Below are 72,089 nucleotides of genomic sequence, written 5' to 3'. Positions count from 1 at the left end.
TTAGAGTCCTTTATATCTTATTGGGGTTAATTTAAATAGAAAATAGAATGTTAAAAATTGAGAAATGGTCAGCCATACAAAGGAGGTTATGGAATTTTTTTTGAATTTTGTGGAAAAGAAAGTTTATTTTTATGTTATTCTAAAAGAGTAATTCCCACCGTTTGTACATTCTAAAAGAAATATTCTAATTTACTCCATGTACATATTCACCTATGAATATGCATGTACATATTCACCTATGAAGATGCATGGATATCACTGATATTAATTATAAAAATTAATTTCTATGCATAGAAAGGTGCACAGTGGAAATTTTTATTATAAAAGTGTTGTTTTCATTGAATTTAATTTCTATGCATAGAAAGATGCATAATGGAAATTTTTATTATAAAAGTGTTGTTTTCATTGAATTTAATTTCTATGCATAGAAAAATGCATAGAAAGATGCATCTTTCTATGCATAGAAAGATGCATAATGAAAATTTTTATTATAAAAGTGTTGTTTTCATTGAATTTAATTTCTATGCATAAAAAGATGCATAAAAGAATTATTTTTATTTCAAAAGTGTTATTTTCATTGAAATGGATTTTATGCATAGAAAGATGCATAAAGGATTTATTTTTATTTCAAAAGTGTTATTCTCATTAAAATTGATTTTATGCATGGAAAGATGCATAAAGGATTTATTTTTCTTTCAAAAGTGTTATTCTCATTAAAATTGATTTTATGCCTAGAAAGATGCATAAAGGATTTATTTTTCTTTCAAAAGTATTGTTCTCATTAAAATTGATTTTATGCATAGAAAGATGCATAATGGATTTATTTTTATTTCAAAAGTGTTGTTCTCATTAAAATTGATTTTATGTATAGAAAGATGCATAATGGATTTATTTTTATTTCAAAAGTGTTATTCTCATTAACATTGATTTTATGCATAGAAAGATGCATAAAGAACTTATTTTTATTTCAAAAGTGTTGTTTTCATTAAAATTGATTTTATGCCTAGAAAGATGCATAAAGGATTTAATTTTATTTCAAAAGGATTTAATTTTATTTCTAGGCATAAAATTGATTTTATGCCTAGAAAGATGCATAAAGGATTTAATTTTATTTCAAAAGTGTTATTTTCCTAAAATTTGAATTTATGCATAAATAGATGCATAAAAGGATTTTTATAAAAGTGTTATTCCCATTGAAGTTGATTTTTATGCATAAATAGATGCGTAAAGAATCTTTATATCAAAAAATAGAATTCTCTTAAATTTTATGTTTAAATTCTATGATAGAGGTGATGAGATGTGATGTGAATCAGATAGATGTGAATGGATGGATGGATGTGATGTGAATAGAGGTGATGAGATGTGAGGTGAAATGAGATGTAATGTGAATCAGATAGATGTGAATGAATGGATGGATGTGAATAAAGGTAATGAGATGGATGTGAATAAAGGTAATGAGATGTGAGGTGAATAGATGTGATGAGATGTGATGTGAATCAGATACATGTGAATGAATGGATGGATGTGATGTGAATAGAGGTGATGAGATGTGAGGTGAATAGATGTGATGAGATGTGATGTGAATCAGATAGATATGAATGAATGGATGAGATGTGATGTCATGTGAATCAGGATGTAAATGGATGATATGGGATATGAGTGAATGATATGTGTGATGAAAATAGATGTAAATGTATAAGTGAAGAATGGATGTGAATGTATATGTGAAAGAATTGATGTGGATATGTATGTGAAAGAATGGATGTAGATGTGTATATGAAAGAATGTGATGTAAATGTATAAGTGAAGAATGGATGTGAATGTATATGTGAAAGAATTGATGTGGATATGTATGTGAAAGAACGGATGTGGATGTGTATGTGAAAGAATGTGATGTGAATGTGTATGTGAAGAATGAATGTGAATGAGTATGTGAAAGAATGGATGTGGATGTATGTGAAAGAATGGATATAGATGTGTATGTGAAAGAATGTGATGTAATGTAAAGAGATGTGATGTGTCATGAATATATGTGGATGTGAAGTGATAGATATGAATGTATAGATAGATGTGAGAAGTCATACATGTGAACGGTTGGATGGATGTGGATGGATGAGATGACATAGATATGAGGTGGATAGAAGTGATGTGATATATGGTGATGAGAATGAATGTGATGGATATGCATGAATGTGAATGTGATGGATATGAATGAATGTGATGTGAAGGGATGTGAATCAGGATAGATGTGAATTAATGAGATGTGAGGTAAAATGAATGAGATGTGATGTGAGTGAATGTGATGTGAGTGAATGAGATGTGATGTGAGTGAATGTGATGTGGTCTGAATGGATGAGATGTGAATGAATGTGAGGTGATGAGATGTGAGGTAAAATGAATGAGATGTGATGTGAGTGAATGTGATGTGAGTGAATGAGATGTGATGTGAGTGAATGTGATGTGGTCTGAATGGATGAGATGTGAATGAATGTGAGGTGATGAGATGTGGATATGGGTAGATACGAGTGGATGAGATCTGATAAGGATAAATGAGAAAAGATGTGTGATGAAATGGAAAATGATGTGATGAGAATGGGGATACATATGAAATAAATGAGAATTGATGTGTGAAACAATGTGGAAAGACGAGAGTTCGTTATAGAAACTATATTTATGACCTGTTTTTAAATGACTGTTTTATGTCAAGAATGCTGAGGAAGCATTTTGACCGTCTTGTGAATGAGGTCGTGGAGACCTAATCTGATAAAGTTGCAATAGCTGACGGAGAGCCAATGGAGGACGTCTTGCATAGCAAGATCGACCGAGGTGTTGACCAGCCTCGGTTCGATTAAAATGGTGAGCTTTCGGTACAGTGGATGAGGGACCAAGGAAGCAGCCTATGAGTGAAGCGCTTGCGAAGGATCCTAGAGGGTGCTGACCATACTATGCTCGGGCTCTGGGTCGCCAACGATACCCATGCGTGTGTCGAGGAAGATATTGGAACAAGGAGTAAGAGTTGTTTTCTGAATTCGGGCATGGATCTAGTTGATTGATCTTGCTGGTCCTCAACGAATGAGTCCATGGTTCTTTTATATGAATCTGTTGGTTGATCTTGCTGATCTTCAACGGAGATTCCATTTTGATATGTGAATATATTGTCTATTACTATGAGCTAAGAACTATCAAAAAGGCCCCTGAGTGGACAAGTGGTGAGCGTTCTGGTTGCCATAGGTACTTTGATGAAGGAAAAATTGGAAATAAGGATTCAACCGGATATTTTGGAGGATTATGATCAGTGACACTATGGTTTCATTAAATGATTGTTTTAAAGACAGATGATTCTGTGAAAAAGGCAATTTCATATTGGGTGTATAAGTGGTGTGGTTAATTTTAAGTTTGCATGAATATCCGGCTAGGGGGCCTGGAAACTCTTTTCCCCTAGTACCCAGAACAAAACCTAACTAAATTCTTAATTGGATTCCATCACTATAGTGGTTGGGTAGTTGACTAACCCACGAGATTGGATGGGGTTAGTCTGGACTGATGGATCTCTAAAATTAAGACTCATTATGGTACGATAGATGAAGTAAATCCCATATAAAAATTGTTCTATGGAAAAGAATCAATGCTTTTAAAAACTCAAGTGCTATCCAAGCACAAAACAAATGGAGAGAAAAAAAGATTTATGTAAATCACTGCTAATAGAATGTAATGATACAAGAAATTTTTTAATACAATCTCAGGATTCTCTATCCCTGAGTAATTTATTGCTAACACGGTGTGCTGGTTTCTTGAATCTAAGTAGAAAATGTTTTCCATACTCATCTAACTCCTCAGGATTCTCTATATCTAAGGATAAAGCATGAGCAGTGTATGTAAGAAAGTAAGGTCTCCTAGAAGCTCTTAAGCCAAGGTAGTATCCAAAAATATCTACTGCACTTACTTTCGCTACAAGAATTATCTTATCTTACTTTCGCTACAAGGTTTATGAGCCCATTATTCAAGATATCGAGGATGAAAAATTCTCCATCTGTACTTGGGCAGGCGTCTTCAATGCAATTTCTATCAAATTCTCCAAAAAAGTTATATATTTAAAATGAATACGATTGTTTTTGGAATATACATAAAAACTTTTTAAGAATTTTAAATAAATATAGCTAATTTTCAACATTACGTTGCCTGCTTACTCATTGGTTGGCAGCTATTTTCTCTCTCTTCTAAAAGGCCCTCCAAATGACCTCCGAAATGTTCTAATGCTACACTAGAAATGGCACGTTTCCTACAATCATTCTGCAAGAAAAGAAACATATCAATCCTACAGGATGAAAATAAGTTAAGATTATAAAAATGTCTTTTTCTAACTAAAATAAGAAACACTTTGAAATAATAGGCACAGCACAATCGAGTCTATAACCTTGCATCGATAGTTTTGCAAAACTCTTACATTATCCAGAGAAAATGCAAAAATTCTGGTTTCTAGCATAACATATAAACGAACATCAAAACTAGAGATGAGAAATCGTAGCATCTCTTGGTTATGTGCATCCAGGTCATCCAACAATTATTGTCTTTGAGCCTCGTGGCATAATGCTTCAAGCTATTCAACTGCTTGTCGTGCTTGTTGTGCTTGCAAGCTGTTCTCCCTCTGTGTAGGTATACCCCCTCAATTTTGAGCCAAAACAAGTGTCCCACTCATGGCCCACTTCTTTTAATCTCACTCCATCCCTCTCTCTTTTGAGGGGAGGGATCTCTAGGATATTTGTCATTCATGAATCAAGAATAGGGAGAGGAGACAAGAGACAGTCGTATCTATAGTGCACTCACTGAAGCAAGTGTATGTCTTTATCCATGACAGTCATGCGATGTGCATGCGCTGCCAAGATGTAGCTATATTGGAAAAACTCAATCAAAAAATCCTTTGCTGCCTCTTGAAGTAAGGAGAGGGCTGAGGGCTACCACCATCGTGCTTGGAGTCCATAATGTTTGAAAATGCCACAAATGAGTCTTTGGAAAGGAAGCTTGGTGATAGATAACTGCATACATCTCATTCCATGTCTAAGATCTGTCATTATGTTGCCACACAGTACTGGGTAGCCTTCTTCATCTAGAGCTTTCCTATAATTTGGAGAGCTTTGAGGATGAAGCCATCTTCTTTACTACACTGGGTTCACCAGTTGCCCTCCTAGCAGTCATTTTTGTTCGGGCCATCGAAAACTACCACATAAATTGCACTAGTGGATGAAATAAAATAATAAAGGTTAGAAAAATAGCAGTTCTATATAAATCACCACAATGCGAATAGGTCGTTTCTCCCATGCCGAAGGAGAACTATCACATTGTGATGATTTGTAAGAAAGTAATAGTATAAAAAATATGAAATAACAAAAATAAATATTCTGAATGAATTATTTTTGTGTTTAAAATAGAATCACCACAATGCAAATAGGCCATTTCTACGTGCACAGAGACTAATCTGTCGCGTTATGGTGATTCGGGTTGGAAGTCAAAGAAAAAAGGTTATTTTTGTCCATTGAAACAGATTCACCACAACGCTAATAGGCCATTTCTACATGCACACTCTCCTATTGCATTGTGGCAATTTGTAAAGAATGAACCTTATGAAATAACAAAAAAAGATATTTTGAACGAATTATTTTTGTGTAATAAGATATAATCACCACAACGTGATAGTCCATTTCAACGTGCACTGAGACAACCCTAATTGCAGTGTGGTGATTTGAATAAATGTTATGAAATGAACACAAAACATAACAGTTTGAATATAGTATAAGGGTTTAGGGTGTTGAGAGATGTAATCGTGGTGTTGTGTGTATGTGGGAAAGCACCCTAGAGGTGCAAGATATTGTGGTAAGATAAGAATGCCACACACATGTAATATTGTATGGTGTGTGAGTGTTGACCAAAAGAGTGGAAAAGGGAGTGCCACATGGATGATGATGTGTAAAGTAGGATAAGGCTAGAAGGCCTATATCATTGTATGGTTCATTGTGAATGCAATAGAGATCTTGTGTTGAGTGTGCAATCTCTCTCTCTCTCTCTCTCTAGTCATGGAGTTTTAGTGTGGTATAACCCACCTTAAGTTTTATACCTAATCTTGTGTATATCACCATGATCAATCCCATATTATGATTGAGTGTGCAATCTCTCTCTCTCTCTCTCTCTCTAGTCATGGAGTTGCATCCATCTCCTCATCCATAGCTTTCTCCCAACATGATCAATCCCATATTACGATTGAGTGTGCAATCTCTCTCTCTCTCTCTCTCTCTCTCTCTCTCTCTCTCTCTCTAGTCATGGAGTTGCATCCATCTCCTCATCCATAGCTTTCTCCCAACACACATTTCCAACAGCCTCATCAATACATGTGGGCTCTACAACCTGCACAACTTTTACCATGTATGCATAGTGATGTGCCACATAACCATCATAGATAGACCTCTGCACAGGATTCTTCACTCTCTTATATCTTCGCAGCTTTGCATTCATGGGGCTTCCATAGCCTTCTTTACACCAGGTGTGGTATCCCAAGATCCTCATCAAGGCTCATCTTTGAGCCACTAGACTCTTCATCAATATGAGAATGCCCTGCAGAAATGTTAGGCATACTAAGGGACTTAACCACTTTTTCTTTGTCTTTATGTGATGTACTAATCACATTTGTAGGTCTGGTATTATGATGCAGCCTACCACTCCATGGTCTATCAACAACTAAACCACTAGATGAGGACTCTCCTGGTCCACTCAAAGACTATGATTGTTGACTTGCATTCTGTGCAGCCACATTTCCACTCACATCATCCCCAACAGCTTCTTTTTCAGCAGCATACCAGCTACTCATCTCATCAAAAACAACATCCCTGCTTACCCTCAACTCATGTGTAGCAAGGTTATAACACCTGTATCTCTTTTACTCAAGGGAGTACCCAATAAACACACATTTTTCAGCTTTTGGATCTAGCTTAGTTCTAAGCTCATCTGGCACATGCACATATGCAATGCATCCAAAGACTTTCAGATGAGACAAATCAGGTTTTCTGCCAATAAACCTCTCCTCTGAGTTACATCATGTATGGCTGCAGTTGGAGTCCTGTTCATGATGTAAACTGCTGTAGACATCAGTCCAATAGCTATGGCTACAGTTGGAGTCCTGTTCATGATGTAAACTGCTGTAGACATCAATCCAATAGCTATGGCTGCAGTTGGAGTCCTGTTCATGATGTAAACTGCTGTAGACATCAGCCCAATAGCTATGGCTACAGTTGGAGTCCTGTTCATGATGTAAACTACTGTAGACATCAATCCAATAGCGATGGCTGTAGTTGGAGTCCTGTTCATGATGTAAACTGCTGTAGACATCAGCCCAATAGCTATGCGACATATTCTTCTCTCCCATCAGTGCTCGTGCAATCTTAGCAATGTGCCTGTTTTTCCGCTCAACAACTCCATTTTGTTGCAGAGTGTATCTGCATGTAAACTATCTCCGAATACCATTCTTCTTCAAAAACTCAGAGAACTCATTGGAGAAGTACTCTCCCCCTCCATCTGACCTTAGGCACTTTACATATTTCCCTGTTTTCTTTTCAACCATAGCTCTAAAATTCTAAAAATGAGTGAGCACCTCACCCTTCTCCTTCATAAAGTATACCCACACTTTCCTTGTGTGGTCATCAATAAATGTCACATAATACCTGCAGCCTCCCATAGACATGGTCTTCGTAGGACCCCATACAAAAGAATGCACAACATCTAGTGCATTTTTGCTCATATTTCTGTCACGTGGAAATACATGCTTTGTTTGCTTTCCAAATTGGCATGCTTTACATATTTTATGCACACCTTCAACTTTAAACTTTGGCAGCCTTGTCACAATTCCTTTAGTCTGCATAGACTTCATTCTCTGCACATTTACATGTCCAATTCTTTTATGCCAAATGCCTGTGTCTGTAACAATTCTTGGACCATTTGCAAACATCGCAACACTCACTTCAGGTATGTTTACATTCAATGTAAACATTCTGCCCACTCTGTTGCCTTTTGCAAACCAACCTGCACTTGTCTTTAAAGTCTTCAATATAACAACCATCAAGGTTAAACCGAACCTGCAAACCCTGCTCAATTATCTGGCCAACTAAAACTAGATTCTTTGTTAAGTTCGAAACATGAAGTACATCTGCAAGGTACTTCACTTTGCCATCCTGCATAGACAATGGCACATCTCCAACATGGGCAATTGGATGAGCAGTGTCATCCCCCTGTTTCCACAAAACCTCATCTTTCAAGGTTTTTTATCTCCTTGAACCACTCCCCATGACTTGTCATGTGGTTCGAAGCACCTGAATCAATGTACCATACACATCATCTTATGTGCTGCTTCAACATTTTCAGACATGGCATTAACAACATGATGCATAACAAACAACCTTTCATTATCCTCATTGTTTTTGCTCGAGGATGCTCTTCACCCAAGCTCTTCTCTTCTATAATCAACATAAACACCAACCAAATCTGAAAAATTGGGAATGTTTTCCCGAGTCTGAATAGACGTCTTGAATGCCTTGTATTGTGGCCCGAGACCACATAGACAGATGTATGTGCCCAATCATGGTGTCCTGTATATTGATAGAGAGCCAATACATAACTTTTCTAGCTCCTTGGTTCCAATCCTTGAACTCTCTCACATCTGCACAGCAGGCGGATTGATTTTTGGTATCTCCGGTGCCTCTTCATGCTCACCTTCTATGTAGTCCCAGTAACCCTTTCCCATCAGGAAGTTTGTCAACTTGAACCTCCAAGCATGGAAGTTATTCTTGTCAAGCTCATTAGGAAGTGAATGGGTTCTTCTTGGGCCCTTTAATTTGCCCAAGCCTAATCAAGGTGATTAAGGAATAGCCAAATGGAGGGTTGCCATGTGGACTGAAATGTTGGGTTTGTAAGAGAGGTGTAAGAGTGGTCAAAGGGTGCACTTTTCCCCCCAAAAAGGGGGGGAGGCAATTTTACAATTTTCGGACCTCCATAACTTCTACATACAAGCTCCGATTTGAGCGGAGATTATAGATCCGTGATCTATCATCAAGAGCTTTCCATAGATATGTTACATGATATGGTTTTGTCCGCTAGATTTTAAATTCCATTTTCTCCCAAAATTCAAATTCGAATAAAGTAGCCGTTTTGAAGCTTCTAATTAGAAAACGTTTCTTCTTAAGAGAAAAGGTTTGACTCCTTAAACTGCCAAATAAAAGGACCCAAGAAGCCTTCCATTGAGGTCCTAATGTTCTCAGCAACAATCTGGTTTATGCCATCATTTGATATCTTGCCAGATACACAAATTTACCAGAAATAGCACTGTGATTTGTCTTGCACAAACTGCTGTATTTTTTGCAGCAGCAAACTGCTGTATTTTCTTGCACAAACTGCTATATTTTTTGCAGCGGTAATGTACTACACTCAAATGTCACAACCAGTGATCTCAATGTGCTTATATACACCCAATGGTAACTGTTGATCTCCTTGTAGCACACACAATGTTTGCACAACCAATTTGTCTTCCTGCAGTTCTTAAAACAAAGTTCTACAGAGAATCGACGATGACTTACCCGCAGTGCTTGAAATCACCTGCTTTCCAAAAAACGGAGGTCCTAACACGTTTTCGGCCCGAAAAATTTCTGTCCTATAGGACAATATAGTTTCCCTATAACTTTACTCCTGCGAAGAAAGCTCCTCAATCAGAGATCATTTGCCGGTGCCTCCCGTAGAACCCCCAACAAGGGTGTAGTCGTCGCCAACAAATAGGGAAGAGTAGATGAAGCCCTTACCCTCGTACCGTTTCCTGTGCTTCTCTTGCTTGCAGCTCAGCCCTTAGCATGAACCAGGCTCTAATACCATGAAAAGATACAAGGGAGAAGAGAGCTTGAGCTCTTGCAAGCACACACACACTCACAAAACCCTAAAAGAGAACACACAAGGTGAGAGGCTGAAAATCTTCTTCTTCTTCACACAACACTCAACACACCATATACAAAGATAAGAGTACACACATATGAAAAGGTACTCAACCAAATACATACTAGGGTTCTCTATAGTTCTTGGTTATGAGGTTATTTGATTAAGCATTATTTTTAGTTTATTATGAAAAACATTTAGCACACTCATTGTCATTAGTATTACATTTAGAGAGAGATTATGTTGGTGATTAGAGAGAGTCTTGGAAGCTCCTCATGGAGAGTTAGAGATGGTGCTGCCATGGAAGCGAAAAATGGAGATTTCAGTAAAGTATGAAGGCTATGGAGTCTTTGGTGTCAACAAGGAAGCTGCCAAGGAGACAAAGTTGTCTCAAGAAGGTTAGTTTTGTGAGTTTTACCTCATGAAATTTTGGAAAAGGATTGATATTTTGGGAGGTGTGAATCCCTTAATACCTTGCAATTTGTCAAGGATGTGAGATGCATGCTTGTTCATGTGAAAATAAGCAATTGTGGGGGTTGGTTAGAGCCCAAGTGGAGCTGATTATGCTCACTAATTTTCTCATGAAAGATGAGCTGATTGTGGATGCTATTGGAGCATTCATTTTTCTAGTTATGAACCTATGGTTTCTTAAGAAGAGCAACCTTATAGAAGCACCCTTGGAATCTGTTTGCATGTCAAGAGGAGGAACATGAAAGTTGGAGATCTATGAGGAGCTATGAAGATGAGGCAAGTTGAAGAGTGCTTCAATGGGAAGCACTATGTTAATGCAAATTTTTACTTGCTGTTTTTGATGCTCACAAAGGCATGAGAAAATGGTGAGTGCCTTATGGAAGGAAGCACAAAGGAGTGCACAAGGGTTATGCATAAATGAAGAACCTTGGATAGCATGCAAAGAAGAAGCATGCTGATTTTGGAGCTCATGATTGCCATGATAATGGCTCAAGACAAGGAAGAGGTAGATGCTAAAGAAGAAGCCTTCTTGAGAGCAATCAAAGCAAGTGAATTATCAAGCAAAGAGCTACAAAGGAGAACCAATAGAGTGCAAGATATGGTAGCATACATGTGAAAAAAATAAAAGAAAAGAAAGAACAACGATCATGGCCAGCCCAATCATGAGGTATGCGAGCGTAGAGCAGTCGAGTGTCAAAGTAGCAACCACGAGCTAGGAGATAAGGTGACCCACATGGTGCTAAACGCCCTGCACTACTGGCATCAGAGGTTGCAATCGTAGTGACGAATGCTCGGGATGATAATGGCAATAGAATAGGCAGAGATCGTGATGACCAAATTGCAAAGATGGCCTTGCTTCTCATGTTGAGCTCTCTTTTTGCCACCTTTAGTAGAGGTTCCCCTGCCCAAGCTACCACACTGTTGAGGACATCGCCAAATAGATGAACCAGTGATCACAGTTGAGAGGAGGCAACAACGTAGTTGTGAGAGACTGACCTCAATATAAATTGCAGCTAATTGTAGAGAGAGGTAGCAAGGCCTTGAGACACAGGCGATGATGCACGAAAGAATAAATTAGTAGAAGGCACAAGATATCGTTACAATAATATCACCACCATCAACATCAAAAGCATCCACATAGGCAACAAGCTGGTGGTGGTGACAAGCTCAGCGTAATACATCGTTTGTGTGGTGTGAGAAAATTTCAAAAAAAACCTAAAAGATAAGGTTTTTTTTATAAAAGCCTTGAGATTTAAAATTTTCACATACCCTTGTGGTAATCACATTGATATGATAAACATAAGAACCATATAAAGGCCTCTCAAGAAGGATGTATCAGCGGTTTTGACACACCAAGTGCAGCCTGAGATTCAATGCCTGTGAAAAGATGCAGGGGGGAAGAGAGCTTGAGCTTTGCAAGCACACACACACACTCACAAAACCCTAATAGAGAACACACAAGGTGAGAGGCTGAAGATCTTCTTCTTCTCTACTCAACACTCAACACACCATATACAAGAATAAGAGTACACACAATATGAAAGGTACTCAACCAATACATACACGGGTTCTCTATAGTGTGAACCCGACTAAAATGAGCTGGCGCTATAACTATGCCAGTCTCTAGAGTGGCTGTCACACAGCCTGTCATCCCACTGGCCGCATATCACCCAAGATCTCACCAACCATGCCAGTGGTGTAAGTGCGGGGCCTATCCCCCAGGCGGGTCATCAGTGTCCACCACCTCACTAGAGCTCGATATCTCAACAGTGCACCCCCTGTGTGTGTTGGCCAAAAGAGTGCCACATGGATGATGATGTGTAAACTAGGATAAGGCTAAAAGGCCTATATCATTGTGTGGTTCATTGTGAATGCAATAGAGATCTTATGGTGAGTGTGCTATCTCTCTCTCTCTCTCTAGTCATGGAGTTTTTAGTGTGGTATACTACACCTTAAGTTTTATGCTTAATCTTGTGTCTATCATCATGATCAATCCCATATTAGGATTGTTAACATAGGGTGCATGCCTTATTGGTAGAGCAAGAATCTTCATGATAAAGGAAATGCGCAAACTGAGTGAAAGATCCCTGTCCCCTTTGCACAACGAATTCAAGGGTGCTAGCAGCAAAAGTAGCACTTCTTGTGTGGGGCAGGGTCCCTCACTCGGGGCCTCACCCATGGATATCCGAACAAGAGACTAATCCCTCGGTTCTTCCAAAACCGAACCCAAAAAAAATTCCCTCGTTCGGAAAGCACTGGCAATTCCTCCAGGATATTTTTACTCTAATGTAGCCTTAACTAACTGAACTGATCTGACCGAACCTATAAGTCCCATAGTCAGATCAAGGAAAAGATTGCACTTGGATCATAGAGACCAATGTTTTTTTCCTCATTGAGAGGCATAGCCGTTGATTCTTTTCCATAGAATAATTTTTATCCAGGATTTACTTCATCTATTGTACCATAACAAAATTGAGTCTCATTTTAGGGATCCATCAGTTCAGCCTAATCCCATCTAATCTCGTGGGTTAGCCAACCACCCAACCAACCACTGTAGTGTTGGGATCCAATTAAGAATTTGGTTAGGTTTTGTCCCGAGTACTAGGGAAAAGAGTTCCCAGGCCCCCTAGCTGGATATTCATGCAAACTTAGAACTAGTCACACCAATTACACACCCAATATGAAATTGCCTTTTTCACAGTATCAGTTGTCTTTAAAATAATCTTTTAATGAAACTATAGTATCACTGGTCATAATCTTCCAAAATATCCGGTTGAATCCTAATTTCTAAATTTTCCTTCATCAGTGTACCTATGGCATCATTGGCAAAACCAGAACACTCACTACCTGTCCACTCAGGGGCCTTTTTGATAGTTCCTAGCTCATAGTAACCGGCAATATTTTCACTTATAAAAATCAAAATGGAATCTCCGTTTTAAGATTAGCAAGATCAACCAACAGATCCATATAAAAGAGCCATAGACTCATCCGTTGAGGACTAGCAAGGTCAATCAACTAGATCCATGCCTGAATTCAGAAAACAACTCTTACTCCTTGTTCCAAAATCTTCCACGATGCACGTGTGGGTATCTTCGGTTACCCAAATCCCAAGCATCGTATGGTCAGCACCCTCTAGGATCCTTCGCAAAAGTCACCTAGCGCTTCACTCATAGCCGCTTCCTTGGTCCCTCATCCACCGTACTAGAAGCTCACCATTCAAATCGAACCGAGGCTGGTCAAGACCTCGACCGACCTTGCTACACGAGATGTCCTCCATTGACTCTCCATCAGCTATTGCAACTTTATCATATTAGGTCTCCACAACCTCATTCACAAGACGGTCAAAATGCTTCCCCAGCATTCTTGACATAAAACAGTCATTTAAAAACATGTCATAAATACAGTTTCTATAACGAACTCTCATCTTTCCATATTGTTCCACATCAATTCCCATTTATTTCATATGTATTCCCATTCTCATTAAATCATTTTCCATCTCATCACATCTTTTCTCATTTATTCGCATTAGATCTCATCCACTCGCATCTACCCATATCCATATCTCATCACATCTTTTCTCATTTATTTGCATCACATCTTTTCTCATTTATTCGCATCAGATCTCATCCACTCGCATCTACCCATATCCATATCTCATCACATATTCATATTCGTTCACATCACACATCACATCTATCTCCATTTACATCCGTCATATTCATTCGTTCATATCCACCACATACATTCTCATAACCATCCCATCACATACATTCTATCCACATTATATCACATCACTTCTATCCACATCATATCTCATTCATACACATCTCATCTCATTTATCCACATCCATCCAATCGTTCACATGTACGACTTCTCACATCTATCCATACATTCATATCTATCACTTCACATCCACATGTATTCATGTCACATCACATCTCTTTACATCACATCACATTCTTTCACATACACATCTATATTCATTCTTTCACATACACATCTATATTCATTCTTTCACATACATCTATATCCATTCTTTCACATACATCCACATCCATTCTTTAACATACTCATTCACATCCATTCTTCACATACACATTCATATCCATTCTTCATATACACATCCATATCCATTCTTCACATACACATTTACATCCATTCTTTCACATACTCATTCACATCTATTCTTCACATACACATTCACATCCATTTTCATCACATACATTCACATCCATTCTTTCACATACTCATTCACATCCATTCTTCACATACACATTCACATCCATTCTTCACATACACATTAACATCTATTCTTTCACATACACCCACTCACATCCCATATCATTCATTTACATCCTGATTCACATATCACATCTCATCCATTCATTCACATCTATCTGATTCACATCTATTCACCTCACATCTCATCACCTCTATTCACATCACATCCATCCATCCATTCATTCACATCTATTTGATTCACATCACATCTCATCACATCTATTCACCTCACATCTCATCACCTCTATTCATCTCACATCTCATCACCTCTATTCACATCACATCCATCCATCCATTCATTCACATCCATCTGATTCACATCACATCTCATCACATCTATTCACCTCACATCTCATCACCTCTATTCACATCACATCCATCCATCCATTCATTCACATCTATCTGATTCATATCACATCTCATCACATTTATTCACCTCACATCTCATCACCTCTATTCATATCACATCCATCCATCCATTCATTCACATCTATTTAATTCACATCACATCCATCCATTGATTCACATCACATCTCATCACATCTATTCGCCTCACATCTCATCACCTCATCACATCCATCCATCCAATCATAGATTTTAAACATAGAATTTAAGAGAATTCTAATTTTGATATAAAAATTCTTTATGCATCTATTTATGCATAGAAATCAATTGTAATGAGAATAACACTTTTGAAATAAAAATAATTCCTTTATGCATCTTTCTATGCATAGAAATCAATTTTAATGAGAATAACACTTTTGAAATTAAAATAATTCCTTTATGCATCTTTCTATGCATAGAAACAAATTTTAATGAGAATAACACTGTTGAAATAAAAATAATTCCTTTATGCATAGAGTAATCAGGATATTTCTTTTAGATGCAAAAATGGTGGGAATTACTCTTTTGTAATAACATAAAAACATTCTTTTCCATAAAATTCTGGAAAATTTTACCATAACCTCCTTTGTATGGCTGACCATTTCTCATTTTTATCATTCTTTAATTGACTTAAATTAACCCAAATTAGATTCATAGAACTCTAATCTATACAATTTTCTAAATTCAAGAGAGTAAACAATAAGAAGAGTTTAATTAATCCTTTAGTTAATCTTTCTAGGATTAAGAAAGGCTGGAATGTAAAGAAGAGAAGGGGGTGGCCTTTTCATCAAGGCATAGTATTTGAATTTAATTCAATTTACTACAAAACATAAAAATCAAGAAAACCATAGATTTAAAATTAAACAAGTAAGAAAATTAACTTATATATAGAGCTTGTAAGCTCTCCTTTGGCTTGAGGGATTGAGGGTTCTACTCTTGTTTGAAGCAAGAGTGGCCACCAATTCACTTTGGAGAGGATTAGGCCAAAAACAATTGAATTATTAAAAAAATAATTGAATTATTAAAAAAATTCAATGCTCAGGACAGGAGCAGCGTAATAGTGCATAAACACCATTAAGCTTTTATGAAGGAGGAGGCTTCTATTTATAGGAAAAAGTGAGCCTCTAACCAAGCAAATTGATTCTAGAATTTTTCAGATCAGTTTGGTCAATTTTTAACCATTTTTGGGTCAGTTTAGCTTACTTTTTGGATCTAGTTGAAACAGGAGAGAGGAGAGATGAAAATATCTCATTATTTTTTAGTTTAAAACTCCTCCATACATGTGAAAGAGGCACCTCCTTCATGAGGGGAGATCCCCACACTGAGGTGTCAAAAATGCATCATTTTCTCTAAATATCTCTTAATTTTTAACTAATAAACCTTGTACTCGGTCAACTCTTCATCTTATGTGAGCATTTACTCATTTTTGGGGGGTTTTCTTTTATTCTTAAATTTATCTCTACCCTACATTTGGATTAATCTTATTGGTCCATAGGAACCTTAATTGGACCATAATCTAAATTTTTTTGAAAATCTAGACCCTTAGGTTAAGTTTCTTTACACCTATTTCAATTAATTTCAATTGCACATTGGAAAGTTCTTTTTGAATTTTTATTTCAAGGGAAACCATTTTAGACCCTAGGAGGATTTTTATATCCAAAAATATCTCAATTTTGAATTACCTCCCTCTAGACATTTTCTCTCTCTGGGCTAAAACAGGGTAAAATAGGATCTTTCTTTTTTTCAGAGAGGGGAATAATTATAAGATCAGAAGGGGAGGTTCTTATACCTACACACCTCAAAAGCTGGAGGGAGGAATCTTACACTGAGAGAGGGGAGCGAAATGAGCGAGCGAAGAAAAAGTGTATGCATTGCCAAACATGGGGTATAAATAAACAAACCTACACAAAATAGAGGTGTACGACTACATGATAGATAGTAGTGTTGAGTCACATCGGTAATAAATTTGCATGTGAGAGAGGTGACTGAATGATGACATGTGCATGTGATAGACACATGGCATTGGTATTACGGTAGATATTCTGAATGAATTATTTTTGTGTACTAAGATAGAATCACCACAATGAAAATAGGCCATTTCTACGTGCACGAATATAGCCCTATCGCCTTGTGGTGATTCCAAATAGTTTTTTTTTCTATGTACGGATACATGCATAATGTGAAGAAGAGACGTGGCAATGGTGCATTCATTAAGACCTGTGTCACATTGACAATAAGTGTACACATCACAAGTGTTCTAGGCAACTGCATGATGACATGACGAATGATGATATAGAAAAGTTTCTATACGTGTGACAGACATGGCAGTGGTGCATTTGATGCTCATGTATATAAAAACGATAAGTGTGTTTGTACTAAGTTTTTATCTACGTTCCAAGCCGTTCATTTATCGACCCTTTGTAGATGGATTCAAGTGCATCTCTGTCATAGACACCAACAACAGTGATGCTGTATGATTTTCTTCACAAACTGGAGCTACATGGTCGGTTCGAGGAAATATCAAAGATGTTTAACTATGATTTTTCTCTAAGGGACTTCCTCAAGGCTACCTCCATTGAGATTTCATAGCATGAGGTAGAATTCTCATAATTAACTTCCAAGGACATAATTATTATTGGAACTGACAAGTTCGTACACATGAAGCTATCTTCTGATAATAGTTTCAAGCAAAAGCTTAATAGAATCATTCAAAGGGTTCTAGAGAGCATAAAGAGGATTGAGGAGTGCCCTGTTCATAGCCACACATGTTAAGAGATGTAATTACGGTGGTGTGTATGTGGGAAAGCACCCTAGAGGTGCAAGGTATTGTGGTAAGATAAGAATGCCACATGTGATATTATATAGTATGAGCGTTGACCAAAAGAGTGGAAAAGGAGTTGCCACATGTGATATTATATAGTATGAGCATTGACCAAAAGAGTGGAAAAGGAGTTGCCACATGGATGAGTGGGATAAGGCTAGACAACCTATATCATTGTATGGCTCATTTGTAATATGCAATAGAATTGAATCTTACGTGTGCAATCTCTCTCTCTCTCTCTCTCTCTTATGGAGTTCTTAGTGTGGTTTAATCCACCTTAATTATGTTGCTTAATCTATGTCTATCACCATGATCAATCCCATTTTAGGATTGTTTAACATGGTATTAGAGCTTGGGTGGGCTCTTGGTCAGGATTTGAGAGAGATTTGGAGATTATGGTGCTACCCAAAGAAGCTTAAAATAAAGATTTCAGCAAAAAGTATGAAGGCTATGAAGTCTTCAGTGTCAATAACAAGGAAGTTGCCAAGGAGATTTGTGAAGGTTTTTTGGTGATTTTTTCTCTTTTTTGGTTATTGAGCATGGGAGAATTCTCTTATGGAGGTGCATGCTTGGCAAGAAAAAGGTGAACTCGAGGGGAAGTTCATGTGTGTGCATCAAGAGAAGAAGATGCATGGTGACATGCTCATAGATGGTGGGAATGATTGGTGAGACATTGGAGCTTTCACGTGGTTGGCACCTCAAATTTCTTGGAAGAAATCAATGAAGAAAGCATCCTTGTTGAGTGTGCATGCATGGTTAGAAGCATGTACATCATGGAGCTCATTTTGGAGCTTGAAAGGGCAGAAGCGATGGCCGGGGAAGACCTCAATTTTGAGGTTTGACGAGGCAAGGAGAGTGCAGCAAGGTTTCAAAGACAAAAACAAGTGCTGGAGAGACTAAAGCTCTAGTTTGAAAGCAAGAGGCAGTAAAAAGATGGCATTTATGGATTTGGCACAGAAATTAGCATCATGTAGCAGAGCGTAGAGTTTCAGCTTTGGGTGTGGCAGAGCCGCAAAAGAGCAAGGCAATGAGGAGAAGACAAGCAAGGCCAACACGCAAAGAGGCAGGTGGCTAAGGCAAGAAGAAGGTGCACAAGGCGATGAGTGCCCAGCAAAGGACCAACTTAATTGCCAGTATGGAAAACAACACTAGTTTAGAGGACACCATAGTGGCAGCCATCAAAGAAGGCATTGATTTAAGTTAGGTCACCAAGGCCCAAGCATCAAGCCACAACAGCAGCCAATTGCGGCTAAGGCCAATGTAATATCCACACCCAACACTGGTAAGTTTGCCAGCATGCAAGAGGAAGTAGTGCAGGTAGACTGAGCAAGAAGTCTTGTCTATGGCATAGAAAACCTCCACTGCAATGACTACCAGGCAAGAAGCGGGAATACCAAGCAACAAGTAGCGAACAGTCAGCGAATATACAGCTTTGGTGATGGAAAACTAGAAGTAGTGAGAAGAGCCAGCACACAGTTAGCTTTGGCATGGCAACTTCAATAGCAATGTACATTTCACAGAAGAGCAATAGCAGCTTCGACAAGGCCAAGACCTCCGCTACTCACAAAGTAGACCAAGAAGGAAAGATCCTTGAAGAAGAAGATGAGAGTGGAGAAGTATGAAAGCTTAGAAGCGCAGCATCTGATGAAGAAAGAGGGCTACAATGCAGCGTGAGGAAGATGAAGACCTACGAGTCCCGACTCTGTAAAAGGTTGGTGTAATAGCAAAGATTCCCTAACAATGCCAAAAAAAAAAAGGTAGAATTAAATATATATTTTTAAAGCTAACCCTTATTAGCAGTAAGGGTGCATTCACACCACCAAGGTGTATGCCTTATTCACATGCCTTTGAAAGGCATTATATGAGAACATGTTCACACAAAAGACTTTGTAATATTTATTCTCACCCACAATTGATGAAGGGTAACCATACCCTAGCATATGAAAACTCAAAACGAGGATTTTTCACCCAAAGCATGAGGATACTCCTACCCGAGCTGTTGAGAGCTCAAAAGAGAATGTAGCGCATGTGTGGTACGAGTGAGAGGACATAAGCTCAAGGATAGACTCTCCATTCTCCTATTTCAAGTTCTGAAGCTCTTGTTAATGAGCAAAAGCAACGATAAATGACAAATTTCTATACGATATATACATATTTTATTTTTCAATTATATATCATTCTTAGGGGTTAAGGTATGGCCCCAGCTTCGCTATTAATTGTTAATAGTGATCTATTTGATTGATTTACTACTTAAAAATTTTTATTCTTTTAAATGCCTTAATAAAGAATGTCTTATTTTAATCTCAAGTTGAAATGCTAAAATCTTTGTGAAAGAGTTATTTTCTTAAGAGAAGGTAACGTGGATTCTAGTCCTATGGTTTAGTTGAGTAAATGGATTGTTATCTTAGTTGAATAGATACAAGTACAACTTCTCCTTGCCTTGACGCGGCCCCATTCTTGTGCTTATGTAGCCAGACGGTGGAGATGTTAGTAAGGCCTGGAGTTGGCCCATGGTATCCCTCATACTATTGGGAGAATGAGGTTCACCGATTGAGGCGAGTGATTGTGATGCTACCTAGTTCTGAGGGCCCAGGCTAGTGCAATAAATTAGCCCACCCTAGTGAGTAGACATCCCTCTGAGGGGTGGGAGGATCGAGCGATGGAGCCTGAGGGGGCAACAGGCCGGCCGCTGGAGTCCTCGCCAAGCCGACGATGAGGTGTATGGTCTCGTAGGGTTTTTCCCAGTATGTAGAGGTTGGAAGGCCAAATTCTATATCATCAACAGTATAAAGAAAAAGAATAAGAGAGCCGATTTGGCTTGTATGGAATTAATTCTTGTATAAACTTTTTTTTTCATAAATCTTGTCTTTGGCATTATTGTACTGTGGAAAGAGGCTATTTTAACAAACCTTGTAAAAGGGCCGTAATTTAAGAACATGTTTATTTATGTCAAACGATGTGGTAGGATTAATTAGAAAACAAATTGACGCGTGAGTAGGGTAGAAATTGGGAGGATGGAATGCCCCGACGACACCATCGTACGGACGGGTGGAACCAATCAGTCGGGTATCTTTCCAACATATTAAGTGAAATCCCTATGCTAGATAAATAGGTTCTCAAGCAACTCTATTCTGGGAGACTAGGCCAGCGGCTATGCCTGTATGGATGAGGAAAAAAAAGCGTTGTCTCTAGGAATCAAGATTAGTAGTTGCCCAAATTATGATCAATTACCCTATAGGTAATTTGACTTTTAGAAGACCACGCTCCCCCTGCGAGATAGGACTAGGTCTTACCTCTACAAATTGTATCCTTGAATCTTTACATGGTCAAGGTGTCGATGAGTAGGAAATTTTCTCCAAGTTAAGACTTAGTAGACTATCTTAAGTGTTTCTCCTATTTTGGAAGGGGGGAACCTTACAGATTTGCTTGGAAGCTCTTGCCTATATGCAGGAGCAAAAGGGCTATTAGAGCCTTGGAAAAAGTTCTATCTGACATTGGCTTGCATGGAGGCAATGTCAAGATAACAGTCGACGATAAGAGTTCAACAAAGAGTGTCCAAGTACCATCAAAGCCATCAACTGGTGGAGTGAAAGCAAGGTGCTTTCTTTCCAACAATAGACAAAATGTAGGAACAAGGAGGAGGAGAACTACAGTGTCATATGAGAAATAGAAGGCATTGCATAATGCAGTAAAGGATCATGGGGATGATGGCAATGCAAGAACAAAGAAGGCAAATGTGTGGAAAACCATAGACAAGATCTTCCATTTTTGCGAGAAGAAACTTTGGGACAAGAATGACCTTAACATCTTTGAAGCCACCATCGAGAAATTTTGGAAATAGATAAAATATGCATGGAGCGAATTAAACATCACACATTATATGGTAGAATTCATTTCATTCATTCAGCAAGGACTCATTTCATTCATCATGCATTATAAGGTAAGAACTCATTTCATTCCTAATTGTCTTTCTGCAACACATAATATACAACCATCTACCATGGTTTGTGAAAGAGTATGGAACTCCATCAATATGGTCAACCTAAGGAATGGAGAAGTCTTACTATCAAGCAAGAAATGCATCCTTTTACCACACCAAACATGCAAGAGAAGTCTCACTATCAAGCAAGAAATGCATACTTTCACCACACCAAACATGCAGGAGGGAAAGTGAGAGCAAACAATCTACATGAAGTATTCCAATGGTTCTACCAGAGGATTCTATAGAAATTACAAATAAAAAGTGAATTGGAGCACATGAGGTCTTACACAGCACATTGAGTAGCACAAAAAGCAAAAAGGCAACAAGCAGCCAGAGGGTTAAATGCCGCACAAAAACACTCAGAGTGTCCATCACAAAAAGTATGCATCAATCAACGCTGGGTAGACCGCACAAAATGAGGCTACTCTTTTGAAAAAAATTTGTACGTTAAAATAGCAAGAGGAAGTATGTACAAGCCTTTTTGTATCTGGATGGAGATAATACTAAGGAAGTTCATCATCATCTTTTTCCTTGCCTATAACATGCTTCTATTAACAATACATGTTTATTACAAAAGACCATAACAACGCGACAGGGGGGTAGTCCTATGTTGAAACAACGCGACAGGGGGGTAGTCCTATGTTGAAACAACGCGACAGGGGGGTAGTCCTATGTTGAAACAGAACTCGTATCGCGTTGTTGTGGTCACTCACAAAAATTGTGTTTACTGCATAATGATAGGAAAATAGTGCATGATGATACGAAAAAATTATGTTTAGTACATTATGTTAAAATTCACTTTTACAACTAAGGAAGTTGATCATCGTTTTTTCCTTGTCTATAACACAGTGCTCTTAACAAGAGATGTTTATTACAAAAAGACCACAACAACATGACAGGGGGTAGTCTTGTCTTGAAAGATGACCCGTACAAAGAATGTATATTTCATTGATAACTTTCATACAGAGGTAAAAATTACAAAGCCCCTATGATGTTTGGGGTGGTGGAGGATCAGAACTGTCAGGGGGGACTCCACACGACTGAGAGGAGGATGATCGGGACTATGAAGGTGGATAATTCCCTCAGCATTGCATCGAGGGGGGCAGGGGTGCACCATCGTGGGGCCGGTGGCGCGAAAGGATAGGGGACATCCCAGGGCCTAATACTAACTTGGTTGATTATTTGTTCAATAAGCTCACTCTGGAAAATCTTGTAGTCCTCCTCCTCGTAAGAATTCAATGTGGGGGTTCTGCCAAAAAACCAAAAGAAAGGTCAAGGATGAATAACAGACATTAAACAAAAGACTCTGAGAAAGGTATTTAGAATGTGATGTACAAAACTATCCTCTGATGGTATTTCGAGCAGAGTGCATCAACAAGAAGGCATGTAATGTGACACGCTAACCACAGGAGCTACCATCCGATTGACGTGGAACCCTACATCTAATATATCTTGCACAACTTACAAAATCTTCTTGGGTGACACCCTCCGGCTGGAATGAATTTCCTGAAGGATCTGCATCTCAAACAAAATAATAATATAAATACAATGTCCATATGATAACCAAAAAATTAAATTATCTTTATTGCATGCTCACACTATACCGTTAGCATGAGTGCCACCAATGGAATTGACCAAGTAACATTTCTTGGTCGACAGGTGGTACATCACCAAACTCCAATGGGAACTACAAGTAGCAAAAAGATGGAATGAGAATTATGTATAAGAAAAACGAATCCAAACCATGAATAGTAGGAATGAAAAAAATTAAGCAAATTACTCCTCATGTTATGAAAAGAACACGATTTGCATCAGGTCGATGATGTAGCTGTAGAACCAATCGTTGGCAGACGTCGATCATGCTAGTGACCTGAGATGCAAGGACCACTGAGAACAAAGAATTCACCATATACAACGATGACGACTGGTGTTTTGCTGGTAGTCTTGAAATGACGAGGCTATAAACACAAGCCGAACATGAATTTGGAGAAAATTACAATGGACTCCACAAGTGAAAAGATACATTATAATGCCACCAATCTGAGAATGAGGGACATTAAATCGTTGTTGACCTCCCTGCCCGAGTCAGATAGAATATCTACTTTGCCGGCGCCAACAATGAAAAAGTAGTCGACATTGCGAATCGAGAAACAAACTTCGAAGTACAGCCTCAGATATTCGAGGGCCTGCGAGTTTGTCGCACAAAGCTCAAATTCTTATCCCTTCATTCCCGATCTCTTCTTTCCTGCACTCTTTTGCTTTCGGCCCTAGCCCTCCTCTCCTCCTCCAGCTATCGTAGGGTCTCTTGTACTTGCTCCTATGCCCGCTCAGCTGCGCTGCATTCTCTTCATCTCCTCCTTCCTGCGCATTCTCAACGTTTGGTTGTCTCCCAAGGTTTCAGCCCTCCTCTTCGAGCGAGTGTCTCGATTATGTGTGATTGGCATCTCCTCGACCCTAACCCTTTACCTCAGAATGGGAGGAGAACTCTAAGATCTCCCTCATTCTCTGATAGGAATAACGACATGCTCAAGGGTCTTGTCGTACTTGAAACGGAGACGCCAAAGAGAAGCCATGTCCGTGGGCATGATGGCAACACGATGAACGTGTGCTGCAAGGACATAGCTATCATGAAATAACTCCACAAGGAAGTCTTCCACAAACTCTTGGAGGCATCCCAGGGCAGAATCTTGCCAGCGCATATTCAGCAGGCTATAATCCGCAGCACATATACCCCTGATCAACCTCTGGAAGAGAAGTCTTGGTATGGCAACGAACATGTGCTTTTGGACCTTGCAAATCTCTTTTAGCATGTTGGCACAGTTCCTCATTCGGGTCTTCTAAGCTTGTTTCATAATATATATGTTCTTGCCCTTTCCTACTTGTCTCGCACACTAGGATTGTTTGTTGAGGCACGATGGGCTGTGGACTTTGTCCTAGCCATGACAACTAAAACCACGAAAACACATAACCTATTATTAATGGAAACAATAACAATATGATGACAAGCAAGTTGAGAAAATGAATGATATAGGATGTGAATGAATGTGATAACATGTGAATCGAAATGTGAATGAACGATAAGGGACGTGAATGAATGTGTTAGCATGTGAATGTTGGAATTAGGGTTGCAAGAAAGTACACAAAGCTTGGAGAAGAAGAAGCAAGAATGCACACAACACAAAGTGTATTAGATTGTGTCAATGTACAAAGATAAGTTAGCCCTAGAAGGATGGGCGTATATACAAGCCGGGGGAAAAAACCTCCTAAAGAGGGAAAAAGTGCCCCGGCGGTCCTAAGTGTGTTCACACACATCACTGCCTATATATATATGGCAACAAATCCCCCCTGGGAGTGATGGTGTGAACGAGAGCTGGCACTCATGTATAGGGGAGTGCCATGCCCGAAGTAGATCAGTCCACAAAGGGAAGCAAGCCCAAAGCTTTGCGGAAAGCTTCGAACTTCTCATGAGGAAGTGCCTTTGTGAAAAGATCGGCGAGGTTGTCCTGTGTTGGCACATAGGCCAAGCTGATCTCTCATGCTGAGAGTCTCTCCCTGACATAGTGATAATGCACCTCAATGTGCTTTGTGCGAGCATGAAAAACTGGGTTTCTCGCAACTGCCAATGCACTCTGACTGTCAGTGAAGATAGAGGTGGCAGACTCCTGTCCAACACCCAAGTCAGCCATAAGCCGTCTGAGCCACACACACTCAACCGTAGCTGTGAAAGCTGCCCTGTACTCAGCTTCACAACTAGAAGTGGCCACAGTAGGTTGCTTCTTGCTCAACCAGGATATGCATGAGCTACCGAGCATGAAACAAAAACCACTTGTGGACACTCTTGTGTCATAGCAACCAGCCCAATCTGAGTCCGAAAAAGCATGTAAAACTGGCGGCAACGATCCCCCCTTGGGATAAAACAACCCAAGATGTATGGTGCCACTCAAGTAGCGAGAGATGCGTTTAACTGCCTTCCAATGCTGAGACCCTGGGCTATGCATAAACCTGCTCACCTGTGAGACTGCAAACTGAATGTCCGGCCTCGTAATGTATACATAAATGAGGCAACCAACAGCTGTCTGATAGAGTGTGACATCAAAGTGATCTCCAGCATCATGAAGACTCAACTTCAAACCTGTCTCCATTGGAGTAGCAATAGGCTTGCAGTCTTCAAGGCCAAATCTCCGCAACAATGTCTCAATATACTTTGTCTGACACAAAGCAATACCTCCATCACACTGCTTAAATTGTATCCCCAAATAATGATGCAAAATGCCCCAAATCTGACATCTCAAAAGAGGCATTCAAATCAGCCTTAAAATCAGCAATATGACTCTCATTTGGTCCTGTGAGCAGCATGTCATCGACATAGAGAGCAATGATTAGATGTACACCATCCACACGTTTAACATACAAAGTGCTTTCTGTTGGACTATTCTGAAACCCATGTGCAGTCAAATATGCATGTATTTTTTCATACCAAGCTCGTGGAGCTTGCTTTAAACCATATAAAGCCTTTTTTAACTTGCACACTTTGTTTTCCTGCCCTCTTTGAATAAAACCACGAGGCTGCGATACATACACCTCCTCATGCAAATCTCCATTTAAGAACGCAGTCTTTATGTCCAGCTGATGTACATTCCAACCATTATGAGCTGCCAATGCACAAATGCTACGAATGGTAGTCATACGACAAGTGGGAGCAAAGGTCTCATCAAAATCAATGCCCTTTTCTTGAGCATAACCCTTTGCAACAAGTCTAGCCTTATAGCGATCAACACTGCCATCTGGCTTTCGTTTCAACTTAAAAACCCACTTACATCCAATGGCCTTTTTACCAATAGGCAAATCACACAAAGACCATGTACCATTCTTCGTTATAGCATCATATTCACTTTGCATTGCAGCCAACCAATTTTCTGAATTTTGTGCCTCATCAAATGAAAGAGGTTCTTCCTCTTCACACATACTAGACACAGCCAAAGCATAACAATCTGATGCATAAGAGGCATGCTGAAAACCTGAACGAGTACGACTAGGCATAGGTGCATCAATCTTACTATCACGCAAGGTTTGCACCAGCCATTTAGGCATACCTCTAGCCTGCTCATTTTCAGCCCTATCCTCATGAACTTTCAGCACTATAACCAACAAAAATGCATTTGACAGCCTTATCATCCAATTTTTTGCGTTGTTGCACAGGCACTAAAGCATAGGCCAAGCAACCAAAGACACGCAAGTGACCAATAGAAGGCTTCCTGCCATGCCAAGCTTCATATGGAGTAATAGACTGCAAAGCCTTAGTGGGACACCTGTTGAGTACATATGCAGCACACATGACAGCCTCAAGCCAAAACGCATGTGGCAAAGCTTGGCTCTTGACCATACATCGTGCCATCTCCATAAGTGACCTGTTTTTCCTCTCAGCAACACCATTTTGCTGAGGGGTATATGGCATTGTACATTGGTGTTTTATCCCACGACTAGCCAGAAATGCATCAAACTCTTTAGACATGTACTCCCCCCCTCGATCAGTACGGAGGGTGCCCACAGTACAATTGGATACATTTTCAACCATAAGAAAAAACTGTTTGAAGCACAATAACACTTCGGACTTTGCCTTCAGTGGATATACCCATGCATGCCTTGAGTAATCATCAATGAAAGTCACGAAGTACAAGTGTTTACCAAATGACGGAGTTTGCATAGGCCCACATACATCACTATGTACAGGCTGCAATTTGCGAGTGGCCCGCACAGAACCATCCTTTGGAAACGCAGAACGCTGCATTTTGCCCAAAATACAGCCTTCACAAACATGTTTCAATGGTGCCTCAAGAGGGGGCAATGAAGCAACCATATCAAATTTCTGCAAACGCAGCAAACTAGCAAAGTTCAGATGACCAAAACGAGCATGCCATAGTTTTGCATCTGAAACTGCCTTTTCATCAGAAACTGCATTTGCTGAATCTTCCACACACTTGTCATAAGAATTGAGCCTATACAGCCCACGAAACAAGGTTCCAGATGCAATAATCGTATCACCAAAAGTCAAATCATGAACAGTACATCTGTCATCCACAAATTTGACTACAAATCCAAGTCTAGCAAGCGCAGAGACAGACAATAGATTCTTCTTTATCCCTGGCACATACAAAGCATCTGAAAGTGTGAAAGCGCTGCCATTTGCAGCAGTAAGCATAATTTTACCAACGCCCTTCACTGGGTAAGAAGCATTATTGGCACATGTGACAGTATTCCCATTAGGGACAGCCTCAAGAGAAGTGAACATATCACGATGCGAGGTAATGTGCTTTGTAGCACCACTGTCAAAATACCAAACATGAGAGTCAACAGAAACTGCCAAACATGCATCATGTACAGATGGGTCATACTGGCAATACACGCTAAACGCCCATTCTATATCCTGCACAACATTTGCAGAATCTGCATTTGTAGAAGCATCCGCTATTGTGGCTGCATTTGACTCTTTCTTCTTTGCCTCTTTAGCCTTTAGCTTAGGGCAATTCTTAATGACATGATCATTTGCCTTACAATAGTTGCACCTGGTCTTTTTCTTGCCTTTATCAAGAGCCTTCTCAGACTTATTGTTACTACCTGTGGAAGGAGAAGAAGTTGCAGACCTACTAATAGGAGAAGAAACAGTGGAAGGGGCTGCCTTACCACTTCTTCTCTGCTGCTGGGCAGCAATAAATGCTTGATCAACTGCATGCTGCCTGGCCTTGTTTTGCCTGGACTGCGCTTCTTGCAAGAGCTTGTTGACTAAAGTATCATACTTGACAGCATCAGGTCTGTCCTCATTAAGAAGTCTCCATGTGGAAGCAAAAGTCTGATATGTCTTAGGTAAAGCATCAAGAACAGTCTGCACAAGAGAATGATCAGGAATAATCTCACCTGCAGAAATCAACTGTTCTTTGAGATCTTTAATCTCAACAAGAAAAACATTCATGTCATCATCTTCTTGCATAATCTTCAATTCTAGCTCTTTACGCAGGTAAGCGATTTTTGCCTCGTTACGACCTGCATACAAACCAACTAGAATATCCCAAGCCTGTTTTGCTGTTTTAGCTGAACGAATATGTGGGGTGATGTTACGTTTGACAGAAAGTGCAATCAAGGCATGAGCCTGCGCATCTTTACCATCCCAACGAGCTTGTTCAGCAGTGGGTAAAACAGCACCAACAGTAGAGCTACTAGAACCTGCAACATCCTCAACAGATCCTACATCCACAGAACCTGGACGTACATCCATACCCTGCACAATGTTCCACACTCCTTTTGCAACCAAAACATGCTGCATCATGTATGCCCAAAGTGGGTAGTTGCTGTCTCCATCCAGTTTGTCTTCAGCAGACAACATGCGAAATACATCATTGCTGTTATCAGCCATGGCCACTGACTGAAACTGATGCAAAAGCTGCCTGTAATGAAGCAAAGACTGAATAGAAAACAACTCGTGCTATGTAGCACGGTCCACAATAGAGTACATATGCCTGTTTTGCAGAAAACTGCACTGTCGAAATTTCTGCAGAAAATGACGAAAACACCTGTGCAGAACTTGAAATGCAAAAACGGAGCCCGAAACGACCTCAGATGCAAATTCTGAGAACGCAAAGCCCTACGGGTCTATTTGCAAAGTATAGGGACCTACAAGCGCTCGTGAAAACTCACCTCAATCGGAGAACGTGAGTCGGAGGGTGCTGACGGTGTAGCCCTGGGAGCCGATGCCTGCTCTGATACCAATTGTTGGAATTAGGGTTGCAAGAAAGTACACAAAGCTTGGAGAAGAAGAAGCAAGAATGCACACAACACAAAGTGTATTAGATTGTGTCAATGTACAAAGATAAGTTAGCCCTAGAAGGATGGGCGTATATACAAGCCGGGGGAAAAAACCTCCTAAAGAGGGAAAAAGTGCCCCGGCGGTCCTAAGTGTGTTCACACACATCACTGCCTATATATATATGGCAACAGTGAATCGGGATGTGAATGAACAATAAGGGACGTGAATGAATGTGTTTGCATGTGAATCGGGATGTGAATGAGATGTGATGTAAAATGAATGAGATGTGATGTGAAATGGATGTGATAAGATGTGATGTAAACTGGATAGATGTTAATGTATGTGAAGTGATAAGATGTATGGGTAGATGCAAGTAGATGAGGATAAATGAGGAAATAAGTGATGAGATAGAAAAAGATGTGATTAGATGAGAATGGAAATACTTATGAAATGAATATGGATTGATGTGGATGGATGTAGGGATGATGTGGATTGATGTGTGGTAATGTGGATTGATGTGGATGGATGTATGGATGATGTAGATTGATCTGTGGATAATGTGGATTGACGTGTAGATTAATGTGGATGGATGAGTGGATAATGTGGATTGATGTGGATGGATGTATGGATGATATGGATTGATGTGTGGGTAATGTGGATTGACGTGAATGGATGTAGGGATGATGTGGATTGATGTGTGGGTAATGTGGATTGATGTGGATGGATGTATGGATGATGTGAATTGATGCGTGGGTAATGTGGATTGATGTGGATGGATGAGTGGATAATGTGGATGATGTGGATGGATGTATGGATGATATGGATTGATGTGTGGGTAATGTGGATTGACGTGAATGGATGTAGGGATGATGTGTGGGTAATGTGGATTGACGTGAATGTATGTAGGGATGATGTGGATTGATGTGTGGGTAATGTGGATTGATGTGGATGGATGTATGGATGATGTGGATTGATGTGTGGATAATGTGGATTGATGTGGATGGATGTATGGATGATGTGGATTGACGTGTGAATTGATGTGGATGGATGTATGGAAGATGTGGATGGATGTGTGGATAATGTGGATTGATGTGGATGGATGTATGGATGATGTGGATTGGTGTGGTTGATGTGGATGGATGTATGGATGATGTGGATTGATGTGTGGATGATGCGATTGGATGTGATTTGATGTGGAAATGATGTGACGTGATAGGGATCGATGAAAAAAAAAATTGTGAGAAGATGAGAAAAGATGGAGACTAATGTGAAAGGATGTGGAGTGATGAGAAAAAATGGAAATATTATTGGAACTGTATTTGTATGTGAAATCTGTTTTTAAATGACTGTTTTATGTCAAGAATGCTGGGGAAGCATTTTGACCGTCTTGTGAATAAGGTCATTAGACCTATCTGTTAAAGTTGTAACTGCCTGACGGAGAGTCAACGAAGGACATCTCGCGTAGCAAGGTCGACCGAGGTCTTGACCAGCCTCGGTTTGATTTAAATGGTGAGCTTCCGGTACAGTGGGGATGAGGGACCAAGGAAGCGGCCTATGAGTGAAGCGCTAGGTGACCTATGAAGGATCCTAGAGAGTGCTGACCATACGGTGCTCGAGCTCTGGATCGCCGAAGATACCCACACGTACGTCAAGGAAGATATTCGAACAAGGAATAAGAGTTATTTTTTGAATTCGGGCATGGATCTGGTTGATTGACCTTGCTGGTCCTCAAAAACGGATGAGTCCATGGCTCTTTTATATGGATCCATTGGTTGATCTTGCTGATCTTCAAAACGGAGATTCCATTTTTGATATGTGAATATATTGCCGGTTACTATGAGCTAGGAACTATCGAAAAGGCCCCTGAGTGGACAAGTGGTGAGCGTTCTAGTTGCCAATGATGCCATAAGTACATCGATGAAGGAATGATTGGAAATAAGAATTCAACCGGAGATTTTGAGGATTATTATCAGTGACATAATGGTTTCATTAAAAGATTATTTTTAGAAGATGCTGATTCTGTGAAAAAGGCAATTTCATATTGGGTGTGTAAGTGGTGTGACTAGTTTTAAGTTTGCATGAATATTCGGCTAGGGGGCCTGGGAACTCTTTTCCCTGGTACCCAGGACAAAACCTAACCAAATTCTTAATTGGATCTCATCACTACAGTGGTTGGTGGGCGGTTGGCTAACCCACGGGACTGCATGGGGTTAGGCTGGACTGATGGATCCCAAAAATGAGACTCAATTTTATTATGGTATGATAGATGAAGTAAATCCCGAATAAAAATTGTTCTATGGAAAAGAATTAACGGCTGTGCCTCTCAATGAGGAAAAAAGCGTTGGTCTCTATGATCCAAGTGCAATCTTTTCCTTGATTTGACTTTGATACTACGGGTTTGGTCAGATCAGTTTAGTTAGTTAAGGCTTTTGACTACGTTAGAGAAAACTTTATCCTGGAGGAATCGCCTGTACTTTCCGGCGAAGGGAAGTTTTTCCGGGTTCAGTTTTGGAAGAACCGATGGATTAGTCTCTTGTCCGGATATCCGTGGTGGGCGAGGCCCCGAGTGTGGGACCCTACCCCGCGCAAGAAGTGCTACTTCCGCTGCTAGCACCCCTGAATTCGTTGCGCAGTGGGGACATGGATCTTACATTTCTTGGCACACCTTTTTGTTGTAAAGAAGCTTTGTATATACATGTGCTAGCGTGTGCACATTTTGATCTATTTTAGAAAGCTTTGGTTTATCAAGCTTAGACTTGAACTTTAATATTTTTGTAAAATGTGATATTCTTTAACCCTAGTCTCAATTTATGGACACTCTATTTTGATCATAAGAGAGTGTCATGCAAGTAAAAGCATTTTTCTGTATTTTTGGAGGCTATAGCCTATTTTGGAATGAAGAATTACGTAAATACTCATGTGTGGGGAGATTGTGTGGGGAGAGGCTACACATATAAGGGGGGATGATTGCACCCAATGTTTGAGACGTATCTTGAGCTAAGTATTTTTATTTTTTATTTATTCAAATCTTGAATATGTTAAACTTGTGGTCTTTTGATGTGTTAAGTGGGTTGAATAGTCTATTTTCTTGCAAGCTCCTATTTTCTTAAAATTGGATGTGTTAAGTGGGTTGAATAGTCTATTTTCTTGCAAGTTCCTATTTTCTTAAAATTGGATCCGTGTCAGTGATATTAGAGCTATGAGTCTAGGAAGATGGAGGCAAGATTTAAAAGCTTGAAGTCTTAATTCAAAGGTTGCAAGAGTTGCAAGCTTTTATCCAAAGAGCAAAGACTAAAAGATCAAGGAGGTGGCAAACCACTCTTGCAGAAACCACCAAACCATCCTTTTTATTGAAAAGCGGTTTTTCCAAATTCATAGCCTCTATGATCCAACTATATGGATAAATTCAACTATTGAAGGAGGTTTAAGACCAACCATCAGATTGGTAAATCATTCTGATAGAGAAAATTCCATAATGTAGGGTGGAAAAAGTTCCATAAGTCAATTTTGGAGAAGAAGCATGAAACGTTACAGGTTGAATTTCTTTTTAGATTAAAAAAGAATTAATCAGTTGGATTAAAAAAGAAGTAATCAACTGGATTAAATCCAACCTTGCAGGTGGAAAAATTAAAGCAGTTGAACTTTTGTTTCTTCCTTCCCATTCATGGGCGATGCAGTGGCAAAGATAAAACGTGCAGAATGGATTTCTTCTACAGTCAGGCTGTGCAGGTTTTTACAATGAGAGGTCGTCACTTCTTTTAAAGATTTTGTAAGCTTTACAAGCTTAATATTATAACCTTTTAAAAAAACTTAACATTGTAAGCTTACAAAAAGCTTATAATTATTATAAGCTTATACAAGCTTATAATTATTATAAGCTTATACAAGCTTATCTTTAAAAGCTCTCAAAGGTCTTTTAAAAAAAAAGAGGAGCTCAACAAAAGGAAAATTTCATGTCCTAAAATTTGCATAAAATTACACAAAAGGTTTATGTTCATTCTTTTCGAAAAATTGGAAGGCCTCTTGCAAAAACCAAAATTTTGGGCATAAAAGGGGATCAAAAATCGAAAGTTTTTGGAGGTTTTATCTTTGGCTTCAGTTTCTTTCTCACATCAAGCTTCGGCACGATTTTTACTAGATACTCAACAAATTTGAAGTGGCTTTAAAAATCTTGTCAAAGTCAATCGAAACTCAAGCTTCTTGGCCACACTGACCATTTGACGACTTCAACCCTGAATTCAATACGGCTCAAGTGCTAAGTTTCTCGTCTTTATTTATTTATCCATATCATAAAATTGTACTTTCTTTCTTTATTTATTTGCAATGGCCAATCTACCTGCACAACCCACTATACAAGAGCAAACTTTTACACATCAAGAGCAAATTACAATGAGCGTGAACTCCGACGCAAGTTGGAGTGTCATGTGAAGCATTCTAAGCACAAGCATGATTCTTCCAATAAGGAGAAAAGTGATCATGTTAGGTATACTGTCAAAGCTACTTTGCATGCTCACAGTTCAAGGAAAGATTCGCGAATTAGCCAAAAGGCTTTCACTTTCCAAAACTTATGATGGCAAGAAAGATGCCCGAGTACTTATTACATGGCTCAGTTAGTTGGATGACCATTTTTAAGGGTGAAAATTTCTCAGAAAAGGACAAGATTAAGTGTGCTTGTAATCACTTGATTGACACTAGTGCTTTATAATGGAATGTGATCAAGCAAGGTAAACATCAACCTATGACATGGAAAGAGTTGCAACAACTCTTAAAGAAGCCCTTTTACCTTCTCAATATAAGCCCAAAGCTCGACAATAATGTGACATTTTACACCAGGCCGAGAAAGAGAATGTCCAAGCTTCTATCGACAAATTCTGAGACATTCTATTATAGGTCCAAGTGATTGAAAAAGTCAAAGAAAAAGAGCAACGAAGAAAATTCATTGGTGTTCTTAAGCCTACTATTAGGGCTGATCTAAATATGTTTCATCCTCATGGTCTTAGTTATGCTATAGATCTTGCTTTAAATTCTGAATGCAAAACATCTATCTCTAGAGATTCCAGGATGTAGGAAAAGTCTTTTCCGAATTCTTCTAAACCATCTTTTCCTTTAAGTACTTTTGATAAATCTAGGATGTACCAGAGTAAAGATGTAGTCAAAGTAGATACACTAGAGTAAAGATGTAGTCAAAGTAGATGCTCGGAAAGACAATAACAACAAACCCTCTAATGGTCAGTAGAAGAATCGAATCATCAAGTGTTCGAGATGTCACAAGGAAGGACACCTTGCACCAGACTGTCTCGAGAAGAAAAAGAACTTTTCACCTGTGGCTCATCTCAGCGTTATTGAAGAGGATGACGATGATTCTTTCAAGCAAGAGGGTAATTCTGACCCTGACTATTCGGATGAAGGTAAGCTTTCAATTCATGCTTTATTGAGAATTTATGGAAAAATAAAAGAAAAATCAATTTCTATATTGCATGATGATGGTAGCTCACATGACTTCATTTCTGAAAAGGCATTAAAAGCACTTAACCTAGATGCATCGTACTCTAGTTATAAAGTGAAAGCTGCATTTCAAGGTACTAAGTACAATTGCACCAAAGAGGTTAAGAATCTAGAATTTGAAATGGATTCACTAAAAGAATAGAGAACATTCCTAGTTGCTCCTTTGTAAGGTATTGATGTTATCTTAGGAATGCCATGGAGACATGTGCATAATCCTTAGATTGATTATGAAACTCATACCATGTGGTTAATGGAAGGTGACAGAAATTTTTCTCCAATGTTAGATAAAGGGTGACTTAGGTCCACTTTTAACTTATACCCGAGCAAAAAGAGCTGTAAGAAAAAAGAAGACATTTTTTATGTTTGTCAAAGCGAGCTTAGCAGTCATGTGACTCTAAACCAAATGTTTCTCATGATTCTTTCATCTCAAAGTTCTCTAATTGCTTTATGGATGACCTACCTCTTGGCTTACCTAAATCTTGTCTAGAAGGCCATAAAATTGAAATAATCCCTAGTAGCTCTTCTCCATGTAAAGCTCCTTATCGAGTTAACATGCTTGAGTAAAAAGAGATCCAGAGACTAGTTGAAAAAATGTTAGAGAAAGAATTGATTATGTACTTTTGAGAATTGAGAAACACAAACTTAAAAGTGTTGAAAATTTTCCATTTGTTAAGATTGCCCCAACATTTTATAGACCTTTTAACGTGATTCACAAAATTAATGATGTTGCTTATAGACTTGAATTACCTTCTCTTTGGCAGATTCATAACTCATTTCATGTGAGTTTATTAAAACCTTTCAGGGAAACGCTTCCCACTTATCCTCTGTATGAGGAATCATCTCTTATTGAGGGTTAGGAAGAAGTTTTGATTCCAGATTCTGTCATTGATCATCAGATTACATCAACTCGTACTGAAAATCAATATATTAAATATTTGGTGACTTTCCAAAATCATCCTCGTGTGAAGATACAAGATGGGACTTTCATGCCTTCCCTTTTCACTGCAATTAAGGGCAATTGTAAACTCAAGCAAGAGTGAATGTTATGGGAATATATTTTAAGCTCTCTTAAAAATATTATTCTAACCTCTTAGATAATTTGGGGGTGATTGTATTATCTTTGTATCACACCAAATCATGTTAATATCATGGGTGATGCCATTACAAATATTAATACGTTTGATATACATTGACATATGGTTGGGGCCTCTAATGTTTATTATAGTTGGTTTGTATGGAAGGGTGATTCTTGGGTTACTTACACCTGGCTAACATGTGTGTGGTTATGGTTTGTATACTTATTATGAAATATTTATTTACCAATTTATTGTTGTGACTATTTTATAGGCGAAGAGGATTCTGAAGATTGAGGAGAATACGCACAATATTATTTCTTGGCACACCTTTTTTGTAAACAAGCTTTGTATATACATGTGCTAGTTTGTGCACATTTTGATTTATTTTGGAAAGCTTTGGTTTATCAAACTTAGACTTGAATTTTAATATTTTTGTAAAGCGTGATATGCTTTAACCCTAGCCCCATTTTATGCTTTGATTCAGAACCTGCACAGGAATATGCCTTGAATGTATCCCCTGATATTGGTTAAGCTTCATGCATACTAGGGTTCTCTCCCTAATGATGGATTGTTGGCTGCTGCTCAGGTGAGGTGTTGGATTGAGAAGAAAAGGCCTCCAAGATTTGGTCCTAAAACTTAGAGATGGTACCGCAACAAGGAAAAACAAACGGATCACACATTTTGAGAACCCGGTTGGCACTAGATCTACTGCCAAGGTTTGGTCAAAGCATGGGGGTGTGTTAGAAAAATAGTCTCCCTGGGGCTGCACTACTGAGACCATGATGGAGGCTTGCTTATTGCTGGGATATCAGATCTCGTGGGATCAATCTTGCTTCTTGTGTACGGATGAAAGATGGAAATTTTTATGTAAAATCTTGAATGAGGTTAAAAAAGAGTAGAGAGTTGAGTCTTTGGGGGTGATGTATGCCAGTTTTTTGAACAGTTAATATAAATAAATATTATTGGGGGTGATGTATGCCAGTTTTTGAACAGTTAATATGAATAAATATTATTGGTCCCAAAAAAGAAATGGTTGTTCAAATGCAGTTAAATCATTGAAGTTTGCTGAAGTGGTTTTGAGGAAAGACGAGGCAAAATAAAATAAATCGATCATTACAATTTTAAAATATGAAATCAATTTCACACTATAGAGAATCTTTCACATAAGACTTTAGTGGGAAAAATGCTTTTTCACAGTGGAGAAAAGGAAAGCTTGTTTTTTCCCAAAAAGGAATGTGTATGCGTGTTGACAAAAAGGTGAGGCTATTGAACATAGTCTCAGGTGGGTTTCACACACGTCTGCGGACGCGTGCGTGGCCAAATGCCCGTCCAGTGCATATCTACCACGTACTGGACGCGCCCGCCTTCACTATTCACACCTCCTCCTCGCGTCGGGTAGGTGGCATGCCTACTCACGGATGGGAAACCCTGCTTCGTGTGACCGGTTCGCCCCGTCACACCCTGCTCCCGCCATCTCTGCATGCGAGTATAAATGGGCGAGCGGACGTTTGTGAAATGGGCGGGCTTTTTGGAATCATATCTTTGCAGACGGGCGGCCTTTGTGAAATGGACCTTGGGGATGTCTGCGGACGCAGCCAAAAAGTGTGTACCTGCCTTGCCTGACACGCTGCTGCTGCGTCCGCCGGACGCTTGTGAAACCCGCCTTAGCGATGGTTTTTCAAAGGGCAGAACGAAAGTTGTGGGATGCATAAAATGGGCGATGGGTTCCGTGTCTGTAAAGCTCACACTACCTTCTCTAGTGAGAGACCTTGAGCTTCTTCTTGCCATGGATGCTTCTACAGCTCCTTTCGTAGCTAGTCCCCATGCTTTGGTCCTTCCAATGCCTGCCCCAGGGCACATCAACCCCATGCTTAATTTCTCCGTGCACCTGGCCTTGCGTGGTTTTGTCATCACTTTCCTCAACACAGAGAAGGCCCATGATCGCATCAAACCACATCCTCAACACAGTGCTGCTAATGGCCTGGACGTTAGGTTTGCCATTATCCCTGGTGGGTACCAAGAGCCGCCCTTGCCCGGACAAAGCATGCTCGATACCCGTCACAAGATGGAGGCCCTTCTCAAGAGCATTGCATCGCAGCAAGGGTTGCTTGAGGAGATGATCATCAACTCTCGGGCTACCCCACACCCCATCACGTGTATTATTGCAGATTCTTTCTTTCCATGGACTCAATCTCTCGCTACTAAGCTAGGGATCAAGAGAGTGATATTTTGGACCACCAATGGGATGGCGTTGGCCTCTACGGTGGAGATGAGAAGCGGAAAATTCAAAATCCCTGGTACTACAACTATTTAGTTTTTTAGGCTCTATTTATAAATGAAATATGTGTTGGTCGGTAGATAATTATGTGTGTGTATGCATGTATGTATGTACATACGTATATTTGTATGTGTGCGTGTGTATGTATATATATACATATGTACATATCTGTATGTATATATGTGTGTATGTATGTATATTTGTATGTGTGCGTGTTTGTGTGTATATATACATATATTTGTGTGTGTGTGTGTGCGCGCGCGCGCGCTCATGTATATATACATATGTACATATCTATGTGTGTGTGTGTGTATGTACACACACACACACACACACACACACATATAAGAATAAATATATTGATGCCTATGGAAGGCCAAAAATGATTTGAGAGAGCAAATATATAATATAAAGACCACACAGGAGTAAGAATAAGAATTTTAGAAATTGAATTGGTTCTTAAATTGATCATAAAACATTCAAGTTGAAATTCATCAAGTGGGTGGAGAGAGAGAGAGAGAGAGAGAGAGAGAGAGAGAGAGAGGGAGATTTTTACGTATGTGATGACAACTCATCTGCAATTGAACCACAAAACACTTGAACCAAAGATCTGCTAGTGGACCACATGATCCATGTGATGACACTGATGTGCAATTGAACCACAAAACACTTGAACCCAAGATCTCCCTATTAGGAAACTAATTCATGAACCACTATGCCAACATGCGATAGAGGAGCCGAACCGATTTATGTTTTAACATGCTAGAGGAGCCGAACTGATTTATGTTTTTTCTTCATGTTTACATGATTTTAAAACTAGTAAAGTGGTTTTGAGATTGATCAATTAACTGGATTTTGAAGAGAGAGAGAGAGAGAGAGAGAGAGAGAGAGAGAGAGAGGGGGGGGGTGCGGGAGAGAACTAAAATCTGAAGGTTACCACAAATGGCTTATTGCGTGGTCATTCAAACACAGGCTAGGAAATGCCAGCTGTAAGTTGAACTTTTGAGAATGATTCATAATGGCCACGCCAGGCGGGATGAGACTGATGGACTTGATTTTATGTCTATGCAGATGATGATGATCCTAACAATGTTGATGTGGAGACAGGAGGCATTAGTCTTACGCGATCAGAGTTTCTGGCTGCATTGCCATTTCGTGATCCAGAGCGCTTGAAGTACTTCACGCAGAGACTAAATGGTATTGAAGATACAGCTTGCATTGTGGTGAACACATTTGAAGAGCTGGAAGCCCCTAGCCTCAAAGCCTCTACCTGCCCAACCCATGTGCGTTATGTGGGGCCCATCCTTCCGCCTCGCTTAGACAACAATGCAACCATAAGTGCAAACTTCTACCAAGAAGAAAGTGACTGCCTCCACTGGCTTGACAAACAAGAGGGGGGTTCCGTGCTCTACATCTCATTTGGTAGTATGGCTTCCCTGACACAAAATCAGCTTGTAGAGTTTGCTGCTGGCATTGAGGAAAGCAAGCAGCCATTCCTATGGGTGGCACGAGATGGGAGCAGTTTGTTCCCAAAAGGGTTCCTAGAACGAACACAGAGCCATGGCCTCATCATCAACTGGGCCCCGCAAATCGAAGTGCTGGGCCATGTGGCGGTTGGTGGATTTCTGACGCATTGTGGGTGGAACTCTGCACTGGAGAGCATTCACATGGGCGTTCCCATGCTATGCTACCCTGTCTTTGCGGATCAACATCTCAATGCACTGCTTATAACGCAGGTATGGAAGCTAGGGGTAGCCATGCAAAAGGGGGAGGACGGTGTAATACAGAGGGACAATGTCCAAATGGCTGTCATGGCTCTCATGCACTCACAGGACCTTCAACAAAGAGCAGCCACGTGGAAGGCAGCTTCTCATCGTGCACTTGAACCAGAGGGATCATCCGGTATTGCTTTGGAAAGCGTCATGCTTGATGTGACATCAGTGGCATAAGCATTGAGCAGTGGGACCAAATTAGTTTTTGGCATTTTAAGGTGAAAAAAGGATTTTATGCTTAGAAAATGACTATGAAATTTAATTTCTGTGAAGGTTGTGAAGACCATTCATTTGTACAAAAATGTCACTAATAATTGGAATATGCAATTACATATGCAAACCAATTATAGGATAAAACCCCTATCACAGCTACAACATGGGAGCATGGCCACCCAATTTGCTAAACATTATCGCCATATCCATACCCTTGGTTCATCGGAGGTATAGCAACCTCATGTGGACATTTCCTCCGGCCAGACTTCTAAACATTTTGCATGTCATTTTTATTTTTTCATAGACAATTAAAACACACAATACCTGCCAATAATAATCATATCCACAAATAGAACCTTAAGTTGCCTTTATTTTTTCCCATGCATAGGATAATGGCAGTCATGCTGATCTTTCTTCTCCACGCATTTACCATGTTGTTTACAGCATGAGGAGTTAACCAGTTCATCACATGGTTTTTGACCAGCACATCCTGCCAACCAACACCGAAAACCTTGCTGTAACATATTCCAAATACTGCAAGTCAAACATAGGCTGAGTTTATTTCAGCTTTAAACAAGTGTGAATTGAATTTCTAAAACCATGCCACATGTTTCTGCACAGAGACACAGCTTGTGCGGTGACTTGTGGTAGCCGTTTCTCTTGCTCCGGTACCTCTGGCAACTTCAGCTCTGCTTGTCACCAATTCCCAACCAACTACCTCTACCTCCCTCTCCAGCTCTTCACCGACTTTAGCAACTCTTGTTGATCACCTCCAAATACTCGTCGAGCTCTTCAGCAACGCATTCATGCCTTGTACTACTTTCCACACACCCCCACCGTCCCCGCCACGACCTCTCCTGAGAGAAATGAATTTGAGGATATTCTTGCAGGAAAACAGGCTGCAGATGATGAGCAATATGAGGATGTAACACAGCCAAAAGATATGCCTAGTAAAGAGGAAGATGATGCTCATCAGTTTAAAAATCGTTTGGCCGGTGTTATGGATGTGTTTATGCAGCTCACACAAAGTGAGAAGTTTGCTGAATTTATGAGATCCCGTTGTGAGCCTGAAAAGAAGAAGAAGAAAGTGCGTTCTAAGAACCCACCTCTTCCCACAGGATCCATCTTTTGGACAGTTTTCGAACATGCAACATGCTTTTGGTGCTAACTCTCAGAGTTCCTTCTTCGGACAGCCATCTATTCCTTAGCAGTCTATGCATCCAGGTTATTTTGGTGGTGGCTCGGTGTTCCAATCCATGACTGGGGGTTATCCTCAGGGAGGCATGGGTATGCCAGGAACTTTTGGAGCTAATTTTCAGCCTGGTATGCAAGGGAATACGTATGGTGGTATGTAGTCCGGAATGCAAGGAAACATGTTTGGGGGTATGCAACCTGGAATGCAAGCAAATATGTATGGGGGCATGCAGCCTGGTATGCATAATGGTATGTTTGGAAACATGGCTGGAATGTATGGCATGCCAGGTGTGGGAATTGGTAATGCTGACCCTATGATGGGCATGAATGCTGGGGGTAGCAATCTTGTGAAGCCACTTCCTTACGATAATCTAACGCCTATGGGAAAGGCGAAGGATTATAAGGAAGGGGGAGCTGCTGTGAAATTTGACACATTCAGTGGGGCCAAAGATAAATTAAAAGCACTTACCTTCTTACAGCAGTTTGATGTTGCTTTTTCTGGTGGTAATTACACAAAGTTCTCTAAGGTGAGAAAAGCTGCGACTTTTCTCAAAGGCAATGCATTGCAGTGGTGGTCTACTCTTCTTTTGCAGGGCATAGCACCATCTACTTGGGTACAATTTAAAAAGGTGCTCTCTTCCGTATGGCTCACATCTACTTTTGAGGTGGATGTAATGATTGCATGGCACAAGTTGGATGCATCAAAGTGTGAAAATCTGGAAGATTATAACAAGAAGTTTTGGGAAGCTTTACTCCCAGTTACTTCTTATCGTGCAGTGCCTTTGTCTGAGCAGGTAGAGAAGTATTGTTGTGGGTTGCCCAAGGAAGTGCGTGACTTGCATCAAGACTCAAGTAACAAATATGTCACAGATGATAGAGAATGCTATGACAGCTAATGCGTTACTCACTGGAGTATCATTTGGATTCAAAGGAAGTAAAAGCTCAAGCAAGAAATCTGAAAAGTCAGGGCATGCTTCGCGTGATGCTAAAGGGTCTACAGAGAAGCGGTATAAGAAGTTGCCAATGCCCAAGAGAACTCCTGAGGAGAGAGAGGCTTTGATGGATGCTCGGAAATGTTTTTACTGTACGGAAGAGGGACATATGTCTTTTAATTGTCCCAAGAGAAAGTCCCAAAAGGACTCTGACACCAAAGGAGAGCCCAAGTCAAAGAAACCAAAACCTTCTGCAGGGTTAGTTCCTGATCTTGTTGGGGAACAGCCAGGTGGTGAAGAGACAGAGTTGTGCAGGGCATGGGGCAAAGTGAGATCAAAATGCCTTGATATTCTTTGACACAGGTGCTAGAGCCAACTTTATTTCACTGGATTTGGCTGGCCGATTGGGGATCCATGCAGAGGAGATGGAGCCGTTATATGAGGCTAACATGGCTTGTCCTGGGTATGGAGAACCCGTCACTCCTATTATTGGGAAGCTCAGGCTTCATTTGCAGGGTTATGTGGACAGCGAAGAGTTTTTCATCATGCCACTTGATGGATGTGATGTTTTGTTGGGAATGCCATGGTGCCACAGAGTACATGCGGTGGTGAATACATACAATAGGAAAATCACTTTGACTCATAGAGGGAAAGAACATGTTTTGGATGTAAAGTTAAAAGGGGAATCTGTTCCTATTATATCAGTTTCGGCAATTTCATCAGTAGTGAAAAAGCATCTTTCCGCGTACTTGATTTATGTAAAGGATGCAAGGGGGGCTCCCGCGAGTGATGGGGCTCCCAGTGGATTACGGTTTTTTCAGGTGCCTCCAGCTGGATGTTGGCCCGTTCGAGACACTGGTCGCGCCCTTGCGAGTTTGCGTGGTGTGCCATCCCTCTCGTTCTCCTTCAGTGGTGAGCAGCATGGTGGCCTTCTCCTTTCCTCTCAGTGTTGCCCCAGACACAGCATGGGATTGCAACTCTGTAGAGGAAGTTTTGCGTGATCAGATACTGGAGTTTTCTCACCACTTCAGTGACTTGGGGCTCACGGACCTATTGCAGACCTGATTACACTCTGCCCGCATGAGCTTGTTTGGTATAGGAGATTGGCGGGCGGATCCGGTCCACACCTCAGTTGAGGCGGTGCTACTGATTCTCCTCCATGCCGCCCCGAGGGTGCAACCTACCTTTAGATACATATATGCAGAGGATTGGTCTCACGCCTATGCCCTGGACAGGGCGAAGGCGGAGTGGGGCTGGACACAGAGACAGGTCACCCTCTTTCTGGAGAGACTCCGCACCCGGACAGACAGTGACTATTCTCCCTCCAAGCCGGCGCCCAAGACTCACAGAGTGGAGGGCAGATCATCCGGGCCGGCTGAGAGGGGTGAGCCAGTGGCGGCTGCTTCACTTGTCATAGCTCATCCATGAGGATCCTCTCATGGAACATCCAGGGTCTCGGTGGACATCGCTGCTACATTGGTCGGGGCAGACTTCGCCAGGAGATCCAGAGGGCTCTCGTTGGAGGACCCATAGATATCCTTTTCATCCAGGAACACCACCTTTCTGCCGGGCGTACCCGCACCTGTGGGAAGATCTTGCCAGGCAGGAGTCACACTTTTTGGTCACCGGCATATGGCTCCCAGGGGAACCAGGGTGGAGTATGCATCTCAGTCAGCGAGCAGCTTCTATCCGAGGTTGTGGATTCTGGCACTCTGGTCCAGGGTCGAGCGCAGTGGATCATCCTTTGGGTTGGGGAAGACCGCATTGGCTTCCTCAACTTCTACGCCCCTAATGGGGCGACCGGGAGAGCCGAGTTCTGGAGCACCATTAGGCAGTCCCTCCCCATGGCAGACCATTGGTGCCTAGGGGGGGATTGCAACATGCTGGAGGATGCAGAGGACAGGATGGGGGGCAGCCAGGAGACCATTCATGGGCCGGAGCTCGCTGCCTGGGAGGAACTAGTGCTGCAGGTGAGAGGCCAGGATCCGTGGACTCTCTCGGAGTTTGGCAGGTTGCAGGGGAGTTTATCTTTCTCGCGCTCGGATAGACGGGCCACAGGAGTTAACCTTTCCCGCATCGACAGGTTTTACATTGATGAGTGGGCTTGTGATAGAGGTGGCACTGTGGGCATACTTGCTGGCTCCTCGTTTTCAGACCACTTTCCAGTGCTTCTCCAGATCGAGGACCCTACGAGAGGAGAGCGAGGCCAGAGCGTCCGGATTCCAGATTGTCTCATAGAGGAGCCCGAGATTGCGACCAGAGTTGAGCAGGTCTGGCAGGAGCTGCAGTTCAGGAGAGGATCGGCAGCCAGCGATCTTGCCAGGGGCTTGCAGGAGATCAGTAGGATGCTCAGACAGGCTGCCCTGGACCGTCTGGAGGCCTTCAGAGAGCAGGAGAGTAGCCTGCGGAGGAGTCTAGCGTCCCTTCAGAGACTCCAGGAGAGGGATCCTTCGAGCCCTTGGATCTCAGAGCAGATGGAGTCAGCTCACACAGAGATCAGATCCATCGAGGAGAGGAGGGTGGAGTTCCGATTCCATGCTCGGGCTTCTTTTTGGACACAGGCTGGAGACAGAGTGACTCGAGATTTCTTTGAGGCGACAGGGCAGGGTCTCAGGCGTCTTCGGCAGGTTGATGGCCAGGTTGTGGATCCCCCCAGGGTTCGGGCGATAGCCACAGATTTTTACAGGGATCTGCTCTCTGCTGAGCCAGCAGATGACAGGGTGAGAGCGGCTCGGGAGGCAGTCTGGAGCTTCACGAGACCGGTTGTGCCGGCCCATTTGCAGCACTCCCTTCTCTCCCCCTTCTCGGATACGGAACTGGAGGAGGCTCTTCAGGCACTTCCTCGGGGCAAATGCCCAGGAGAGGACGGTCTCTCAGTGGCTTTCTTCCAGAGGTACTGGGGTCTCTTACATACGGGTTTCAGATTGGCATTCCAGGAGATTATGGAGTCGGGAGACATGCCGGACAACATGGCAGAGGGGTTGATTCACTTGATCCCCAAAGAGGGAGGAGACAGACTGGAGATTAGACAATGGAGACCGATCACCTTGCTAGGCACGGCCTACAAGGTCCTAGCTAAGGCGATCAGCAGGCGGCTTCAGCCTCACCTTCCGGATATCATCCACTCCACGCAGACAGGCTTCATCCAGGATAGGAGCATCCTGGATAACATCTTCTCTTTCTGGGAGGCTACGGCTTTGGCTAGATTTCGGCAGGAGGATCTGGCAGTGCTCCTTCTCGACTTCGAGAAGGCATATGATCGGGTGGACTGGGCCTTCTTGGAAGGCACTATGGAGAGGATGGGCTTCCCCCCTCAGTGGATCCGTGGGGTCTCTGCACTCTACACATCGGCTCATAGCCAGGTGCTGATACAGGGCGTGCGCGGAGAGAGGTTCCAACTCTCGCGCTCGGTGCGGCAGGGGTGCCCCTTGGCGCCCTTTCTTTTTCTTTTTGTGTCGGAGTTTGCGGATGACACTGCTGTCTATCTTCAGGGAGGAGAGGAGAACCTCCGCCGCTTTGCCTCAGCCATGGACAGGTTTTGCAGAGCTTCGGGCGCTTTGATCAACTGGCACAAGTCGTGTGGGTTATGGGTCAGTTCTATGCCCCCCCCGACTTGGAGGCCAGTTGATGGTTTTCAGTGGCTGCCCCCCGGCACTACAGTGTGCTATTTGGGATGCTATGTGGGCATTGACATTGTTGGGGTAAAGGCATTATGCCCACCCTTATAGTGTGTACAAGCCCATAAGTTATAGTACATAGTACACTTAGTACTTTTAATGTACTAAGTGCACTATGTGTACTAGTGCAATATACATGTGTGATAGGGGAGTCACACACTCATATCTTGAGTTGACTTATCCCCACAACTCTCTCTCTCTCTCTCTCCCTTGTTGTTTCTTTGTGTATGTCTCTCACATGAATAACCTAACCCTAATTCTTCTCTCTCCCATTCAACTGGTATCAGAGCCTGAACTTCCAACTGGTGGTGTCGAATTTGCTGTAGAGGAGAAGAAGGTACAGGCGCTGATTTCTCTCCTGGCTTAGGTAGCAAAGCAAAGCATGTAGAAGCGCTGTCTGTGTTGAACGTGGGGAAAGGCGTGTCAGCGCTGGGCAGCAGGCGCACTTCAGCGCTGGGCAGCACACGTCTATACTCAGGCGTAAAGCCACGAGGCAGGCGAGCGAATAGGAAAAGCAGCGTAGCGTAAGGCTATTAAGCGCACAGCAGTCGGGCGTCCATCGAACACGCCTACGAGCGATTGTGAAGAGCGAAAGGCAGGACACGTTCTCTGGCGAGCAGCCCACATGCACTTCGCTCATCACTTGCAAGGCGTAACAAAGCTTACGTGTGGAGCAACTCGTCACCCAACGTCTTCTGCGCCCGTGGAGGTCCTGTCGCCCACTAGGAGAGCTACGCGTGTCAGAGCTTGTGGTCGTCTACTGTGTTGAACACAACCAGGAGAGCTACGCACCAACAGTTCCCCGTTCATTGCTTCTCACTCCTGCAAGGACTGCTGCAGGGAGACATTGTGCAAGCAATGATCTCGTGAGCATGTATGCCTAATGTGGTGCTGCTTCAATAGCCGCACGGGCTGCTGCAAAGGAGTCCTTCATCTGCACTAATACAGCAGCAACATCAGCAAGAAGCGCCTCCTCCCCCCTTCTGCACAGCATCAGATTTTCTGCAACAGCAAAAATCATCAACCCCTTTTCCTGCAACAAAAAGAAAAATCAGAAATTACAAGGTATTCTGCTTCAAATTTTTTTTTTTTGGGGATTTGCAATTGAGCAAGTACAATCATCAATTGAGCAGGTACAGGTGCCGAATTGCTCAATTTTGAGCAAAATTGGCAAAATTGGGTGACATTGGTCACAATCAGGATCAATTTGCAGGAAATTGGATGTTGAAATTTGGGGCTTTTGATGTAATTGTGCAATTAAGCAGTCATACATGCTGTATGATGTGAGAAATCGCACATTTGGGCAAAATTGCAGCAAATTGCAGTGCAAATCAAGGGGCTTTTGTGCCGATTGTATTGATTTGCAAAATTTGCAGCAAATTGCAGTGCAAATCAAGGGGCTTTTGTGCTGATTGGATTGATTTGCATGCAGGCAATCGCATTTGATGCTGTAAATAATGTGTTGATGCCTTACAAGCACTCAATGTGCCTGTAAATCAAGGGGCTTTCATGTATTGGATGTATATGTGGCCAGGGGGAAGCATCGTGAAGACTCTGGATGCCTTCATGTGCGTCAATGTACCATGTATGATCAGCAATTGATCTTAAATCAAGGGGCTTTTCAAGTTCGTATGCTCGTTAAGCTTGGCAAAGCAGCAGGCAAGACATTTATGCCTTGAATCCTCAAAAATCAGCTTGCAGTCAAGGGGCTTTTGCCCAATTTCTATTCGGGACTGTTGTATGCAGTGTTCGAGACTGTAAAAGTCTGATTTTCACTCATTTGGACAGCCAGGAGAGCATTTATTGCTATTGTACCTGCTGGTACAGATTTGGCACAGCTTTGTGCAAGTTTTGGCATGGCTGTACACTGATTTGAGTGAGGAAAAGATTCAATTTCAGCTGCTGTACTTGCCGGTACAAGTTTGGTACATCATTTGTGAGCAATTGGTACTGTTGTACAGTACTTTGGAAGGGCAACAGAGCACATTTAAAGTGCTGTCCTAAATCTGCAGCAACCAGATTTTGGTGATTTCATCACATAAAGTGGGAGAAAAGTTGCATTCTTGCTTTCGCAGTGGGAGATAAAGCTTGGGAGAACAACTGTGAGCACTTTGTGTGCTTTTGGTGCAGTGTTTGCACATTTTGCAGGGAGTTAGGCATTGACAGGTTGCATATTGCTATGGCAACCACAGGTGAGAGCTCTTCATTGCTTCACATCAAGAAGCTTGAAGGCTCGCATAATTATGATATTTGGCAAACCCAGTGCTACAATGTGTTGCTCCAGAAGAAGCAGCACAAGCCTATCAAAGAAAGGGGTGTAATGCCCGCTTCTCTTACTGCTGAAGAGTGGGAAGATATGGATGAGCTGGCAAGATCTACGATCATGTTATCTGTGTCAGACTCTTTACTTTTCAGCATTCATGAAGAGAAGACAGCTTGGGGAATGTGGCAGAGATTGCAGAACTTGTATGCCCAGCAAAGTGCCTCAAGCAAAGTGTATTGGTTGAAGAAACTCATAGGTCTTCAAATGAAGGAAGGGGCGTCTATGACAGCCCATCTAAATGAGTTTAATGGTATTGTCAGCCATGTCATTAATCAAAAGTTGGCAATGGACGATGAGTTCAAAGCCACTTTTCTGTTATGCACTTTGCCAGAGAGTTGCGACACATTCAGGACAGCCACTAGCAATTCGAATGCTATGCTGTCATATGCAGATGTTGAGGGTGCTCTTCTTCAAGAAGAGATGAACAGGAAAAACAACTTTGTTGGAAAGTCCAATGCAATGAATGCACGTGGGAGATCCCAGCAAAGGGGAAAAAGCCAAGAAAGGGGAAGGAGCAAGTCTCGCTCCAAAAAGAACTTGGAATGCCATTATTGTGGCAAGAAGGGACACATTAAAAAGCAATGCTACAAATGGAAAAATGATCAAAAGGAAAAGGGAAAAGGCAAAGACAAAGAGAAAGATGAAGCCAAAGATGTAAAGCCAAAGGGCAAAAGTGGAGTCAAGATTGAAGAAATCAATGTGTCACATGCAGGTGGCAGTGAGGATGAGGTCCTATTTCTGTCTTCACTTGATGCCCATTCACTTCTTACAGGTGATCATGGTATGCACTCATGGATCATTGATTCAGGTGCCTCCTTTCATGTCACAGGTTGCAGAGACTTGTTTGTCAGGTATACTGCTGGCAATGAAGGAGTGGTTTATTTGGGTGATAACCATGCATGCAAGATTCTTGGCAGAGGTGATGTGAGGCTTGTGTTTTCAGATGGCTCACAGCTTATGCTCCATGATGTCAGGCATGTGCCTGAGATCAAGAAGAACCTGCTTTCTACTGGACAGCTTGATGATGCTGATTATGTTACCACATTTGGTCGTGGAAAGTGGAAGATTTGTAAGGGCTCACTGGTTGTTGCCAGAGGCTCTAAGGTGGACACTCTTTATTTCATGCATGCAGGTGTTTGTCACCATGCTAATGTAAATGCAACCGAGCTGCCGGAAATCTCTATGTGGCATAGCCGGTTGGGACACATGAGTGTCAAAGGAATGGAGCAATTGTCTCGTTTGGGTTACTTGCCTTCTCTAAAGTTTTCAAGTTTTCAGTTTTGTGAGCATTGTATATATGGCAGGCAACTGCAGTGCCCCCACAAGAAAGCTCTTAGACAGAAAGATGCTCAGTTAGAGCTTGTGCATACAGATGTATGTGAGATGCCTCAGCTTTCTTTGGGAGGGGCAAAATATTTTGTGTCTTTTATTGATGATGCCACACGCAAGGTGTGGGTCTATCCTCTTCGTTTGAAGAGTGATACATTCTCAGTGTTTGAGAAGTTTGTTGCTCTTGTTGAGAATCAAACTGGCAGAACACTGAAGGCTTTGCGTTCCGACAATGGTGGAGAGTATATGTCCAAACAGTTTCAGGACTTTTGTGATGCTAAAGGCATCAAGAGGGAGCTCTCTACTCCTTATGATCCTCCACAAAACGGGACAGCAGAGAGGATGAACAGGACCATTCAGGAGAAGGTCCGTGTGCATTACCTCATGGTTTTTGGGCTGAAGCTGTTATGACAGCCGTTCATCTTATAAATAGGTCACCTAACACGAGGCTTGGTGGGAAAGTGCCAGAAGAAGTATGGACAGGGAAGCCTCCGTCATACAAGCACTTGAGAGTGTTTGGTTGCGTTGCGTACGTGCACATACGCAGGGAAATGCGCACCAAACTTGATCCTAAGTCTCACAAATGCATATTCCTAGGATATGGTGACAGAGGTGAAATGGGGTATAGACTTTGGGATCCCGTGAATAGAAAGATAATACGCAGCAATGATGTCATTTTTGATGAAACATGCATGTATAAGGAGCCTGCAAGGCAACAGGAGCCTAGTAGAGTCATCTTTGATGATGATGGACATCATGGACAACAACCAAGGGCTGTAAATCAGCCATTACAGCAGGAAAACCAGCCCTTAAATGGTGCTGAAAATGGTCCAAATGGACAGCCAGAGATGGCAGAAGATATCCCTATGGATATACCACAGTTGGAGGAGATACCGTGCATGATTTTTCAGCCTTATGGCATGGAACAGGAGCCACCAATGGGTGATATGCAGGCTGGACAGCAACCTGCAAATGATGGTCATTGGGTACGGAGGTCCACTAGACCCTCCAGAGCCCCTGACAGGTTTGTTCCAGGGGTTGACTACTTGATGCTCACTGACTGTGGGGAGCCCTCATGTTATAGGGAGGCTTTACAGAGGGTAGACAAGGCTCTTTGGGAGCGTGCCATGAAGTCAGAGATGGATTCTCTGCACAAAAATGGAACATGGAAGTTGGTGCATTTGCCTGCAGGCAAGAAGGTTTTGCCATGCAAATGGGTGGTTTACAGGCTCAAAGTTGCACCTGATGCAAAGCCAAGATACAAAGCCAGGTTAGTGGCTAAGGGCTTCAAGCAGGAATATGGTGTGGACTTTGATGAGATCTTCTCTCCAGTGGTCAAAATGACCACACTTAGAGCTGTGTTAGCTTTGGTTGCGCATGATGATCTGGACTTGATTCAGATGGATGTGAAGACTGCTTTTCTTCACGGTGATCTCCATGAGGAGATATATATGCAACAGCCAGAGTGTTATGCAGTAAGTGGAAAGGAGAAGCTTGTATGCAAGCTGAAAAAGAGTCTTTATGGGCTCAAACAGGCACCAAGGGAATGGTATCATAAATTTGATACATTCATGAAATCCCAGAAATTCAGGAGAAGTGACATAGATCACTGCTTATACACCAAGAAAGCTTTGGATGGCAGTCTATTGATCCTCATCTTGTATGTTGATGATATGTTGATTGCTGGGAAATCTCGTAAAGAGATGGATACCTTGAAGCAGAGGCTGCATCAAACCTTTGATATGAAGGATTTGGGTGATGCAAATCACATTTTGGGTATGCGGATACTTCGGGACAAAAATCAGCATGTGTTGTATTTGTCTCAGAAGGAATACATTGGCAAAGTCTTGCAGAGGTTCAATATGGACGGGGGGAAGAAGACTAGTACTCCTTTGCCTCCATATGTGAAACTCAGTGCCATGGACAGCCCACAGTCAGATAGTGGCAGGGCTGATATGGCCAAGATTCCGTATGTTTCAGCTTGTGGCAGTCTCATGTATGCCATGGTTGCTACTAGGCCGGACATTGCATTTGCGGTGGGAGTGGTTTCTAGATACATGGCCAACCCTGGCAAGAAGCATTGGGAAGCAGTGAAAGGTGTCATGAGATACCTGAAGGGCACACAGGATATGTGCATTTGCTTTGGCAAACAGGATGCATTAGTGCATGGTTACACGGATTCGGATTATGCCGGTCATCTAGATAACCGGAAGTCTACTACCGGTTATGTGTTTACATTCACAGGAGGTGCTGTGTCATGGATATCCAGGATGCAGAAGTGCACTATCTTATCTACTACAGAGGCCGAGTATATTGCAGCCACAGAGGCTTGCAAGGAGGCATTATGGCTATCTCGGTTAGTGGTTGATTTGGGCTATACAGGGGATATTCCGTTGTTGCATTGTGACAGTCAGAGTGACATCCAGTTGGCAAAGAACCCTGTTTTTCATGCAAAGACGAAGCATGTGGATGTGAAGTATCACTTCATCAGAGAGGTGATAGAGAACAAGCAAATTCAGCTTGTTAAGATTCATACGGATGACAACCCGGCTGATCTGTTGACAAAGAGTTTGCCTCCGGAGCGGTTTGCTCATTGCAGACACTTGATGGGCATTGGATGAGGCCAGTTTCAGCCTTGATATGGCCTTGTATATTATCATGTACATGCTGATTTTTTCTTTTCCTTTACTTAAGGGCACTTTGCCTTTAAGTGGGAGGTTGTTGGGGTAAAGGCATTATGCCCACCCTTATAGTGTGTACAAGCCCATAAGTTATAGTACATAGTACACTTAGTACTTTTAATGTACTAAGTGCACTATGTGTACTAGTGCAATATACATGTGTGATAGGGGAGTCACACACTCATATCTTGAGTTGACTTATCCCCACAACTCTCTCTCTCTCTCTCTCTCTCTCCCTTGTTGTTTCTCTGTGTATGTCTCTCACATGAATAATCTAACCCTAATTCTTCTCTCTCCCATTCAGACATATCTCCGGAGCAGTAGATAGCCCCCCTTCTTCTGAGCATTCGGAAGAAGCTTCTGTATTGGAGTACCGCTCGTTTATCTCTGGCTGGCCGAGTGGTTGTGGCCAACCAGGTTCTGCTTGCTATCATGTGGTACATCACTTCTTGCTGGGCCTTCTCTCGGGCGTGCATCGGCCAGGTGCAGAGGCTCATCAGGAACTTTCTTTGGTCCGGTGGCGACGGGCGGCCCGCCAGGGCCAAGGTGGCATGGGCTGTGATCACTCAGCCGAGGGAGAGAGGCGGCCTGGGCATTGTTGAAGATCCTATTTGCCAAAGCCGAGCTTTGCTCGGCAAGTTGGTGGTTCGTGGCCTCCTACCAGGCGCTAAGCCGTGGAAGGAGTTTCTTGTTTCCAGGATTCTCAGCCGCACTCCTTCTCTTAGCGGCCCCTGGACCCCTAGCATCAGGTGGATCTTTACAGAGCAGCGATCTAGAGGAGTGGGCCTTGGCTTCGAGGAGCGTTTTGCAGCTAGCCTTCTGAGGGCTTGGGCGCATCTGAGGCCGTCACTCTTCCAGACTCCCCCAGGCACCGATGAGGAGCGCCTGAGGCAGCATTTTCAGCAGCTGCCTCTAGAGGCTCAGGAGAGGAGACTCAGCGGGATGAGGGGCAGAGAGTTAATGAGACAGGACATTGAGGCGGCCATCCCCCGGGAGTGGCGGACCCCAGTACAGGACCCTCCACCTCCACAGTGGATGGGCATCTTTACTCGGCATGAGATCCTTCTAGCGGTCTGCGGCACAGCAGAGAGAGTTGCCCCACTCACTTTCGAGGTGGGAGAGGGTGGCCAGCTTCAGAGGACACGACTAGATTTGGATGAGCTCCAGGGTTGTATTTTTCAGAGGGTGCGGGTGGTCGGCTTTCATCAGAGACAGTGGCATGTAGACCCCTCACCGGCCTTGATAGGGAAGGACTGTTCTTGGAGATTATGGGCTTGGGACAGCAGGCCTCTTATTCGCCTTCAGTGGGATCCAGGTGAGTGGTTTTGGCGAGATCCCTACTCGGCCCCTACCGGCCCAGGCATCCCCTTTTTTCAATACACAGCGAGGCTGGGGCAGCGGATTCAGAGGCACAGGATAGCGGGCACCCCGGCGGCGGCCGAGCATTGGCGGCGACAGGGGCTCTCCCCTGCCTTTCTTAGGGACTTCTGGCAGCGCCTTTGGGCCAGCTTCCGGCCCCGGAAGGTGACGCTTTTTCTCTGGCTTACAGCGCATAGAGGACTGGCAGTGGGGGCCTGACTAGCTTTTGGCAGACACCCAGCGTCCTGCCCTCGGTGCGACCATGCACAGGAGTCGCAGCGGCACTGCTTATGGGATTGCCCACAGGCACAGCAGGTCTGGCAGTGCGCTCTCAGGATGGTTTTTGCAGGCTCGCCAGGTGAGATGATGGTGACGTGGGGTGCGGTGGCTTGGGCCACGGACAACGGCCCGGCCCTTGGATATGAGGACGTCCCTGGCAGTGTGACCATCCAGGTCTCGGACAGGGCGATGGCGGTGGTTCCGATGCCAGACTTCTCTTCGGCAGTCTCCCAGGAGGGGGACGGGCACAGATGGGAGATGATCAGCAGCATGACGGCTTGGCACATATGGAGAGCCCGATGCAGGGAGGCCATTGACCGCCAGGCGACTCCACCGGCGGAGGTCATACAGGCCCTCTGGGTGGACATCATTCACACCCTGAGGGAAACTTCAGGGCAACTCGGATCGCATGAGAGGTCGCCGCAAGGCTTTCCTCCGCACTTGGCAGCCTGGCCCTTTCCTCATCGCGAGGGGCGAGGATGTCACTTGGCACTATAGGCCTCCAGTTTGGCTCTTCTCACCTCCCACATGTACTACTAGGTAGGCCCCCCCCAGAGAGCGGCCAACCACGAGGGTGGAGCTCAGGTGTTCATTGTGTGTTTTTTATCCCTCCTTGTGAGGTGAGCTCTGTAGCCTTATGGCGTTTTCTCATTAACTAATAGAAGGATCGTTTTTTCAAAAAAGAAAAAAGAAAAAAAGATGATGAGTCTAAGTCTAATTTGTCTATGTTAGATAAGGACAGGACTGATTTCTTATGTGGGTTCCAAGATTGTTTTTCCGAGTCTTTGCCAGGAGAGCTTCCTCCGGAAAGGCCAGAAGATCATGCCATTGATCTAATTCCGGGTAGTACTCCATCGAATAGACCGTCGTACCGTGTTAGTGCAGCCCAACAAGAAGAAATTATGAGTCAGGTACAGGAGCTTTTGAATAAAGGGTTGATACAGCCTAGCTCATCATCCTTTTGCTCACCTGTACTCTTAGTGCAAAAGAAGGATGGTTCTTGGCGCATGTGTATTGATTACAGGACGTTGAACAAGAATACCATCAAGAATCGATTCCCTATTCCGAGGATCGATGAAATTTTGGGCCGCTTACAGGACTCCACAGTCTTTAGTCGGATTGACTTGAAAAGCGGGTATCATCAGACAGTATTAGACCCGAGGATGTGCATAAGACAACATTTCGAACCACGTTTGGGTTGTATGAGTTCTTGGTTATGCCCTTTGGTTTGACAAATGCACCTGCCACATTTAACAGAATGATGGACAGGATTTTTCGGCCTCGTAGAGCGTTTGTGGGCACATTCTTTGATGATATGATTGTGCATTCACAAACTGAGGAGGAGCATAGAAGGCATTTGGCCATTGTGTTTGCAGAACTCCGGAACCATAGGTTGGTTATTAATGGCAAGAAGAGTGAGTTCTTCTTGCAAGAGATACACTTCTTGGGGCATATTGTGTCTAAGGATGGAGTCCGTATGGATCCATCGAAGGTGGAAGCAATTCTTAATTGGCCAGATTTGAGGACCGTACATGATGTATGCAGCTTTTTGGGATTGTGTTCCTATTACAGGCGGTACATACGATATTTTACTGAAATTGCTTCGCCTCTTCATGCCTTAACAAAGAAGGCAACTTCGTTTAGATGGGCTGATCGGGAAATTACAGCCTTTAAAAAGCTAAAAGAAAAGCTTACTTCGGATCCAGTATTGGTATTACCGGACCTCCGAAAGGCTTTTGTTGTCCAATGTGATGCATGTGGAAACATCATTGGGGCAGTTCTCATGCAGGAAGGACATGTGATAGCCTATGAGAGTAGAATATTGCAGGATGCCGAGAAGCATTTACAGGTTTATGAGAAAGAGATGTTGGCTGTAATTCATGCTCTTTCTACATGGAAACACTATTTGCTTGGGGCTGATTTCACTATGCAGACAGATCATCAGACCTTGCGTTATTTCCTCACGCAAACTAAGCTTTCAGAGAAGCATATGCGATGGGCAAACTTTTTGTCTATGTTCCACTTCCAGATTGTGCATGTGGAAGGCAAAAAGAATGTTGTGGCAGATGCTTTGTCACGCAAGCCACAGGTCTCAGCAATTTCACTTGCTTATCATCATGAGCTTGATGAAATGAAAGAGCAGTATGCCCATGATGAGGACTTTGACAGGTTGTATGATCAGATGTCTGAGGGTCAACGGCATGATCATTATACTCTCAGAGATGGGTTTTTGTTGATGCATGGTAGACTGTGTGTTACCAGGCAATTGCGCCTCAAGGTTATGATTGAAAGTCATGCTCCACCGTATGCAAGTCATAGAGGTATTGACGCCACGGTAAAAGCAGTGGAGACTTTCTTTTATTGGCCAACCATTGAAAGATTGGTGAGGTGGCCTATCGCTTGAAGCTACCAGATCACTGGAGGATTCATAATGCTTTTCATGTGAGTCTCCTTAGACCTTTCCGTGGGGATGTGCCTGAGGATGTATCAGATGAGGCTCAGCCGGAAGTTGAGGAACTTGATGAGGTTCTTATTCCAGAGCAGATACTGGCACATAAGGAAAGAAAGGTACGAGGTTAAGTTTCCTGTCGCTATCTTGTGAAGTTCAAGAACTATTCACCGATGGATGCGAAGTGGATGGAGGAAGGTGACTTAACAGATTCACCTCAGGTTTTGCAGCTTTATCTCGATGCCTTTGAGTTGGAGCCGACTCTTGTTATGGCTCATTCAAGTTCAGCAGAGCATGGGTCTGGAGCATTGCCTGATGCACAAGAGGGGGGTAGCACCTCCACTCCCTTGATACAGACAGGCTCAGATGACATCTAGAGGTCGCTTGGTGCAGCTTTTGTCTCACCTGAAGGTACTAATGGTTGACAGTACATCTGTTTATGGGACTTCTATGATATATGTGTACTAGTCACATTGGATGTTGTAGTTGTGTATGGTTCACAGTGGTATACAACTTGGACTACTACTACACCATTGGTTTGCAGTGAATGTTGTTACATGTGCATGGTTTAGAGAGATTGGGACGCTGATCTTGCCATATTGTACATTTCACTTTGGATATTGTGCTGTATCACCAGAATGCAATCGAGGACGCTTGCCATTTTTCAAGAGGGGGGTATGTCATGACCCTGTGAAAATGGAACAGCACAAGTGTGGGCATGGTGATTGCTGAGCAAAATAAATATTAAATGATTCACATTTGGGGTGCCCGGACAAAGAGAATGATGTGTGGACATTTTCAGGTGTGAAGGGGGACCAAGAACATTAATATTTTTAATGTTCTAACCATGGATGGCCCCTAGGCCTAAGTGGCCCTAGGAAACTTTAATAAACATTAAAGTTTGGGCCTTAGGATATTTTTGGAGGGAGGAAACTCCACTTTTGGTACACGCCTCCCTCATCTCTCTCTCTCTCTTGCTTTTTTGGGAATACGTGCAAGAAACCTGCGTGGAGGAGAAGAAGGTCGACTGGTTGCTGTTGGTTTTTGGCTGTGTGTGTGTCTGTCTGAAGAGCAAGCTGTACAGCCAGGCCGTACAGCGCTTGTGGAGGCTGCCCGTACAGTCGGCTGCTGCAAGTACAGTGTACGACTGCTGCAGGTCCAGGCGGCGCTGACAGGAACTGAAGGCAGGTGCAGTCGACAGTTGCAGGTACAGTCCACGTGGCTGCTGTACGACTACAGGTACAGATGTACGGACAAGTACAGGTTCAAGCGGTGCTGATTCAGGTTGCGCTGGCAGGAACAGACAGCAGCAGGCGGCTGCTGTGCAGGTATTGATCTGTACGGTACAGGCGGCTGTAGAGACTGTATGGACAAGTACAATAGGGTTTTACTGACCTGTACGAACAAGTACAGCTGGTTTCAGTTCTGTTCAGACCTGAACAGTAGTGGGTGGTGCATCTCCAGCTCGCAGAGCTTTTTCAGAGCTTAGTTGGTGCATCAGTCAAGTGGTTGCAGGGAGGAAAGTACAGACAGTCTTTTTCAAGTGCAGATTGGTACAATCAGTCCCACGGGTGCAGAACCACGCAATGAGTTGGTAAGCTCTGAACTTGTCCATCTTTCTTTCTTTCCATTGGCTTATGTCTGCTGCAGAGTTGTGTTATCTGGCCCCTTGTGAGAGGAGGGGTATGGCAGATTGAAAGGGTGGAAACAGAGATTGGACAGTGGATGTATATGCGAACTGAGTTGTGGAGCCATGTACATGAGATATGCCAGATGTATGCTCAAGGTTGCCTTGTTGAATTATCTTGGTTGATCAGAGGGAAGCACAGAGTGTTGCTTTTGTGGGACACAGATCTGTGTGTGAATCCTCTGTGCTAAGAGGTCTTGTGGGCTGCCAGATTGGACATACAGGTGTATACTCTTGGCTGGTTTTGTTGTATTCAGTTTTACATCTCTTTGAATTTGAATAAAGAAATACCGAAAGGGGCGCCAAGCTTTGGGGCCAATAGGTGTCGATTTCATTTCAGTTTTGGGGCACTCTAGCTCCAGTTAATCTTGTTTCTTATTTGGACTACAAGTGGAAGGGTGACTGCTAGTCTACCGCACTTTGGTTTCTACCAGAGGCCGGTTTTAACTACGCTCCCTGCTAAAGTTCTCATTCACACTGTCTTCATCAGCATCCATACACACTGATCTACTTGGCAAATCCCTGGTTTTGGAGAAATTTGGATGTGGATATTCAACAATGTCCAAGGTTGTGGATGTTTTTGGCAGTACTTCTACATATGGATAGATTGATTAAGTGGCTAACCACCCTTGGAGAGATGGCCACCTTCAAGGTTGGTATGAAATGTAAACAAGGTCTAAAGGCAAAGAGCAAATTCAGTCCCCAAAATCAGTCAGAAAATCCAGAGATTATCTTCAGCATTAAAGCATGTATGCTTAGGCCTGTGCTTGTGAATACTTTCAGCCTTTAGCTTTGTGGGAAGCAGCCTGTCGGGCAAAACATTTGGCCTCTGAATGACCAAGTCAGTCACAAAACTCACAAGATTCCTTCATCTTGGAACCCTTGATGCTGTTAGGATTGTCAGAATCGTCGTCGTCAGAAGATGACTTTGTGGTGACTTTCTGCTTGTTGTTGTTGGAGTTCCCTTTTCCGCCTTTGCCTTTGCCCTTGCCCTTGTTAGAGGCAACAAAAGCAGACTCTGACTTGCCTTTTCCGCGAAGCATGCACTTGTCATGGAGATAACTCACGACTTCCTCAAAAGGGGGAAGAGGATCACGTAAATAAATATTATCCCTAAAAGAATCAAAGAAAGCAAGCAACTTACCAAGAAGTTTATGGATGGGATTGTTGATGGTGCTCCCGTACTCCTCAAATTGCAGCTTGATATGGGAGAACTCTCCAATCTTCTCAATCAAGTTATCTAACTCAGTGATGGTAAGCTTCTCCAGATCTGACTCCAATTTGGCAATCTTCACTGTCGAAACTCTCCCATACCTCCTCTGGATCTCTGTCCACACTTGATGAGCATTACTCCGGGAGGAGACAAACTGTGCTTGTATGGATGGAGTCATGCAATGGATGATGATAAGATGAGCCCGGGCATCCAATATGCTTTGCAAAGTAGGGTCCACCAAGTGAGGTGTGGAGATAGCCATCCACACACCAGCTTCTTCTAGCAACAACTGAGTGTAGAAAGACCAAGTATGATGGTTGGTTGTTGTAAGCTTCATGGAGTCACTGACTTGGGGAGGGTTGTAGGATGGTATGTGGGCAGGGGTGGGAGCAAGACCTGGATGAGAGAAACTCAAAGAGGAAAGATTGAGAATAGGAACCACTTGTGGAGCGGCGGGATCAGGGGATCCAAGTTGTGATGGAGCGGGAGAAGAGATAGGAGAAGGAATGGCTGTAGAGAAGTGGTCTCCTGAAGCCATGTCTGCTGAAAAAAACAAAGTACCTCCTCTCAAGCTGTGCACAACAAGAGAAAGAAGAAAGAAAGGGAAGGGAGGGTGGGAATCTGAAAATAGAAGAAGCAGACTATCTCAGGGTTCCTATCCTCAGCACCTATGAAGAGGGTTTCAGCTAATAACAGTAAAAATACAGAAGCTATGTAGAAAACGCAGAAGCAATGCAGAAAACGCAGCCTACAGTAGCAAAACGCAACCACTCTGTAGAAAGAAGTTGCAGCACTTGAGGCAGTCCCGAGGCTCCACAGTAAAAACCCAGGTTATTGATGAAGAAACGCAGCAGTCAACAGCTCCTATATGTTGTAAACAGTCAACGGCAGCATGGGAAAAGAAACGCAGGTCCCTGTAGATGTTTCCCGCTCTAATACCATGAAAGAATGGGTACTATGCTGAGATACCCACTCAAAAATGCTGCAAGAACTGTACAACACTGTATATGGACAGCAAGCATAAAGGAGAGAAGAAGATCACTGCTGAATATTACCAAAAAAGGTAGTACATCATGTGGAGCAGCATGAGGGAGGTCCCGTAGATGTTGCCTATCACTGCAGAAGCTGAAAAAAAGAGATGATCTGAGGGAAAAGGGAGCCAGCCCTTTTATACTACCTCGGTATGTATGCTGGTTGGCCAGCTGTAGCAAGCCGACAGCATGGCTGTAGCATAAAAGTGCTATAAAATGCCTAAAAATACCAAAAAATGGTAGAAAAAATGCTGAATAATCTCTGCTGAGATATGCCAATGCAGGGCTTCATATAGAGCCAGATACAAGCATGAATATGCATGGGAAAGTCCATCTGCGAATGAAATAATTTCCAACGAGTCTTGTGGACACAGTTCAGCTTGTTACAATTCTCTAGAAGAAGAAATAAAGCAAATACTCCTGCTTGTAGGGGGGGGGGGGGGGGGGGGGGGGGGGACGACCCTATCTTGTGTTGACTCTACTACAGCTATTTTCAGTTTCATGTATGCTGTTTTAAAGGATTGCTAAACTCACTAAACTCAGGTTTAAAGAAAAGGCCCCGTTGTTTCACGGTCCTAGCTCAATGCATGCTACAGTAATCTTTTGACAACCATTGGCATATGTGAATTTCTTTGCTTTGTTGCAATGTATCCTCCTCCACCAACACTTTACACTGTCTTCTCTCTATCACCCATGCACTCAATTGTAAAGTCACAATATAGCGCAGCTTATTGTACTCCACACGATAGCAACAGCCTGCAAGCAAACTTTGATCCTCTAAAAAGGCAACAACTACTTGCCAGTCCACACACTGACAAAAGCCAAAATACAAAGCTTTATTTATATGTGTAAGCTCTTGAGAGGTGATGACTTTGCATGATTAGCAAAGCTCTCATATTCATGATTAGCAAAATTCTCATATTAGCTATGGTAGCTTGAATACCAACAATGAATGGTCAAAAATGTATATTCCTTCTAGGATGCATCCATTCTCAGCACACACATCCACTACCACTCACTTTTATGCTTTGGAAATAAAGGTAACACCAGGCCTATGCACATGCACGATTGCTGCACCCCATAAAATCAGATACATGGCAGTAAACCAATGTAGCTTGGGCATGGATTTGCGTCTCTATGAAGGATGCGCTTTCTTCTGGCTTGACCTTACAGCTATCACACAAGGCGCCAACGCATATGATGCTCATATGCTCTGGGGTTTGTACTGGATTGGCCTTGATAATGAAACACAGCTGGCTGTGCTAGCTAGCTTTACCACTTCATGCAAATGACTGTAATTAAAACTGGAATACTGGCCTAGATTTGACTGGTGGTAATGTCTGTTAAGACTAGAGAAGGACAAGGGCTGAGTCACTGGTTAGAGTGCAGCCATAGCTGATGTATTGGCAGACGAGACAAGACAAGGTAATAGCTAAGAAGTGTGTTTGTACGAGTTGTTTGTTTACAAGGTGAGAGCTCTCTTAATACAGAGAGAGTGAGTGGTGGTTCCATGGTTGTTATCTAACAGACAAGTGTCTGGTGCAGTTGGTTGTGGATGAGTGCAAGTGTGAATGCATGAGTGATGTACGTGTAAACGTACCTCAACATTCCCTCTCTCTAAAACCGAGCAAGGTTTGCAATGCAAGTGTTCAAGTGCATGTAAAAGTTGTGCATTACAATTAACCCAGATCAAATGGGGCATGCAAGATGTACAAAATGTATGCAGGAGTTTGTTGATGCCGGGGTATGTGTTGAAGCTGAGGTCTTCAACTTCTTGAGCTTAACTCCTGATCGAGGGTGTGTCGGCTGAGTGATCTTCACGGCTTCTTTGGCTTGAGGGTGATCATAGGAGTCCTTCTTCTAGAAGAGGAGGTGACAGAGTGGTCTGGTAGCGGTGGCCTTCGATGAGGGATGCCCATGTCAAGGATGAAGATACGATATGGGCCCGCATCCAAATCTGAAGCTTGTAGTGCTTGTTGTGAAGCAAGAATGAGGAACAGCTGCAAGAATGTTGATGGGTTCAGGGATGTTGACGGAAGGGTTAAAAAATTTGCAAGATCACAAGGGGTTGCCGGGGGTGTCTGAACCACAAACATTGGGGCTGCATGAAGAGCCCCTTGTAGTGAGTCAAGAAAGGCTTCATCTATGGAAACCAAGATTGCATCAAGAGAAATGGAATACGTGGATTAGGCATGAACAACAGGAGCATATGCAACCAGGGAAGGTGCCTGAAGGACAGCATGCACCAGGGTAGGTGCTGTCGTAATGCCATTGCATAATGTTGAAGTAACCGCTGTGGCATCCTTCTCAGGAGCCTCTGGCGAGGGCTTGACTGCAGAAGTATTCTCTGAAAAAAAAATTGGAGCAAGGGAAGGTGGTGTGAAAATACAATCCGCCAAAAGGGGCATGACTGAGATGCCGATGTAAAGTTCAGTGAGAGTAGATCCCTCTTTATGCAGGGAGGAGGGAACAACAGAGTCTGGGCCATAGAAAGGCCCCCCTCTGTTGGCAGAATGGGATGCTGGAGAGGTTCTGTAGGGAGCCTTCGAAGGGCCACAAGAGAGGGCTTCTTGGTTTAAAGTAAAAGGCTCTGCCGAAGGGGGAGCGATACTTCCTGCGTTGGAGAAGAAAGAGCCTTCAGACTGGAGTAAGGGCCCCCCTTCATGTGAGGGGGCAGGTCCTGCAGGAGCAAGTGAGGGCTCCCCCGTGAGGAAGAAGGCCAGGGCAAAATCCCGCCCTTGTTGAAGGGAGGGGCAATGCAGTTGTGAATGAAGGATCCCATTTAAAGGGGGGGATTGCTGCATGGTTATGTGAAGCCCCCCCATAGGAGGAGGCATACCATTTTCGAAGGGGCATGTTCAGCCTTTGACAAGGGTGAGGGTCTACCTTCAATGAAGGGGGGGTTTTAAACTTGGATGGAAGAGTCCCCCCATTTGTGGGCACGACAGGAAAACCAGAGGCTGCATCAAAAAGGGACTTAGGTCCGCCTGTAGAGAAAAACGAAGCTGCAGATTCGGGCAAGGCCCCCCTTTGGAGAAGGGAGGGAGTTCTACAGGAATGCATGAGGGCCTCGCTACGATAGAGGGAGAGGTAAGTGCTGCAGGTTGCAGCAAGGGCCCCCCCTCGATGGAGGAGGGGGCTGCTACAAGGGCACTCAAGTGCCCCTTGTTGTTGGGGTGAGCGATGGTCCCTCATGGGAGAAGGCTGCAGCTCCTGTAGTGCCGTGAGAGAGCCTCCCTTCGTTGAAGGAGATGGACGTGGCAGAGAGGACCGAAGAGACCCCTTTTGTAGGCGATTTGCCTGTGAAATAACCACAGGATTTTCGAAGAAATCAACTGCTAGGCGAGGGGGTAGGAGCTCACCATCAAGATCACAGTAGTCAGCGCCATTGCCGATAAGTCCACAATCCCATTTTCGATGAATTCCCTTTTGCTTCATGGAGATGGCGTGGAGGTCTACTACACGGTCGCCTTACGTAAAAGCTTGCTCAAGGTGATACATTCATCGATTGACTTGACAAGGCTTTGTGCAGAAAATGTTCAAAGAAAAGCACACATACCTGCACAATAGTAGCATGCATTCACCATTGTCCTTGGAAGGCCCTACTTACTGTCATTCTCACATGGAGAAGAGAAAACAAAAACAAGGTAAGATTATGGAGCTTTGTAAGGATATCAGGGAAACAAATTGCTTTGTGGTTGGGAAAAAAAACCCATTGATGATCAAATTCACCACAATGGATTGAAATTGAATTTACGGAAGCCCATAACATAATCAGCTAGCTTATCATTAAAGGTGCTTCTAACACTATGCACTAAGATAGGTCTGGGTTCCACATGTACATCCATGGGACATTAGCACTACCCTTGGCAAGCCAAATAGGCACACAAGAAGTCTCTAAGGAGGAGACCAATGGAATTTTGTAGCACCTAACACTTGATCCTCCAAGGCCTTCACATGATGAACTTGGAGAGCCACGAGCTCCTCAATCTGCTTTCTCTGCCTGGTTGATCTATTGCGAGTGCTCCTCTCCATATAATCCATAAGATATCTTGCTAATGTTGTGGAATTCTCTCTTCATTCTTGTGCCTCAAGTCTCTTTGTCTAAGTGGAGCTAAGATCAGTAACATTAGATGTAGCATGATGTTAGTAGTTAGTAGCACCTAACACTTGATCCTCCAAGGCCTTCACATGATGAACTTGGAGAGCCACGAGCTCCTCAATCTGCTTTCTCTGCCTGGTTGATCTATTGCGAGTGCTCCTCTCCATATAATCCATAAGATATCTTGCTAATGTCGTGGAATTCTCTCTTCATTCTTGTGCCTCAAGTCTCTTTGTCTAAGTGGAGCTAAGATCAGTAACATTAGATGTAGCATGATGTTAGTAGTTATAGTTTTGTTCAAAATTGCTTCTATAAAGCCCCCAGGCTAACAAACCCTTTGTTTTAAACATAAACATAAAGGAAACACGCATAGACACTAGCATCTAGCTCACCGCCCAACCACAAATTCGTTCAAGCTCACCCTCGAGCAGAGGGGGATAGTAGCATCCAAGACATGGCTACATGTGCGAAGTCCATGGCATCCCATACAACTGGTACACACCCATTAGATGTAAGCACATCGTAGTCTCAATGGCTCAAGTCTAGGTCTAAGAAGCGCTCTCTCAAATTGACTCATAAAGTCGCTTATATAAGCCTCCTATAAAGCAAGAGCCAAATATAGTGCGTATCTCATAAAAGCTACTAACCCCTAGGCTATGGTTAACCTAGCCTGCAGATCTTAACCCTTGTTAGCCTTGAGATATAACATACTTACCCCCTTAATCCATTGTCATGAAGGTTAGGGATCTCCTCCACTGGCATAACCTCATCACCTTCACCTAAATGTTCTTTCAAACGACTAGTGTGAAATACAAGGTGAATCTTCTTTCCAGAAGGTAGTGCTAAACCGTTAAGTCAAATCACTAATCTTCTTTGTGATCTAGTAAGGACCTCAACATCGAGAAGATAACTTGTAATGCTTTCTAGTACTTTGGAACTTTTTAAGACACACCCACATGCCCTCTCGTAGAACTTTTGGGGTCCCCATCGTGTCGGTTAGGATAAAGCTGGGCATGATCTTGAGCACTCTTTACACTTTCCAACTATGGAGGATACGTTGAGGGCATATGTCTCCAAGAGACAATCTGAGTGGGAAAGGTATCTTCCATAGATAGATTTTGCTTAGTAAGCATGCGACTACTGGTTTTGGTCCATATGCTTATGTACAATTATTAGCTGAAGTCACCCATTGTTGTAGTACTACGACATGTCAAGTTGCAATCAGCAATGGATTTCTTGCAGGATATGCATGATATGTTGAAAGTTACAAGAGTGCTCAAGATCGTGCTCAGTTTTATGCTAACCAAAAATGTACCCTGAGAGTTTTATGAGAGGGCATGCGGGTGTATCTTAAAGTCCCAAAGGATTCTAAGATGAAGATAACTTGTAATGCTTGCCAATTCTTATCATCTTAGAGTCCTTTGGGACTTTAAGATACACCCACATTCCCTCTCGTAACACTCTTGAGGTATGGCGTTGGTTCACATAAAACTGAGCACGATCTTGAGCACTCTTTACGCTTTCCCTGCAACTTTCAACATATTTTGCATATCTTGCAACAAATCCTCTACTGAGTGCAACTTAACTAAAGAGAATGTGGGAGAGAGAGAGCTTGAGTTCCTTGCAAGCAAAACACAAACACACACAAGAGAGTGTAAGACACAAGAGAGATGGATGGCTGAATTTTCTTCTGTTCTCTACAACCATATAACTAAAAGATAAGAGTACATACATAAAGAGAAAGTACTCTCCTACAACAACATACAAAATGGTCGGTCTATACTGTGAACCCGACTATATGAGCTGGTGCTATAACTATGTCATAACTCTAGTACTCCAAAGTGGCTATCACACAACCTGTCATCCACCATAATCTCACCAACCATGCCAGTGGCATAAGTGCGGAACCTGTCACACCCAGGCGGATCATCAATGTCCGCCGTAGCACTAGTTGAGCTTGATATCTCAACACTCCCCCTCGAGCTTAACTCCACACACTGCACTCCAAGTAAGCTCCTAAACATGTGGAGCTTCTCTATACCCAATGCCCTTGTGAAGATGTTAGCCACGTGATCCTCGTTGTTTGCTCACATATACCAAATCTACATCACCTGCTACTAGAACTAGTCCGAGGACCTAGTCGACGCGGATCATGTACGCTGCTACCTTAGCGTGTCGTACTACGCTCTCCAAGTGTGCTTAGCCGGATAGTACATTGATATGAACTGTGGCTACACCTTCGTAACTCCAGATACCCGCATCAGTTTATGGTAACTAATTGATAAGAAAGTCCTACCTTTACTAATCTCGAACTTGGTGGTGAAACTTTACTCCTGCATACTTATCGGTCTAGATGCATACTTATCGGTGTCAAACCCTCCTGTATCTTCCCATGAATAACCAAAAAGGGGAGGGGGAAGGTGGTGAAACTTTACTCCTGCATACTTATCGGTCTAGATGCATACTTATCGATGTCAAACCCTCCTGTATCTTCCCCTCCCGTGAATAACCAAAAAAGAGAGGGGGAAGGAGGATCCTCCTCATCCTTATCATCACTCGACAATATATTGTTAGAACTGTACATGAGATTCCCACCTTATACGGCTCCTTTTTTTTTATAGGGGTGGGGGGGTGGTTGTGTCGCAAATCGAACACTCATTAAGATTTTGTACGGTGTTCAGTAGGTTTAATTCCTACTGCATCGAAAAGAGATTGATACTTCTTTACTCAACATACACCCGCTTCTTGAGTCGATGGTTTCGATGTAGTATCCGTACTTTATTGAGTCCGGGAGAAGGGTCCCTCTCCACCCCAACTCTTAGCTACCTTGGTATGAAGACACATGTACGCTATGCCGCCTTATCCTTACTATGCTTTTCTTTTCTATAGTATGCAGCTCTTGCTTTAGCTACAATTTCCTTGCCTTTGTGTTGCCTTGCTATAACTTTCCACTTTTAATGTCATTCAGATTTTTATAGCAATTCTTTGTCATGTGTCCTAGTTTGCCAAAATAATAGCATTATTTGCTATTTGCATTCTCATTTCTTTGCCAAACACCACGGACTCTTTGGCTCCCCTTGCCTCTAGACTACTCTAGTTTGGCTTCTTCCACCTGTGTATGATTATTGCTGTGAATCATTGGACTGTTGTTGTCTAGAATTCTGATTTCCTTGTTCGACCACCACCTTGGCCTTGACCACGACCTCTATCTCTGCCTCTACCTAAATTGGAGTAGAAGGCTTGTCCTAATGTGTTCTTGCTTTATGAAGAAGAGTCCTCATCTAAAGACTCTTCTTCTATGATCAGCATAGACACCAAGTCCCGAAAGTTGGGAATATTCTCTCCTGACTGCAATGGAGGTCTTAACTGGCTTGTACTCTTTCCCAAGCCCATTTAAATAGACACTTACCAAGTCATCATCTTGCACCGATACATTGATAGACCTAATGTATTCAACAATTCCCTTGATCTTTAAAGCATACTCATTCATAGACATGCTTTTCTTTTCCACAATATGCAGCTCTTGCTTTAGCTACAATTTCCTTGACTTTGTGTTGGTCTGGAACATCTGCACCAGATTCTACCACACAACTGCTGGAGTGTTAGCATCCTATATGTGTCCTATCATCGTGTCTATGACACTATTTGAAAGCCAATACATGAATTTCCTTGCACCCTCGTTCTAATTCTTGAATGCCTTTATGTCTACTGGAGTGTTGGCATCCTGTATGTGTCCTATCATCGTGTCTGTGACACTATTTAACACCAGATTCTACCACACAACTGTTGGAGTGTTGGCATCCTGTATGTGTCCTATCATCGTGTCTGTGACACTATTTGAAAGCCAATACATGAATTTCCTTGCACCCTCATTCTAATTCTTGAATGCCTTTATGTCTGCTGGAGTGGCATTCTCTTCAGATAACTTAGGAGGCTCCACATTGTCTCCTATGACATAGTCTCAAAATCCTTTACCCTAAGAAAATTGGTCATTCTGAACTTCCAGGCATGGAAGTTGTTCCTGTCTAACTTCTCACTGTTTGATTGATTCTGTCAAACATGTTTTCAATAAAAAATTTACAACAGACAAATTCTGTGTGCAAACTGTAACACAACAATATCTTCTGTGACTATTACAACGGTACTTCAACATAACATGTAGCTTATCAGATTTGACCAAAGTACATGTACATACACCCAATGTCAATAATACATGTACAAACACTGTCTACACTCCCAAAATGCACTGCTGCACATAACCAGATTTGGACTAGCAATAGTTCTCAACCAGAACTTCTCGAAACTCTCAAAAATACCTTATAGTGACAAAACTGAGACTGGGACGTGCCCAAAACTGCGTACCACACACAGGCACCTCCAAGCCTACGAAGACAGCTCCTCAATTGAAGATGTGTACCTCTAGAGAGTGTTGTATCTAAAACCAAGAAGGGAAAGAGATGATGATGCTCTTACCCATGTACCGCTTCCTTTCTTGCTTGTTCTTGCCTCTTTCTTACTTCCTTAGCTCTCACACAGAATGGAGCTCTGATACCATAAAGAGAATGTGGGGGAGAGAGAGAGAGCTTGAGTTCCTTGCATGCAAAACACACACACGCACACACACACACATACAAGAGAGTGCAAGACACAAGAGAGAGATGGATGGTTGAATTTTCTTCTATCTTCTTCTCTTCTCTACAACCATATAACTAAAAGATAAGAATACATACGTAAACAGATTTTACTCTCCTACAACAACATACAAAATGGTTGATCTATATGAACTTGACTATATGAGTTGGCACTATAACTATGCCATAACTCTAGTACTCCAAAATGACTATCCCATAGCTTGTCACACCCACTAGCAACATATCGACCATAATCTCACCAACCATGCTAGTGGCATAAGTGCGAAAGTTGTCACACCCGGGCGGGTCATCAATGTTTGCCGTAGCACTAATTAAGCTAGATATCTCAACATTGACTCCCCATAGTCCTATGACAATGGGTCACTTCGGATGATAACCATACATAAGCATAAATAGGCTAAAAGACAATAGCCATATGCTAACTACTATTATAAGAAAACTCAACCTCTAGAAGATACCTTTCCCACTTAGGTTTTCTCGTGGAGACATGTATCCTCAGCATATCCCCATAGTCTGATTCACCCTCTTTGTGTCTTCTTCAGATGATGTGAAGATGACATGCCCAAGTGTACATTGATTGCTAGAATTATGTAGTGAATTATGGATCTCAGTCACACTAATAATCTCCTCATGCAATCCATAGATTTTATACTATTACTCCACAAAGAGTTGAGCCAACTCGTGACACTTTAATGACTCCACAAAGAGTTAAGAAAACTCGTGACTCTTTAATGACTTGGTAAAGATAAATCTATCCATTCTTGTCAATTGGTCAACTACGGCGGTCGAGATTAAGTCATGACCCCTAATAGTCCGGGGTAAACCAACTACAGAAATCCATTGAGACACTTTGCCACTTGTTCTCAGGAATTTGCAATGGATGCAATAACCTTCTAGCTCTAAGCATTTCAGCTTTATTAACCTAGCACTAGGTATAGATCCACACATAATCCTCAACAAAGGAATTCATGTGCGATGGATAGAAATGTGAACCAGCCGAGGCTAAGGTTTTATGTATGCCCAAATGCCTCGCACTAGGTGCATCATGGCACTCATGCAATATGAAAGCTTAGATGCATCTAGATCACTGGTGGGGGCACACAAACCTTGCCATCCTTGAATAATAATAAACCTCTAATGGAATACTCTTCCAATATCTTTCTCTCAATATCACTCATCGGAGTGTCTGGAACACTCAGATCTTGTGGGTTATAACTGGCATGGACCAATTGCCCAACCAAAATGGGAATCACATTGGTAATACCCTTTGAGAGATAGATAAAAGATAGTTGCTATCTCAACAAAAGAGACAGAATTGATCTTTGGGATCTTACTCGATTGGTTGCTTCCTTACAGTGGTAATGGATCTCAAAGTCAAACTCTTACATGAGGTCAACCTATCTGGCCTTCCACCTCAGGTCGGGTTGATCACAAATATACTTTAATGAGTGGTGATCCAGTCTAGACTACAATCGGCACCCATACAAACAGTGTCTCCAAATTTTAATCGCATGGATAACATCTAGAAGCTCCTTTTCCTGGGTAGGATACCTTATGATCTATGTCTCTAAAGGCTTCTTGCTTTCAAAGGCTATGGGTCTCTGGTCGAGGAAAATGGCAGCATCTATTGCATAATCACTAGCATCCATTTAAACCACAAAAAGTTTACTAGGATCCACAATTGACAACATAGGTGCTGAGGTGAACGGCTCCTTCAATGCTCTGAAACATTGCCAAAGGATGTGGTGAGGTCTTGGCAGCAACGACATGGCCAGTAAGCTCAACCCACTAGTGAGTGTCAGCATTGGAAATCTTGGGGGAGCTGAAAAATCATCGGTCTCAGGGGAAAGAAATGGTTTGTGAGAGACCAATCAATAGTATCCTTGAGGGTGTGAGAGAGGTGGGTATGGGATGCTTTACGAGAAGAAGAAGGTTGACCGAAGCTATTGTGGTTGGAGGCTCGGATGAAGTGGGAATGGGAGGTCACAGAGTGACAGTAGATTGGGCTCCACATGCCTCCCTTGGGGTAGAGAAGCCCTGAGGCCTAAACATATCATTGGCAAAGGAGCTTCTTATTCTTGGGTGGATTGGGGAAAATGGAAGGTGGCGGCCATTAGGGGAGAATTGCAATTAATTTCAAGCCTTTTTCCTCTACAGAGAGAAAGGGTATGGACCAATAGGAAGAGAGCCTCCGTAACGAAACTTTTGATAATTAGGTGTTTTTCATATATTCTTTTTATGAATATATTATTAATTGAAAAAAACAAATGGCATTTACAAAATACTTAGACCACGGTTTATATTGATAGTTCATTATGCACATGAAAACTAGAGTGTTGTTAGCTCATTTAATAAAGGTGGTTTTTCCCTCTAAAAATTCTTCGAATTTCCCAGCTCATTTAATAAATGGATTTCCCTCTAAGAATTTCACACGTTTTTGAATTTCTCTCTTCTTCCATCTTCTTGCATTTTGAAGGTTATCTCTTTTTCATTTGCGTTTAGCTTGCATTTGCTTCAATGGCAACCTCATGTCCTAGGTGCTCAATAGCTTTGATATGGATGATTAAAGATGGATTCCTATCAGTATCTCTATTGGTGGTTGGCTTATGTTACAGACAAGGAAGAGGAAAAATTCAATGAAT

General features: G+C 42.4%; 1 protein-coding gene and 1 long non-coding RNA gene across 2 annotated transcripts; one reads left to right on the top strand and one right to left on the bottom strand.

The window, feature by feature from the left end:
- Positions 1-37,916: 37,916 nt before the first annotated feature.
- LOC147636004 ((R)-mandelonitrile beta-glucosyltransferase-like) lies at positions 37,917-40,795 on the top strand. The gene is made up of 2 exons (XM_086801447.1): positions 37,917-38,573; positions 39,626-40,795. Exons 1-2 carry the CDS (start codon positions 37,997-37,999, stop codon positions 40,501-40,503), a joined length of 1,455 nt encoding a protein of 484 aa, XP_086657573.1. The 5' UTR covers positions 37,917-37,996; the 3' UTR covers positions 40,504-40,795.
- On the bottom strand, positions 40,789-64,199 carry LOC147636003 (uncharacterized). Its single transcript, XR_015266482.1, has 2 exons — positions 64,056-64,199; positions 40,789-41,029 (listed from the first exon to the last, which is right to left on the bottom strand). It is a non-coding gene; the product is annotated as an uncharacterized LOC147636003 (long non-coding RNA).
- Positions 64,200-72,089: the final 7,890 nt, after the last annotated feature.

The sequence above is a fragment of the Cibotium barometz genome, chromosome 8 (genome assembly GCF_041138505.1).
Source record: "Cibotium barometz isolate CiBa-2024 chromosome 8, ASM4113850v1, whole genome shotgun sequence".
Lineage (NCBI taxonomy): Eukaryota > Viridiplantae > Streptophyta > Polypodiopsida > Cyatheales > Cibotiaceae > Cibotium > Cibotium barometz.
This window is presented reverse-complemented; position numbering and strand designations above follow the sequence as displayed.

What these genes read in the sequence shown, in the direction of transcription:
- LOC147636004 (XM_086801447.1), top strand. Translation starts at nt 37,997, where the DNA reads ATGGGTTCCGTGTCTGTAAAGCTCACACTACCTTCTCTAGTGAGAGAC. An exon ending in CGGAAAATTCAAAATCCCTG is followed by an intron (nt 38,574 to 39,625) that starts GTACTACAACTA and finishes ATGTCTATGCAG; the next exon opens with ATGATGATGATCCTAACAAT.